This window comes from Panicum hallii, chromosome 5 (assembly GCF_002211085.1).
Source record: "Panicum hallii strain FIL2 chromosome 5, PHallii_v3.1, whole genome shotgun sequence".
Classification (NCBI taxonomy): Eukaryota; Viridiplantae; Streptophyta; class Magnoliopsida; order Poales; family Poaceae; genus Panicum; species Panicum hallii.
Genome location: NC_038046.1, coordinates 57,095,271 through 57,163,131, shown reverse-complemented (window position 1 = coordinate 57,163,131; position 67,861 = coordinate 57,095,271). Strand labels below are relative to the sequence as shown.

At 49.4% G+C, this 67,861-nt stretch overlaps 7 protein-coding genes and 4 non-coding genes across 18 annotated transcripts in view; 4 read left to right on the top strand and 7 right to left on the bottom strand.

Moving 5' to 3' along the window:
- Positions 1 to 4,599, top strand: part of LOC112893519 (F-box/LRR-repeat protein At4g29420) — a 5,350-nt gene extending 751 nt beyond the window's left edge. The window contains exons 2-5 of one of the 5 annotated variants that reach the window (XR_003228836.1): positions 968 to 1,828; positions 1,911 to 1,980; positions 2,158 to 2,294; positions 2,434 to 4,599. Coding sequence is in view for 3 of the 5 variants with exons in the window: in XM_025960893.1 (XP_025816678.1) it covers positions 968 to 1,815 (848 nt within the window). In the remaining 2 variants the exon portion in view is untranslated. Of the gene's footprint in view, positions 1 to 314; positions 456 to 967; positions 1,997 to 2,153; positions 2,295 to 2,433 lie in introns of those variants that run through there. The other 4 variants (XR_003228835.1, XM_025960893.1, XM_025960895.1 and 1 more) reach the window with 4 other exon arrangements.
- On the bottom strand, positions 2,582 to 3,961 carry LOC112892856 (suppressor protein SRP40-like). The gene is made up of 2 exons (XM_025959961.1): positions 2,952 to 3,961; positions 2,582 to 2,863 (listed from the first exon to the last, which is right to left on the bottom strand). The coding sequence occupies exons 1-2, from the start codon at positions 3,959 to 3,961 to the stop codon at positions 2,584 to 2,586; spliced, it is 1,290 nt and encodes a 429-aa protein (XP_025815746.1). The 3' UTR covers positions 2,582 to 2,583.
- An 8,079-nt stretch (positions 4,600 to 12,678) lies between the features above and the next one.
- Positions 12,679 to 13,982, bottom strand: LOC112894622 (dof zinc finger protein DOF1.7). Its single transcript, XM_025962387.1, has one exon. It carries the CDS (start codon positions 13,730 to 13,732, stop codon positions 13,007 to 13,009), a length of 726 nt encoding a protein of 241 aa, XP_025818172.1. The 5' UTR covers positions 13,733 to 13,982; the 3' UTR covers positions 12,679 to 13,006.
- An 11,752-nt stretch (positions 13,983 to 25,734) lies between these two features.
- Positions 25,735 to 27,712, top strand: LOC112894523 (1-aminocyclopropane-1-carboxylate synthase 7-like). The gene is made up of 3 exons (XM_025962270.1): positions 25,735 to 26,207; positions 26,321 to 26,481; positions 26,621 to 27,712. Exons 1-3 carry the CDS (start codon positions 25,878 to 25,880, stop codon positions 27,519 to 27,521), a joined length of 1,392 nt encoding a protein of 463 aa, XP_025818055.1. The 5' UTR covers positions 25,735 to 25,877; the 3' UTR covers positions 27,522 to 27,712.
- A 17,695-nt stretch (positions 27,713 to 45,407) lies between these two features.
- Positions 45,408 to 48,556, top strand: LOC112891345 (protein NDL1-like). Of its 2 annotated transcripts, none has more exons than XM_025958176.1 (11): positions 45,408 to 45,737; positions 46,377 to 46,476; positions 46,577 to 46,674; positions 46,796 to 46,858; positions 46,936 to 47,037; positions 47,121 to 47,207; positions 47,315 to 47,392; positions 47,490 to 47,546; positions 47,651 to 47,706; positions 47,796 to 47,931; positions 48,028 to 48,556. In XM_025958176.1, the coding sequence occupies exons 1-11, from the start codon at positions 45,516 to 45,518 to the stop codon at positions 48,247 to 48,249; spliced, it is 1,221 nt and encodes a 406-aa protein (XP_025813961.1). In that variant the 5' UTR covers positions 45,408 to 45,515; the 3' UTR covers positions 48,250 to 48,556. The 2 variants fall into 2 exon arrangements, with proteins under 2 accessions (XP_025813961.1, XP_025813962.1); XM_025958177.1 differs by having other exon boundaries at positions 46,796 to 46,884; positions 46,977 to 47,037.
- A 172-nt stretch (positions 48,557 to 48,728) lies between these two features.
- On the bottom strand, positions 48,729 to 55,867 carry LOC112891521. 3 transcript variants are annotated; one of them, XR_003228566.1, is made up of 6 exons: positions 55,559 to 55,865; positions 55,363 to 55,465; positions 54,221 to 54,294; positions 53,439 to 54,077; positions 49,186 to 49,377; positions 48,729 to 49,110 (listed from the first exon to the last, which is right to left on the bottom strand). XR_003228566.1 is itself a non-coding variant. In XM_025958404.1 (5 exons), exons 1-5 carry the CDS (start codon positions 55,784 to 55,786, stop codon positions 49,267 to 49,269), a joined length of 1,155 nt encoding a protein of 384 aa, XP_025814189.1. In that variant the 5' UTR covers positions 55,787 to 55,865; the 3' UTR covers positions 48,911 to 49,266. The 3 variants fall into 3 exon arrangements, 1 of the variants encoding a protein (XP_025814189.1); XR_003228567.1 differs by lacking the exon at positions 48,729 to 49,110 and adding an exon at positions 52,942 to 53,018 and having other exon boundaries at positions 49,248 to 49,377; positions 55,559 to 55,867; XM_025958404.1 differs by having other exon boundaries at positions 48,911 to 49,377.
- LOC112896089 lies at positions 49,850 to 49,957 on the bottom strand. Its single transcript, XR_003229377.1, has one exon. It is a non-coding gene; the product is annotated as a small nucleolar RNA snoR103 (small nucleolar RNA).
- Positions 50,192 to 50,298, bottom strand: LOC112896088. The gene has a single exon (XR_003229376.1). It is a non-coding gene; the product is annotated as a small nucleolar RNA snoR103 (small nucleolar RNA).
- On the bottom strand, positions 52,644 to 52,750 carry LOC112896086. The gene has a single exon (XR_003229374.1). It is a non-coding gene; the product is annotated as a small nucleolar RNA snoR103 (small nucleolar RNA).
- Positions 55,868 to 58,218: 2,351 nt separating the features above from the next.
- On the bottom strand, positions 58,219 to 58,346 carry LOC112896092. The gene has a single exon (XR_003229380.1). It is a non-coding gene; the product is annotated as a small nucleolar RNA snoR83 (small nucleolar RNA).
- A 7,034-nt stretch (positions 58,347 to 65,380) lies between these two features.
- On the top strand, positions 65,381 to 67,068 carry LOC112894727 (transcription factor MYBS3-like). Its single transcript, XM_025962529.1, has 3 exons — positions 65,381 to 65,893; positions 66,121 to 66,317; positions 66,411 to 67,068. Exons 1-3 carry the CDS (start codon positions 65,548 to 65,550, stop codon positions 66,744 to 66,746), a joined length of 879 nt encoding a protein of 292 aa, XP_025818314.1. The 5' UTR covers positions 65,381 to 65,547; the 3' UTR covers positions 66,747 to 67,068.
- Positions 67,069 to 67,861: the final 793 nt, after the last annotated feature.

Below are 67,861 nucleotides of genomic sequence, written 5' to 3'. Positions count from 1 at the left end.
CTCCCTCCCTCCCGGTTTGATTCATTATTTTGCTGTTTCCGCCGTCTGTGATGCCATGTTTGATGTAAGGAGGAACATTAGATGAAACACGATACAAGTATAACATGAACGAATAGGACGTGTTCTTTGTTTATCTGGCAGCACTGGTAAACACAACACAAGCATTTGATCAGTCGCTCATAACTATAGCAAAGGTTATAGTGGTTTTATGATTTGTTTTTTATTGTTTACCTTTTTTACTAATAGAAGTATTTACAGTGTGCCGTTAGAACTTCCAAGGATGTTCTTAATGACCTGATGGTTGTATTCCCCAGAAACTTGTTATTCTCCAATATGAATAGTTCCAGTGACACTGCTGCTGTTGCAGCTCCAGTTTCATTTCGGCTGGGAGTTCTCTGTCAGAGCCCTGCTATTCTCATTGTAGGCGCAGCTGCTCTCCTGCCTTTCAAAATGGCATCTTGGTTTGTAGATTGGTTGACTGGCTGTTCTTTTGCTATGCTGTCAAATAGTCCAATATTTTGCTATCGTTTTGATGTATATTTGGCTGTCAAATTGTGCTGAAGTCTGTACCTTCCGTCCCTCTCTCTACCTTGTTTAGTTGTGTAATCTGCACTCCAAAGTCCAAAAGAATGAGAAAAATCATGATTTTCTGCTCTGTCTCATTGACATGTTGGTCCACGGTGTCACATGTCATTTAGGCAATGTATGGCGAATTCTGAAATACAAACAATGAGCTGATCCTAAATTTTCTGAAAGAAAGATTAGATACCATGTTTGGTACATAGCTTATGTGAATGTTGAGCTCAAGACTTGATGTTATTACTTGATAAGCAAATAAGCTCATTTGGGCATTTGCTTTAATATGCTAGATTTATCATGTGGGTGATGAAGAAGCTATCCATCATACTCTGTTTAATTCTAAGTGTCTACTGGTTAATCCCGCATGTTGTGATCTATTTCTACGCAGGTCTCAATCTCACCAGGTTGGGCCTAAAAAATGCATGGCTTTCTGTTGATGGGCTCAAGAAAATGTCAAATCTGACTCATCTAACGCTTGAGTTCATTAGACTAGATGATGAAGACCTCAACCAATTGAATGAATGCTTCCCTTGCCTTCACACTCTTAATTTTATAGGAGTCGGAGGGCTCAAGGACCCTAAGATTCACCTTCTTCAACTGAAGACTTGCCGCTGGGAGGTATCAAATGTCCCACGGTCTTTGGCTGTCCTTGCACCAAACTTGGTTTCTCTAGAATTGAAATGTGTTCGACCAGATAAGCTCATTCTGGATACTCCATCCTTGTCTACTCTGAAGCTCACCATTGAGAAACTTGGTGCAACTGTCCAAGTTGATGGTCTTGTGAGCTTGACAGATCTTCGCATAGAGTCACTGGATCTTAGTTACCTGTTTCTCGTATTTGTGGGCAGTCGAGCTATCAGGATGTTGGAGCTTGAGCTATCTGAGTCTGCAAGCCAGTATGATCTTCTTGAAGCCGTTAACCCAGATTATCTTCTGAAAATGCTTGCTAGCATCAGTGAGGTCAAGCTGGGCCCAAGATTTTCATGTGGACTGACATTATGTCTGGCCCTATGCAAAGATAGTGGGTTTACAAGTTGCCTAAAGAAACTCCTAATTCATGTGCCACAATCAGAGAGTTCTTTTCAGCTGTTACCATTGTTTCAGATCTGCGCACCTCTGTGCGAGGTGACTGTCCTTTTCCACGCTGAATCAGCTGATGCTATCCGTCAAGGTGCAATGTCGATTTGTATGAAAAGTTTTGCAGGGATCAGATGGCAATGGGGAACTTGGAAGTAATCCTGTATATACAGTACGTGTAGACTATTTTGAATCACGAAGCTACAGTATTTGTGTGGTTGATACTTTTTGTTAACAAGCAACCCCTGTTACAGAACTGGGAGCTGGTTTGTTTGCTGGCATGTACTGTGCTCAAACATCGTACAAGACTTATTAACAAAGCAAGTATGGTTGCATCTCATTCTGATCCATCTCATATTTCTTGTTTCTCTATGATTTCTTAAACTTTTTACTTGTTGAACATCGTATTTGCATTTCGTTTCGCTATTACTTATTAAGTTATTAGCTGTCCGTTCTTTGTTCATCTACATGGAAAATTGAGATCGATTGATCATTAGTCAGGTCAGGGGCGGAGCTAGCCAACGGAGTCACTGGTGTCAAGTCCACTGAACACCGGTGTCAGCTCTGACAGTGTAGAACAGTGGTTTCTCACTGATTTTGCAGCAAGATAAGTACACGTAGCTCCGCCCCTGAGTCAGGTGAGCTAACAAAATCATGCATTTGAATTTTCATTCCATCTCAGCATTGTACACTGTACCGTATAGTACTCTGTGTTCCGCCGATGTGCACATGCCAAACCCATCTGCCAAATAAATAATCCTCCGAAAACACAAGCAGGAGCCAGGAGCTGCCGAATGGGATCTAGCTCTCATGAGACGATGCCTACCCATTTAAGTTCCCATGGCGACAAGACCTCTTCTGTTTTGGCGCGAACCTTCTCGGGTCAAATGATCCGGTCAACAAGCGAGTGATCTCCCGCCAATTCTGTCAGGAGCAGGGGCACCACCTGCATCGGCAGAAGCTGGGGCAGGAGCAGGAGCCGCAACACCGCCACCAGCCGCAGCACGTGGCCCAGGAGCAATCGAACCAGCAGCAACCGCAGCAGCAGCACCCCGTGTTCTGCCGCCGCTCCGCCTCCGTCGTCATCTCCTCGAAGGCCGACACGGGGGCCTCCAGCTTCGGCGGCTGCTGGTCGTACTCCTTCTCCAGCGCCTGGAACAGCGCGCTGCCGGCGAGGTCCTTCTTCTTCGGCGACGTCGGTGCCAGTCTGCGGGTGAAGAGGACAGGGTTCATCAAGAACGGCCATGGCGCAATATAGACAGGGAGGAGAAAGGTCGTGGCGCGGCGTCGCGTACATCGGGAAGGCGAAGGAGAAGTTGCTCGAGCTGCCCCCGGAGCCGCTGTCGTGCCGCCGGAACACGGTGGCTTTCTTGGCGTTGGCGCTCCCGCCGCTGGCGCGCGAGCTCGCGCTGCCCGGCGCCGCGAACTCCGCCGACTCCATCCCCTCCGCGACGCTCGGCAGCTTGGACTCCGCCTCCGCGGCCGCCATGGCCTCGTCGTAGAAGAAGTCGAAGTGCGACCTGCTGCCGGCGTAGGGCCCGCCGACGTCGCTGGCGCCCTGGATGCTGAACAGCGACTCGTTGGACGTCATGCTCCACTCGGCCTGCGACATGGACGCCCTGGTCTGGAACACGGACGCCGGGATCCTCTGCGGGTCGAACTCGCCGGTCCCGGCCCCGGCGCCATCGAGCTTGGCCATCGTCTGGACCTGCGGCGCCTCCGTCAGCCCCGTTGGTGCCGCGCCGGCGCTACCGTCCGACGAGGAGGAGTACTCGACGGCCGGGGGCGGTGGCTCCGGCCACGCCGCCCAGTCGTCCGGTTTGACCTCCGCGCCGCGCACGGCGGGGGCGGCGGCCTGTTCGTCCTCCGGCAGCGCCCGGTCGTCCGGTTTGACCTCCGCGCTGTGTTCGGGGGCGGCGGCGTGCTCGTCCTCCAGCGTCGCACGGTCGTCCTGTTTACCCCTGGCGCCCTGTACGGTAGGATCGGCTTGCTCGTCCCCCACCGTCGCCGAGCCGTCCGGTTTGCCCTCGGCGCTCTGTATGGAAGAAGCGACAGCGAATTGTTCGTCCTCCGGCGCTGGCAGCAACGTGTCGCCGAGCTCGACAACGTCGACATGGCGAGGGCTCTCGGCCGATGACTCGGACGACGACGACGAGGAGGATGACGAGGAGGTCGACTTCCTGCCCGGCTCCTGCTCGGTGGCCTCCTCCATTGGCTCGTCCGGCGTCGGCACCTTGGCACTGCCTGGTGACGGCGGCGTGCCCGGGGACGGCGGCGACGCCGGCGAGCCGGGCTGGGGCTCCATGACCACGTGCTGCCGCCATGGCACATTGACCACCCGTATCAATCACTCGATTTTAATTTCATAGTCGGATCAGATAACAGAAATAAAATCGACGGATTGTGAAGGATCAAATCCTTGGCTCATCACCCTCACCTGAGGAACAGGAGGAGCCCCAACTCGAGGAGGAGTTGGGGGGACGGAGCCGCGACGAGAAGGGCGGGCTGCACGCAGCCGCGGCAGCTAAGGACGGCACCGCCGTTTTGGCGGTTGGTTCGAGCGACGCGAGGCCACTCTATTTTTGGTTGACTCGTGTCGCGGCGAATCATCATCACGCGCTACGACCCCGGGGGCACCGCTCAAATGCAGAAACGGCACGGCACGGCACCGAACCCACCCTGTCCCAGACTAAATCGAGGCATGGCCGCACGGGTGTCTCCTCTGCACAGACGTCGGAGATCGCCGGGAAGTTTCTTCTTCCTTGTTGAGCTGTCAGAGACGAAGCACGTAGCTAGTTCGACAGTGACACTCCGGCGGGCGGCGGCGGCGGCGGCCGAGATCGAGCTTGCAGTCGATCGATCAGTAGGCCGCCGGCAGCCGCACTGCAGGGCGCGCCAGTCTGCAGATGGTATAGGCCTTGCCTCGTTGTCGCACCCGGTTTTGAAAAAGAAATGAATGCATCTTGTATATGCGACATATATAATAGATCATATAAATGTATATCCGAAATAATATTATAATAGAAAAGAGTATTAAGATACTTTATTATACGACCGAAAGTCTTAGTCTTAACTGAATGAATAAACGTTTATAACTAGCAGCGGAACTTCAACTTTACACAGTAGATAACTGGGAGACATACGTCTAGTACTCCTCAAAATCTTTAAGAAAATCCGGATAATTATCTTGTTCTGAACAGTATTGGTTTTAATAAAGTAAGCGTAAGTACACTTATGGTTGGTACTCAGCAAATGAAGTAAATTATATGATATGCAAGGCAAAAATTTAAGGAAAAGCTAACATAGTTTGATTGCGATAGGCGTTTTTGGTTGGCCAAATTTTATTTAGCGAGCATTAACTAAGTGCACGTATATACCAACCCTTAAATAAATAAAAAAGAGATAAGTAACAACAATATAAATAAAGAATATTAATCTAGATCATCTTCAAGTTCAATTATCATGTGAGGGTCCAAACCGCTCTTAACCATGAGCACGGCTGATATATTAATTTTTTTACTCTGCAGAGATTGTACACTTTACCCACAACTCTTGTTTCCCTTGATGCCCGGATTTGCAAGACTCTTAAATACTTCCGAGTTGAGTGGTAAGGATTCACTACGAGGCCTTTACAAAAATTACCTAAATTCCCTAAGTTGCAAGGGTCCGCTAAGGTTTCAGACCGCAATGGTCATAACCCTCCCTAACGAGGAAGACGTCTTACACAGGATCATATCTAAGCCTCAAATGGACCGAGCTATACCCCATCAACGCACTCCTCTCAAGGCAGCAGCGCGAGCGAGCTAGGGTTTTGCGACAAGGGACGGCGGCTGCGGCTTCGATGGGATCAAGGACGCTGGACGGTGCCTATTTATGAGGCTGAGGGGGGCTTCGACGTGCGGGCCTAGGGGAGGCGCGGGAGCGGCGTGCCACGGCCGGACTCGGGATCGAACCCGAGTCTGGCTTGAAGCAGGGGATGAGCCTGACGGGCGGGGCTCGCCTTGCGGTGAGGGACAGAGGGAGATAAGAGGATGTCGAAACGGATTGGGCCGCTGGACCGGGAAGGAGAGGCGGAGCGGCCGGCTGGGCTGGGCTGGGCCTTGCGGGAGGAAGGGAAGGGGAAGGGAAAGCCTGGGCTAGGCCGCGCGGGAAAAAGAGAAGGGAGGAAGAGAGGGAAATGGGCCGGGCCAAAAGAGAAAGAGAGAGAAAAAAAGAAATACATTTAAATGTATTTGAATTTGAATTTAAAAATTTAAATTCAAATGAAAGACAAGCAATAAAATAATGCAATGCGGCATGAAGTTGTGACGCCCTGAAAATTCACCAAATTAAATCACACGCTAGAGTGTTTCATTTAAAAACCACTCGTCGTCGAAACCCTAACTCTAACCCCTTCGGACCGACATTAAACCTTATCGCCGTCCCATCCCGCGCTGCTCGGAGGCCTGCCGCCCGCGCGCGATTACCCGCCGCGATTAGCGCCGGCGCGATTCCTTTCTCGCGCAGAGCGCGAATCCCCCGCGCGCGCGGCCGACCGGCCACGATCGCTGCCGCGACCGGCGCCGACGCGCCCCTCCCCTCCCCTCTCTCTCTCTCCCTCTCCCTCTCTCTTTTTCCCTCTCCCATTTCTTTTCTTTTCTTTTTCCCAATCTCTCTTTCTCTTTTCTCTTTCCCTTTCTTTCTTTTTTTTTCCTTTCTCCTTCCTTCTTTCTTTTCCCTCTCCTTCCTTTTCTCTTTCCTTCCCGGCCTTCCCCTGCCGCATGCCCGAACACCCCTCAGGCCGCGCACCTGCCTCACCCCGGCCGCGCCACGACGGCCACAAGCGGCCGAGCGCCATTGATGACGCCCCGCACCGCCCGCCGGCCGCCACCACCCCGTTTCCCTCCGCTCCACCGCCTTCTTCCCCTATAAAACGACCCCCCCCCCCCCCCGCGCAGCTCACCTCCTCCACAACTTCCACCGCCGCCTCTAGCTTCCCCCCCCCCCCCGAGCCCCTAGCGCCGCCCCGCCGAGCCTCCACTGCCGCCGCCGCCTGCCTCTGTCGCCCCACCTCCACGCACCACCCCGGCCCGAGGTGAGACCGGGAACCGGTTCCCGTGCCCCTCTCTCTCTCACCCCGCCTGCCCCGGACCGCCCTCGAGCCCTGGCCACCGTGATTCGGCCGGCGCAGGAGCCCTGCCCCCTCCTCTGTTTCCCGTGGGGGGGAAGGAGGAAGAACGGGCAGATTTGCCCATAGCCCCCCCCCTTTTTTCCTGTTTTACCCAAAAGAACCCCCCCTCTCTTAATTACTACTTTTTGCTAAAGAGACCCTGTCCTTTCTAGCATTTCAAACCAAGCCCCTCCATTACGTAAACCTAATTACACTAGACACCCTTTAGCATGCCCTGATTAATTCTAGGATTCGCAAATAAACCCTTACCCTCTTTAGATAATTATGAATAAGCCCCTGGACCCCCGTTTAAGCCCTAAACCCTCTTTAGCGCGTCATTTTATGCGCCAAACGACCTCCGATCAACCCGAAACTTTACCACGTCATTTCTAGTATAGTTCTAGCCATGCCATTAAGAAACCACCCAAAAATATTACCCCTACCTCCGTAACTAAATTATTTCCGATTCAAGCTCAACGATAAAAGCTTTTAGTTCTCGTGCTTGATTGTGTGTCTGTTTGTTTGCGTCGTAGGACACGGAGTGAACGAGGAAGGTCCCGACTGTGACCAAGCGAACGAGGACCAGTACTGCGACCCCGAACCCGAGGGACAGTGCTTCGATCAGGACCTCCCGCAAGAACTTGACGATGGCAAGTTCAACTCCACCCTTTGATGCATGTTTCTGTCCTAGTTTTTATAAACACAACCCAGTGGCCTGCTTTATAAAATTGCATGGATTTGTTTACTGAAAACATGGTAGGATAGCCACCCTTATTTGTGATACCCATACCTTGACCACCTGGTTTTGTAAGAAAGTGTGTGTGTGTGTGGGAAGGGATAAAATGTGTTTTGAAAGACGAGTTAGACGGGATGGATGGCAATTCTGTGTGATTTACCGTTGGTGTGCTCGTACCTGTGTGGTTGAGCGAGGAAGGGAGATATCCATCCTGTCACCCCTAAGGACCGAGTTGATGTGTCATCTCACCTAGCTTCCTGTCGTGCAAACCACTTGACCGTTGTATGGGCAACGGCTTAGCATAAATCCCACTAGTTAGTCTGATAGCCATCAGGAGAGCTGAGAGCAACGGGTGATCAAGGAGAAGGAATAAGCTCTGTGTGACTTATGCCCCGGTTAAACCTCAGAGATAGGTCGAATGACCCCTTGATGGGTTCCGTGGTGGCTAGTCAGGTCTAGCTAAGGTGGGTAATGGCTTTGTTGGGATCTGCACCGACACTAAGGTGATCGTGCTGTGGTACCCCACCTGTGGGTAAAGTTGCACACCTCTGCAGAGTTAAAATCTATTCGAATAGCCGTGCCCACGGTATTGAGCAAGTTATGGTGTGGTCACATAACTAGTGTTTCTCTCTGGGAATGGTTGGGCTGGTGTGAGTTGTTTGGAAAGTGTCCGGCAGTTGTGCCGTGTGCTACGGCGGACGGGGAGTCCGGTAGCGGTTTAAAACTTGGATCCTGTGTGGATCAACAGCACGTACTCCTTGGCACTCGAAAACTTGTTTTGAAAATATTTTAAACGAACTTTTGCATAAAACCGAGTCTTTCCGCAAATGAACCATAACCTTATCCTTGGAATATTCTGTGCATTTAATTCTGTTATAACCCCCTCCGCGGGTGTGATTGGACTTGCTGAGTACGTTCGTACTCACCCCATTCTTACTTTTACAGTGGAAGATCCTGACTACATCCCCGAAGACGTCGAGTAGGGTTCCGTCCTGCTCCCAGTCTTGCCTGTGGTTGAGGCCACCGTTGGAACTCTGCATGGTGCAAGACTCTGATGATCCTCTTTTCGTAGCTAGTGTATTAGTGTGGGTTTTAGTTGTAATCCTCGCGATAGTGGCGCTTCACTGCCCATTACCGCGAAGAGTTGTACGGTGAGGTACCATCTGATGTAGTAAAAGTGTTATCAGCCTCCTGGGACTGATAAATCCTCACTTTTAAGTCTTCCCTGATGGGGCGACGCTTCAGAAGTGCACAAGATCTATATTTTCTTTTTGTTTATAGCTAAGTAAATTATCTCTAGTTCACGGTAAATATTCTAAAATCAAAAGAAGTTGAATAAAAATTTTATGGATCCTGCAAAAATTTATTTAGGTTCCTGATTTAAAAATTAGGCATCGCCGGCAGTCGCGAGCGTCCAGGTGGATGGCACGGGTGCCGGCCGAGAACACGCGGTGTAGATGGAAGAGGAAAATCCGATTACATAATAAGTAAGTTTGCAAATACAATTACTGACAGGAATTCCATAGGCTATATATAGTATAGATAATTGGACTGACAGTATTGTATTACCCAGTAGCCCTGATCTATTTCCTAATTCTAAAGCACGGAACAGGATGATCATCAGGATCCAATCAAAGAACGGAACGGATCTCACAAGATCACGGCTCATGGCTGAATCAGAACAGATTACACGATCGAGAGATCGACAAAATAAACCTGTAAATTGAGCAAAGCCTTTCACTCTATAAACCCCAGCTCGGGCCTATAGCTACCACTACCAAAATCAAGCAGTATATCTTGCTTGATTCTTCCTCGTCGCGGGCCTTCTACTCCTCGTCGCCGGCCTCCTCCTCACCGGCGGCGTGGCCTCCTTTCCGTCGTCGTCGCTGACCTCCTCCTCGACCTCGGCGTACCCCTTGGTGTGGTACTGGTGGAGGATGTCCTCGTCCCTGTCGATGAGCCCCTTCACGATGGCGGCAGCGCTGGCAAGGATGGCGCGGAACCCGGGCTTCCCGGGCCTGTCCGGGACCTCGTCGGAGAGGACTGGCATGGGCCGGCGGCTAGCGGGGCCCTGCATCAGCATGAGGTCGATGATCTCCTGGTCCACCTGCACCAGCCAGGCTCACATAGTAGCTCGGCAGGGACTCGTTGAGGTCCCTAACCCTGCCGACACCGCTGTCGAAGCCATCCGGTAGCGCATACTGCATCCATTCAGCAAGCACGGTTAATCTGATGCTCATCACATGATCCTCCCTCAATCCAAGCAACAAGCCACGCATGCATACATACATACATACATACATGAGGAAATAAAAAGGAGCCAATAAAAGCAGATATAGGAAATCAGTAGAGATAAGAAAGGAAGCAGTAAGCAGTAAGCATATGCGAATCATCACGGAGAAGACTACAATCTAGCTATGGATACTCACATCCTCGGTGACCCTCACAAAGTGTATCTCCTCAGCGTCGGCCATGCATCGGGATGGCGCGGGTGGGCGAGTACAAGGCTTGAATCGGAGGGGCGAGTAGTAGGCAAGGTCGAGGAACCATGGTGTGGCGAGACGATGATACCGGCCGGTTTAAATAGGCACGTCTGCCCAAGCATTCTTTCTATTACTCGCCCAATTTGCAGTCCTTCGCACGCATGGCAGCCTTCATCATGCAGCCTTTTCCCCCCTTACTTCGAGCATGCATTTTCATTACTCGCACAACTAGTGCATGTGCATGTCCTCCGATCCGCATCCATGGCCGGCCTCACTTGTTTTTCATTCATTCATCCTGTCATGCTTTCTTTTCTTCATATATATGTTTTCCATGAGGTAATTACTAGCCCTTGGTTGTAGTTAGCAGCTCTGGGTAACAAAACACTACAATGCGATATTGTTGGGACCAAGTTTTTGTCACCTAACCCCTTAGTTGCAAGGCAGGCAAGGCAAGAAAGTCCGGGAAGTGCAGCAAGAGACTACTCTGTTCGATCGGCATGTAACTCAGATCCATATGTAATTCAGCAAAAAAATTATTTGTTAGGCTAATAATAACTCACGGTAGCTGGTGGATGCCTGGATCCAGGAACGGAACGGATTACACGAGACTGAACCTGTAAAATTGAACTGCCAGTCTTCACTCTAACGCCCTCGTCGCTGAGGACATACATGCATACATGATACACCTCCTCGTCCCCGTCGCTGACTCCGATGGTCTGTGCAGCGAACTCTGAAATTCGGTCGCCGAATCGTTTAAAGGATTGGCATCTGAAGGTCTGCTCTGTGCAGCGGACTCGGTCGAGCGTCCACCGTTCAGAGCGGGAGATGTTCAGAAACGACTCTGAATCCATGGAATGTTGCGCGTGTGAGCGAACGATGACTCAGAAACCGGCCGGATCGGAGCTTAGAGCCGACGTCGACGATTCCGGCCACGAACGCCAAGTACCAGCTCCTGGGACGGAGCCAACATGAACAAGGCAGCGCAGCTATGCAGCCATGCAGGTGCTGGCAGGAGCAAGGACATGGGAGGCGTGGGCCGGCGGGACTCGCCGGCGCTCAGGCGGGCCGCGGCGTGAGGCGGAAACGGCGGCCTGGCGGTCCCGCGGGGTGGACGGTGTTCGAAATGCCGTCCACCCCAGGGTGCCTAGAAGTCGTCCGATCAAGCATGTGCGGCCCGGATCGGCGCTTGGGGCGAGTCTCTTCATCATCTTCCTCGTCAGACTTGGACTCTTAACGGGTTCAGCGTCCAGGTCCATGAACGCCAGTCATGCCGCTCGTTCCGCCGGCCGCCGGCCCCGCTCCTTTATCTGGGGATTCTCGCCGCTGCACGGGCCATGCCTACGCGTTATCGAGAGACGGGACGGGCGGCGCGTGAAATGAAAGGTAGCACACGGTCGGCCGCCCGCGCGCAGGTGCTGGCCGCTGGCCGGACTAGCATGCAGAGCACGAGGAGCAGTTGCGGAGGTGCTGGCCGCCGGGCGGCCGGCCGGCGTGTTGGTGGAAATGGAACGCCCGGGGCAGTCTGTGGTGTGGCGGGGTGTAAAGATCAGAGGGTAATTGGTGAAGCGTGATAACTCTCTTGGAGGCCGCGGCTGCGTGTTATATAGGCATAGGCACCATTTCCATGTTGGAAGCATACACTCCTCTGCACAGACGTCGGAGATCGCCGGGCAGTTCCTTCTTCCTTGGTGGAGCTGTCAGAGATGAAGCGAGAAGCTAGTTCTACAGTGACACGCCGGCGTGCGGCGGCGGCGGTCGAGATCGAGTTTGCAGTCGATCGATCAGTAGGCCGCGGGCAACCGGAGCGAGGACCGCTGCAGTGAAGGGCGGCAGTCTGCAGATGGATTAGGCCACGCCCGGTGGTGTTTCTGTGGTTCGCCGGCGTCGAGGTGTATGGCACGAGTGCCGGCCGAGAGCACGCGGCACGGATGGGGGAGGACGGCAGCCGACTGCCGGCTGGCGCGGCGCCAACTGCCTCTGACCACACGCGATCCCATATGGGCCGGAAACGCACGAGTGAGAGTTCTGTTGGGCTTGATTGAATGGTGGCCAATCTGGCCGGGCCCAAAAACGAACAAACCAGGCTTCCACACTTTTTACATGCATGCGTGCATGGTCCAGGCCATAGCCTTAAGAGCTGTAAAAACCCAGAACCCTCTTTGCGTGATGTTTCAGAGAACCTTTTTATCTCTCGCTGAAACTCTGAAAGCGATCAACTGAGCCAACTTTTTCTTTGCTTTGGAACCAAGAAATCGAGTCGGTTTCCCGAAATGTCAATTTCCATGTGTCTTCAATTCTTCATCAGATTGTATCTTCTGTCGGAAAACAGATTCTTTCATGGGCCGTGTCTTGGGACATTTCGCACACGGTGAAGGGGAAACAGGAAACAGCCAAACAGGTGCAACGGAACCAACAAAAGGGATGGAGCTTTCCCTATTCAGATCCTATGCACACGTACCAACAGCTAGATTGTGTTCCTGAAGAAAACGAATCCAGCATCCGAATGAAACTACCAAGAAAATCTCGAAACACAAGTCACAGGAGACGTATTTGCCGAAGAACTACAAAAAGAAATGACAAACAAGAAGGAAGATCATACTAGAACGAACAAGCACTGCCACAATCAGCTCACTGGTTCCAAAAAAACAATCCGCTCATGTAAGATGCTGGTAGCATCGATCCGTCAAGCATTGCAGGTGCTCGTGCAAGCAAACAAGCATGCAGATTTACATCCTGAGATCACTCTCACAGTTCTTCCTGAACCACCCCAACAGAACAAACAGCTCTCTTTCCTGATCCCTAAACCACTCGGCTCCCAAAAAAGATAACCTGGATGCAGCACTACAGTCTACTGTTAACGACGAAGCAGCTAAAAGAGAAGGCTAGATTAGAGACGATCGAGCAGTGGTCACTGGTCGTCTGGTCCGTCGGGGCACCGATCGACGTTGCACTGCGCGCGTCGCCGGCGGAGAGGTGGAGCTCCTAGATGGACAGGTCCGGCCACCCCATGCTCCAGAGGAGGCCCTCCGGCAGCGCCTGGGACACCTGCTGCTGCGGCGGCGGCGGCGGTGGAAGAGTAGCGGCGGGGGCAGCACCAGCAGGCGAGTGAACCATGGCCGGCGCGAGCCCGCCCACCAGAAACCCGGCGGAGAAGTGGCCGCCGACGACGTCTGGCCCGGGCGCAGCCGCGATCAGCGAGCTGAAGCTGCCGCCGAGGTCGAGCAGCCGGCGGTCGGGGTCCACGGCGGCCAGCGGCGACGCCATGGCCGGCGCCGGGAACGGCATGCCGTACTGCCGCAGCAGCGCGCCGTGGGGACCCGACATCGTGAGCGGCGGCAGCGCCACACCCGCCGCCGGGGGCGCGGGCTCGGGTGGCGAGCTGGCGGGGCGCTTGCGCCGGGTCGCCGGGGTGGCCTTGCGCGTGCCGCCGCCGACGGGGACGTTGCGGAGCGCGCCCCCGCGCGTCCAGTAGCGGCGGCAGGCCCGGCAGAAGTAGCGCGGCTGCGACAGGTTGTAGTTGTTGTAGTAGCAGAACTTGGTGTTGACGGACTCGCAGCGCGGGCACGGCAGGCCCTCCGGCTCCCTCCCTCCTCCCGCACCCCCACCTCTCCCGCCGCCCGCCGCCGGCGCCACCGACGCCACCACCGCCAGTGCGCCTCCCTCCGCCGCCTGATGACCCGCCTCCATGTCAGCAGCGCAGCGAACCATCCACTCTCTCGCCCCAAGAACCCCCTCGCGCGCTTGTCTGCCTGTCCTAGCTAGCCAAAGCAGCAGTTTGTAGCGGTGCAAGGAAGTGGCTGGCGACAAGGAGAGTAGGCGAGGCAATTTGTAGTGGAGGAAGGCAGGGGAGGAAGAAGACAAGGGACGGAGCTACTGAGCTAGCAGTAGGTGGCGGTCTTGCGGGGGGAGCAGGACAAGATGTACAAGAAGCTCGCAGCGGCGTGGGGACACGGCAGGTTGGCAGAGGAGGAGGGGGGGGGGGGGGGTGAGGGTTTGAATAGGGGTTCCGTTCGAGTCGGGGGGCTTCTATTCCAGGGAAACGGACAAGCCGGCGGCCGGGGCAAAAGGCCGCAGCTTTGTCTCCTGATGGGGTTGCCTGGCCGTTGCTGCCGGTGGCCACCACCGCACCGCCGGCAGAGCTTGTCCAGTGGCCAGTGGCGGTGGATCAGTACAGTACAGGTGCAGGCGTGCAGCTAGGCGGCGCGGCGTGGGCTATTGGGCTTGTGAGAGATCAGAGATGGATGTGTCCCCGGTCAAAGAGAGAGGAGCAGTGCGGAGGCATCTGCAGAGTGATTCGGTTGCTGTGGTTGGGGTGGGGGCTTCTGCAGCTGCAGAGCGACGCCGCGCGGCCTGGGCACTGTTTCAGAGAGTACCACCGGTGCCTGTTTGATTCCCCCTCTTTTTCTCTCTGAGCAACAAACAGGCATCTCTCGGCGGCTCGTAGATAGGACAAAGGTTAGGGTTCTTTCGCCGCACCTGCAGCTGGACGTTGCCGTGCCTGTCCGAGATCCCGCAACGCAACCGATGTGATCCCCGGCACATCTCCTGTTCTGATCTGAACGGTGTTGTTCAGCTTCGCCAGCCGGACATAGTCATGCAGTGGTGTCACTGGTGTGCGACGCAGCAACCGTGAGGCGACTGTGCTCTTGAAGCCTTGAACCGAGTGAACTTTTGTCTGCACAAGTGCAGGTACGGAGCAAGCAATGGTCTAGCAGGCTAGCGTAAGTATCACACCACTCCGGCTAGACCGAAGAGCCGCTGTCCAAGTGACCAACCAGCCAGCCAGGTCCCGGCGTTGGTGCGTGAACGAGAGCGAAGCTGCGCGGCACGCCGATCGTTTTGATCTCCTGTCTGGCCTGGTAGTTTGTTGCGCGATCACCTCAGGACCGGTGGAGGAAGGTCGCCGTCGTCGTCCTGCCCCGGTTGCCCGGTGGTCCGCATCAGCATCGTCGCCGCCGTCGCGTCAGTCAGGTCGGTCGATCTCGCACGGGTCTTATCTCCTGCTGCGTCTAGCTCGTTCGGCAGGCCCATCATCCTGTGGGCTGGCTACCCACGGAGGCTTCCTGGTGAAGGGAACGAGCGATTTTCCGCAGAGCGCTGGATCCTACCTCGCCGTCACCGGAAAGTCCTGGTAAAAACTAATAAAAACATACACATATTCCCTTCACACCGTGCCGTTCGAAGTTCATGTCGAGTTCCATGTTGTTTGTGTAACAGACTTGCAGTTGGTCTGGGGTCGGCTCGTCTCTGCAGCAGAGCATGCGAGGCGGCCATGGCCATGGACAAGGCAGATGCTCATGCATCCCAGCTGGTAAAGGCCGGGCAGGCTCGGGGTACAAGTAGCGATAGGCGTGTGACGCTGCGGCCAGCAGCGGCTGTCAGAACGGGCTGGCCCTGGCCGGCCAAGGCCAAGGCGCACCAGGGCACCACGGTGCCGCGGTAGCAGCTGCTGGCGGTGACATGGCGGTGGCAGGCGGTGAGGTGGAGAGAGGGAGGGTTCGTGCCGGGCAGCGCATGGCAGGCTAGTTTTGTCCCCACGCGCCTCTGCGCCTGTTCGGCCAGTCCACCGGCTCCTCCTGTGCCGCCGGCAGAGGAGGCCAACCCTGCCCCGGCGCCCAGGCGGCCAGGCACAGGCCGGGCAGTGCGCGTGCAGCAGAGCGGCAGGGAGTTGGTGAAGGCACGCTGCAGCTGCAGGTCGATCGTATCGTGTCCGTCCATGGCAGCTTCATCGAGGAACTCGCACCGGCAGAGCTTCGACTTCGTCGAGAGCGTAACGGAGGAGCTTGCGACCTTGAACTACAGGCTGAGCAGGCTCATCAGATCAGTTTGAACTCTTCGAGATTTGAATTTGAACTGATGACCGAGAACCTTCCAACACGAATTCTGTAGGAATTAGCTAGTAAACTGGGTGGTTCAATGGCGATCTGGCAAGGGTCGCCGGCGCCGGCGTCGGGATGGGGTATCCTGCAAGAGCAGCGCCATGCGGCTTGCTGCGCCTGTGCTGCTAGTCTCCCACCACCTAACCCAGCTCGCTAGCAGCTTAGTGCCTCTGTAAGTATATCCTTAACACGTGGCAAGGGAGTGCCTTTGTTAAGTTAGAGCATCTCTAAAAGTCTTTCTAAATTTCACTCTTTAAATTATCATTTGGAGAGCTTTCTGCATAAAAATTGCTTTCTATATATTTTCCCTCTCCAACAGTTTTTCTATATCTTGTATACACTCTAGAAACCCATTTTCGTTATCCATCTCTAACTAGCGAAAAATAAGGAATAGAGGATGGCTATGTTTGGAGGTGTTGGAGGGTATTTTCATCAAAATCTCTATTCCTACCAATAAGGAAAGATATAGAGAGTCTCTTGGAGTTGCTCTCAACGTGGATTAGAACTGTGGGTCAGAACTGCAAGGAAGGAAAAAAAAAGAAGAAAAAAGACACAAGAAAAATATAGCTATCTGCGTTTGGATAGCTATAGATGGTTCGAAATGGGGCAAAAATGTTTTTCCATACGACACCAGGATATTTAATTTGTTTTTATTTTTGTTGCTAGTGCCTAAAATTTCTTCTTCTTCACCTCTCGAACCCACCCTACTTCCATCCATCAAACTCCGATCTTAGGCCAACTGTAGTGAGTGCGAGCTATTCAAGCTATAAAGTTTGGCCCAAGGGATTATAACTTTTGAGGTCCCTAGCTCCGATGAACCATATATGGGTACAAAAGCAGCTAGGGGTCAAATCCGAGTCTTATAAGAACGGAATCTTAGGAGGTTGATCTCTGTTATCCAGCATCCCCCTTCCTTCTCCCATTTCGTTTCCTTCTTACCTCGTCCCCTCCCTTCTCGCTACGTCCTCTCTGCATGGAGTTCCGAGGGAAGGGGGGCTTGTGCCTCTGCACCTTTGTTGGATCTACCAACTAGTGCACAAGACGGTGGCGTGAGGATCGCAATAGCGGTGTCACTTTAACAACAGCGTGACCAAGAAAAAGATCAGAAGTGGGAGGAGAAAGAGAAGAAAAGGATGAGGAGTGGAAGGAACAAAGAAGGAGCATGTGACCATTGAATCAAAAGGATCAAGGGCCCGTTTGTTTCAACTTATTATCAATTTTGAAGGTTTTATTTTAAAAAATCCAAAAAGTCAGATGACTCTCAGAATCCAGAATCGAAAATTCATAATCAGCTGGATTCTCGATTTTCGATTCCGAGGGTCATCTAACTTTTGGATTTATCAAAATCGAGCTTTTAAAATCGGCTATAAGCTGAAACAAACGGAACTAATAGCTAGGTGTTTCTAACGACCTAACTCTAGTAAAAGAAAATTTTGGAAGTTCATTCAATCAGCCATATTTGGCTAATCCTTTTAGAAACACCCGGACACAATGTACATGGGTGATGAGAAAAAATGCAGTATTGAGAGGTCTGAAAGGTTTTGAGATCACGACATTTTCTTCTTTCGTGAATGGCTGTTCCATGGAGTGAGAGAGGTTGTTCTGTACGATTAAAGTTCACTCAGCAGCATGAGCACACAAACACACGTGCCGCGCAACGTCCCGTCGTGCCGGGGCTTGGTCTCGCCGTTTCCTAACTGCACGCACTGCGTTCTTGTACCTGTGATGCAGCCGGTTTACTTGGGCCTGATCGTTAGCCACCGTTATCAATTGATCAGTACAGACAAGAAGGAACAAGAAGGGAGAGCTAGAAAGCCCAGAGCACCACAACGTTAGAGGCCCGTCACTCGTAGTCAGTGAAATGATAACGCTGTCATCAGCCTGTCACTAGTCGGTGATGCGCCGTCGGGAACTCGAGCTCCGCCCCTCCGACACCGACTCGACGGCCTTGACGGGCGGGCTAGCTAGTGACCGGAGCAGCAGACGGCTGCATGCACAACGTTTTGGCGCCTGTTCAGATTCCCTCCAAATTCCAACTTTTTACACTCTCTCTCCATCACATCAATTTTGGAACATATGAATGGAGCAGTAAATGTATGTAAAAAAATAAATAATTGCACAGTTTAATTGTACATCACGAGACGAATCTTTTAAGCCTAGTTAGTCCATAATTAGATAAAATTTATCAAATACAAACGAAAACGCTACAGTACTCCGGTTTATAACATTTGCAATTTTAGGTGCATCTAAATAAGGCCTTGGATCGCCTGTATGCTAGTTGCTAGGCCTAGCTGCTAGCATTATCCCCTACAGAAACCAGACTGCGTGCCACTGCTACCACTACCAGCACCTATCAGGTTTTTGTTATCCCCTGTGCACAGTTGGAGAACAGGGGTTGCACTTGCACGGGCTTCTTTTCACTGCTTCACTTCTGGGACTCCATTCATTTGCCAAACAGTTTTTTTTGTTGTTATTTTTTTTAAACGAACCGGCACAAGAGCTTCCAATTATATTAAAAAAGAAAGACATCCTCAAAGGAAGGACTATACAAACTCATTAGGCTGAGCTTGAAAACCACAACATAAGAAAAGAAAGAAAAAACACAACCGCGCAGCACGGGACATGTTAGGTCCGGCCGGCAAGAGTGGCGAGATGTTTAGCCTCCGCCATAACCCATCTATCTAATTCATCTCTGACTTTAAAGAAGATGTTGTCGCATGTGGCTTCCTTTCGATCAAAAATCCTCACGTTTCTTTCCTTCCATAATTCCCAGGAAATTAACATGATTAAGGAGCAGCCTTTACGCGAATTGGAACTTGCTCTTGCCATTGCCGTCCACCACTCGTGAAGATCACCGTCTTGCTGTGTCCACTCCCTCGGATGCACTGTTGGGATCGCTAACCAATCCGAAATAGATGACCAGATTTTTCTCAGCAAGGAGGTGCATCGCCGTTTCAGGCTGGCATCTGCACAGGGGGCATGCTGATTGGTTCGGCCAGCCTCTTGCTTGTAGTCTGCCCACTGTCCACGGTCATTTTTGGACTGCCAACTAGGAGAACAACTTGCAGCTTGCAGGTGCCCATGTCCGCCAAAAGAGCGTGTCGAAATTTGTTGTCGCAGAGCCAATGAACTGGGCATTGTAAGCCGATCTGGCCGAGTAGTTCCCATTGGCTGTGAATTTCCAAGTGATTTCGTCTTGCGACTCTGGGTTTAGTGTTTGTGTTGCCTTCCACAGGTTGACAAACTCTTGTAGGTGTTGCAGTGAAAAACTCGGATAATGAAAATTAAGGTCTTTGGTCCAGTTGTTGTTTCTCAGTGCATCTCCTAGCATTCTATTTTTCTTCCTGGAGATCGAGAACAGATTTGGCGCGAAATCAATCGGCCTTTGATCTCGAAACCAGCCGCAGTGCCAGAATGACGTTGTACTTCCATTTCCAACCGTTATTGTTGTTGCTGCCGTGAAAAGTTTTTTGTCCGTTTTGTTGCATGGGATCTCCGATCCAATCCATGGCTTGTCATGTTCTTTCCATTCTTGCCACAGCCACCGCAACCTGAGGCTTCTAGCAAAGCGCTTGATATTGAGGATACCCAGTACACCCAAACGGGTTGGTCAGGCAGAACGGACCCAGTTTACTTTACATTTCCCTCCTGTAATTGCCGTTGCGCCGGCCAAAAAAATCTTTTCCTTATGGTGTCAATTTCTTTCAAAATAGCTTTAGGAGCATCTATAGCTATTAGGAGATAGACCGACTGGGATGTGAGCACTGCTTTGACTAGGGTGAGACGGCCAGCCGGCGCTATGTTCCTTGCATTCCAAGCAATTAGCTTGCCGATGGCTTTGTCGGAAGTGAATGCGCTTAAGTCTTCCCGTGGTTAGAGGGAGGCCAAGGTATTTTGTCAGAAAATTATTCTTGATGATTGGCAATCCCCCTAGGACATAATCGAGGTTGATGCCCTCGCACCGTATTGACACCACTCTCGATTTCTCGAAGTTTGTCTTTAGGCCAGAAGCTTCCCCGAACTTAGTTAGAAGCTTTGTGAGGACGCCAATGTCCTCTTTTGTCGGGTTAACGAAGATTGCCGCGTCATCCGCGTACATGGAGACTCTAATGTTTAAGCTTCTTCATCATAATTTGCTAATTAAACCTTTCTTCGTTGCCAAGTGCAGTAGCGCTCTAAGGGGTTCAATGGTGATGACAAAAAGCAGCAGGGAGAGTGGGTCTCCTTGGCGGAGTCCTCTTCCGTGAGAGATCGGCCTGTTTGGAAATCCGTTTAACACGACCCATGATGAGGAGGTGGAGAGAAGAGCAGCTATCCAATCTCTCCATCTAGCTGGGAAACCCATTTTCTTCAGTAAAATTAACAATGTAATTCCATCTCACCGAGTCGAAGGCTTTCGCGATGTCAAGCTTTAGGAAGAGTGCTGGGATTTTGTTGCGATGGAAACATCTGGCCATCTTGCGGACTGATAGAAAATTGTCGTGTATACTCCTTTTTTTGATGAAAGCGCTCTGTGTTGGGGAGATTATTGTACCGATGTGCGGGGCAAGCCTTAGAGCTAGAGTTTTAGTGATGATCTTGGTGAAGGGGTGGATGAGGCTGATTGGCCTGAAGTCCTCCATTGACTCGGCTCCATCTTTTTTCGGGAGTAGGACAATGTTGGCCGTGTTGATCAGAGGCAGGCTCCCCGTGCGGAGGTTGTGGAATGCATTGGCCGCCTCTATCACAAACTTTAGGTTTGCGAGACATGACGCTTGCCTTTTCCGAGCACGCTCAATGACTGCAAGACCAAGGACTGTGCGCTTAAGTTTCTGGCGTAGTGTTGTCTCGCTATCGGAAAGTGGTCGGAGCTCTTGTGCCTTGTCCAACTGGAGGATGACGTCTGCGGCCATCAGCATTCAGCAGTGGCATTCTATCGATCTCATCTCGTCGAGGAAGGCGACTTTGTGGTTGTGTCGTGATGGGCCGTAGACGTTTGAGAGGCGAAAAAGGGTGCCTGCCACATTCCCGCAGCTGTATAGTTGCCGATATGTGACAATTTCTGAGACGTCCACCTGGTCATCGTTCCATAGGAGGAGGAGGAGTCCTGCTCTAGTTCCTGACGGCCCGTCGGCAGGCTTGCAAAGAAACTTCGTGAGCTTGAAGCTGAATTATCTGGTGAACAACGTCCTTGCGGGCCTCTTGGTTTAGCCCACGGACGTTCCACAGTTTTGCTGCTAGTAATCTGGATAGTAAAAGCTGAATTCCACAGTTTAGTCAGATCGAACGGCAGCTCTGCCCAGTAAATAAATATCGTACGAGGAGGCTCTGTTTGCCTTCCAACGCAGCAACAAACGGTACATGGACGATTTTGTCTGGGCCTGAACAATACTTAATCCAACATCAGGCCCAGACACGATAGACGGGCCATCGCCACGGGCCTTACTTACTGGGCTTCCAGTTATCTCTGGGTCCGGCCTCGTACATCATCTCCTCCACGCCGCCGACTTGCCGAGCGCGTAACCCGCTGTTCCGACCATTGTTTAGCGACGGCTAGTGGCTGTGTGCCTACGTCTGGGCAGCTGTCATTAGCCAGTCAATTCTCCCAGCTGAGCTCAGTCGGCAGTAACCGCCACCAGAGCAGCGAGCCGTCGTTCCCCGCATCCGCCCATCCCCATCTCCAACTAACCAACCCCCGAGGCCAGAAGAGATCAACCAGCAACAGCGGACGACGCCGGCACGCATTGCACGCGCTCCGGCCGGTCGCTGTCCCGGCGCCGCGGGCTCCCGCCTGGCACCACGGAGGCTCGTCGCCTGAGCCGGTCAGTCATCTCCACCGCCGCGAGGATTGACGCCGGCGCCGGCCGGCCAATCGAGCGGGGGCGGCGCGCGCGTGCGAGGAGATCTCGAGGGTCCCTTGACCTCCATGGTCCGGTCGATCTCCATCGACCTGCAAGTCGCGCCGCGGTCGGCCGCTGCCTACTCGCCGCAACGCACGGTCGCCGTTGCGAGCGTTAAGTTTTGTTGAAACAAAAAACAAGCCGCGACTTTTGGCGAGCGTGTCGGCGAAAACGCTGTCTTCCTGCCAGAGAAAGGGCACGACAGGGGTTGGACGGACGGCGACCGCGCGCTGCGTGCGTTTGATTCAGGACAGGCCATCCATCTGGCTGGAGCTATACTTTGTGTGTGTGTGTGTGTGTGTGTGTGTGTGTGTGTTTTGAAGGGTCGGCTATACTTTGTGTTGCTGGCTGATCGCGGTCAAAAAAAGGATGTTTCGTCTTTGCGGGCTCCTTTTCGCGCGCATGCGGCTCGCTTGTCAGCTCCTCCATTTCCCAAACGGGCAGCCGGCAACGGCTGGTATGACTTTTAAGGTTCGAGGTAGGCAGCTTGGAAGGACTTCACACCGACATCAGATTTACCCGCTTTGCGCAAAACACCGATAATGTGGTGGGAAACAGGTTCGCAAGCTGAAATTAAAATGAACTAGAAGCCGGGTAAAATTAGTTTTCTTTTTCACCGGTAAACCCATTTTAAAAGAAATCCTACCAGATGGCCTCTTAATTTTCTCCAAGGATGCATCAACCAAGGAATAATAACATTTTCTCCCAGATTATTTATCTTTGATCAAATTTGTAGAAAGACATTTTATTTGGTGTTATTCATTTTTCAAAAGATTTGGTTAACATTATAGAAGTTTCTTCGTAAAAAAAAGTTATAGAATTTTGACCGGCCAGAGCGAGAAAGACCCACTTTTTTGAAGGACAGAGTACCTCAGAACTCAGAAGTGAATCGTGCTGTTCTTTCCTAAGCTTCAATTTCTGATTGCACGCTCTGCACGAATGGCTTTGCCACCAACAGTCAGCTACTACTACAGATACCTTTTGGTAACCCTCAGTGCGTGAACAAGTTGCTGATCCTTCTCGGTTGCAGCAGCAGCCAGCAGATCTCTTTACATCCCCGTGCCAATCTCTTTGGCGACACCGGAGGCGCGACGCATCGGCGCACGTATGTAAACATTGTCTGTGGCTTTACCGGCACCTAACCCATCTTCCAAATCCCGTAAACTATGAAGCCCATGAGATCGCATATGACCCCGAGAGCTTTCTGATCAGGATTTGATTCTGCATGCGCACAGTTGGATCATCATTCATCATCCGGGCCTCAACGACTCGGACCCTAGCTAAGCTAGCTCACCAAACGGATACGGCATGCTCGATTTGATTCCAGTTCTGAGGCAGGAGACGGGTGCTGCAGGAATAGCCGGGGAATCGATGTCTGATCCCAGGCAAATCCACGTCCTCATCGCAAGCCAAGATATCTGCCAGAAAACGGCACTCGATCTCCTGCAGATAAACAAAGGTTGGAGACCATCCATGCCTGTTTAGCTACCTCAGTTCCCCAGCTGATGGGGGATAGATTCAGAACAGCGGCTGGCTTGATTTCAGACTCATTTGGCTGTTAATTATGCAATGGCATTTCTAGTTTGGTCTAATTAAAGACTATTGCATATTTGCACGAAGAGTTTATTATGTCTGATAGTGGGCAAATCCGATCCACGTCCTTCACAATCCAAAGAGAGAGAGAGAGCGCACGCGCGCGCACACACAAAAAAAACACTATGAGCCCAGAATTGAAAGAGGTGCTCGGTCTCCTCCAAATAAACAAAGATGCAAGACCATGGTTAATGATAGCAGTATAGCACAATTAAGGACTCAAAAAGAACAGAGGCTAAGCTTCTTTTCACACTCGTTTGGGTTGGTAATTTTACATTGACACTTTAGTTTTCGGTTTAATGAAAGACCAACGCATGCATGATGCTGTTTCAAACAGCAACATGAACGAAACAAAAAGCAAGTAGTCATCGGATAATCCAACCTGTGTATTTTCTTTCTTGGAAACCAGAATAAACAGTCTAGCTGGTGGTATGGCACTACCATTTGGCTCTTTCTAGCTGTCGTCGGTGGATACATAGCCTCCATAATAGCCCCATTTCAATTATGTTGGCTTTCGTTCAAATGCAGGAGCAACCATTCCTGGATACAATACGGCAGCAATTAATCAGCACCCGGTCAAAGTTTGCCCTTTTGGTGCTTCCACGGCCGTGATGCTGATGCTGACGTAGGGATCAGCGCTAAATAAAGCCTTATCGTTCGCTGCCAGCAGACGCTTTTCAAGCAAGCGACGTGGAATTGAAAAATCGCGTGCGCGCGTCCGTCCCCAAAACCGTTGAACGAGCTCCGTGGTTTTCCCACTGCTTTCCGGGAAAGCTGATTGGCAAAACCACACACGGTCGAGCTGTGCCGATTCCTGCATCTCTGGCGCCTACGGAGTACTACGCAGCAAGCGTGAGCAGAGCTGGGCGTCTCGACAGAGCTCCTCCGGCGCCACTTCGTCGCAAGACGAAGCAATTAAGATCCCAAGTTGTCATCCAGCCATCGTTTTAATCAGGTTCACCTCTCGATAGCACACCGGAAAACCTTGCGAGAACCAAAACAATCGTCGTGCACACAGTTTCGCAAACCCTAAAACCCTCGCTTGTTTCGTCGCTACTGCTAATCCCAGTTCTAAGCAAATGGCACACAGGAACAATTAAACAAGCAGCGAAGCAATATATATTTATATATATATATATGATGAGTTTTGTCTACACTCGTGTGTAACTGCTCTCACCATCAGACGACCTCAGGCGACCTCGGTATCCTAGTCCCTTCATGGATCACGAGGTGTGTAATCAAATGGCGGGTGAGCAGAGGCCGTCACGGTGGGGGCGTTCGTTCTTAACCCTCGAGATGGCTGGCTGGCAGGCATCTGAAAAGGGAAGCGCCATTCTTTTATCGGCGTTCAGATTTGGAGGGGGGCAGCTGGAGCTGGACAAGTCGTCCATGGCTAGAGGGCTCCTCGCTCTTGTTTAATCGCTGGCCTCTCGAGGTCAAACACGTCGACCAGCTGCTCCTCCATTGTCCTAATCAAATGCCGGCGAGTCCGTGGCCCGCTGTCCCCAGGCATCTCGCACGCACGCTGCTCCGGCCTGAATATCACTGACACGCAAGAGGAGCACATTATCGGACTGCAGAGCTTTCATGATTCAGGCTAGAGTGAGTGCTGGGCACGGGGTCGTAAATCTCGACATGGTAACAGGGACGGAGCGCGCGAGAGATCTTTTCAGACGCATGGACTGACCAATGGCGGAGAAGAAGAAAAAAAAGGCGATCCTGTGAGAAAATTCCCGGACATGTCGAGCTGTGAAGCTCGGCTCAGCTGGCCTGCTCAGCCCTCTCCCTTTGGCTGAGAGACCGGGCAAATATTCCCCTGGGGATTTCGCTGGCGCCAAACCACCAGCAACGCCATCGATCGACGGCGGCGGCGTGCACAGGGCCATGAGCGCCGAATCGCGCCCGGGATTAAAGAAATGGCTACGAGATAAGGCGCCCATCTGTCCGCACGATCGTCTAGCTGCTGCTGCTGCTGCGCCTGCATGAGCCAACTCCCTCCCATCAGCCGGCGAAAGGCGACAGCAGAAGCTGCTCTTCTCGCCGGGGAACAGCTGGACTCTGCCGTGCATATTCCGTAGCAGGATCGGTACCTCCCTTCCCTCCCTCATGCAGCTCGAGCTCACGCTCATTGGACGGGAAGGAGAAAGGTTAGGGAGACACGGCTCAATCATTGACTGGGAATTGGCAAGCTCGAGTAGGTTTAGCTCCCTGCTTTATTTTAACATTTGATTTGTAGCTGACAGTCTGGTCGCCTCTGCTCTGAACGACGCCTCCCCTGCATCTTTTTGACAATTTTTTGGTGGCTTCGCACGAGTATATGAACTTCACTTGGCTGCAGCCCTATATATACCCCCTCACACCTGGCTGGATCATCACAGCTTTGCTCAGTCCTCCCTGCCCTGTCTGCTCATTTCTTGAACTGCCACTGCACTGCGAATTCACTTGGCGAGCACCATCAGATCGACCAAAGAGTGTCGTGTGAGCCAGGTGCAAGCAAAGGCCATGGGTGGCAAGCTGTTGCTCGATGCCGGCCACGAGGCGTCGCCTACCCTGTCGAAGGTGGCCACCTCCGGCCTCCACGGCGAGGACTCCCCGTACTTCGCCGGGTGGAAAGCCTACGACGAGAACCCCTACGACGCCGCCTCCAACCCGGGCGGCGTCATACAGATGGGCCTCGCCGAGAACCAGGTCTCGTTCGACCTCCTCGAAGGGTACCTCAGGGACCACCCGGAGGCGGCGGGCTGGGGCGGCGCCGCCGCCGGCTCGGGCGTCGCCAGCTTCAGGGACAACGCGCTGTTCCAGGACTACCACGGCCTCAAGGCCTTCAGGAAGGTGCGTGGCGTGCGTGATCACGCGCGAGAGTGCTCTGCTCTGCTCGCCCGTCGGCGTCGTGGATTGTAGTATCTGGGCAACTGCAACGTACTGACGGCATCATTTGCTTGCAGGCGATGGCGAGCTTCATGGAGAAGATAAGGGGCGGCAAGGCGAGCTTTGACCCCGACCGCATCGTGCTCACCGCAGGCGCGACGGCGGCCAACGAGCTGCTCACCTTCATCCTGGCCAACCCGGGGGACGCGCTGCTCGTCCCTACCCCCTACTACCCTGGGTAAGCATCTATCAAGCATTCTGCCCTGCCCCTGCATGCATGCACAGTGTTACTGTTACACTGCCACAGTGCTCTACACTTACGAGCAGAGTGTGTTCTTGCTCTGACAACTGACATGGCGGCTCTGCTTGATCTGCAGCTTCGATAGGGACTTGAGGTGGAGGACGGGAGTGAACATCGTGCCGATCCACTGCGACAGCGCTAACGGGTTCCAGGTCACCGTCGCCGCGATGCAGGCGGCGTACGAGGAGGCCGAGGCCGCCGGGATGCGCGTCCGCGCCGTCCTGCTCACCAACCCGTCGAACCCGCTCGGCACCACCGTGAAGCGGTCGGTCCTCGAGGACGTGCTCGACTTCGTGTCCCGAAAGAACATCCACCTCATCTCCGACGAGATCTACTCGGGCTCCGTCTTCGCGGCGCCGGACCTCGTCAGCGTGGCGGAGCTCGTCGAGGCCCGCGCGCGCCGCGGCGACGGCGCCGCCGTCGCGGGGCGCGTGCACATCGTCTACAGCCTGTCCAAGGACCTGGGCCTCCCGGGGTTCCGCGTCGGCGTGGTGTACTCGTACAACGACGCCGTGGTCACCACCGCGCGGCGCATGTCCAGCTTCACGCTCGTGTCGTCGCAGACGCAGAAGACGCTCGCCGCCATGCTCGCCGACGACGCGTTCGCGGCCGCCTACATCCGCACCAACCGCGAGCGCCTCCGGGTGCGGCACGACCACATCGTCGCCGGGCTGGCCCGCGCCGGCATGCCGTGCCTTCGCGGCAATGCCGGGCTGTTCGTGTGGATGGACATGCGGCGGCTGCTCGGCGAGGCGACCGTCGCCGGCGAGCTGAGGCTGTGGGACCGGATGCTGCGAGAGGTGAAGCTCAACATCTCGCCGGGCTCGTCGTGCCACTGCTCGGAGCCCGGATGGTTCAGGTTGTGCTTCGCCAACATGAGCTTGGACACGCTGGATGTTGCACTCGCCAGGATGAGCCGCTTCATGGACAGGTGGAACAAGGAAAGAACGATGTCAACGCAGCACGAACAGAATTAGAGAAGTCAGCAAGTAACTTTTTGAGGGTAAATTACCTGAGTAATCATATCACAGATCTAGTAATTGATCAAAGGGATTAGTCTCAATTCTTTTTTACAAAATCTTCTGTCTTTGATGGTAACATCAATTTTGTAACAATAATTGTCTCTCAAATGGAGGGACATAGATGTGTAAGAATTCACCTTAGCTCACGGAAAGCTTCTCATCTTTAATATACCTTGGGTACATATTCGCTTCTTTTACCCTCTCATATCTCAATAATTGTGGTAACCACTGGGAAAAAAACTCATTTGCATCCATGGCTGTCCAATCTGTATCTTCGTTAATGGTTTTATTCATTTATCACTCGTTTGGGCATGTTAGCGCTTGACCCATGTATTTATAATCATTTTATTGGATGGAGATGTGGTGCAATAATTTTTTTTATAAAAAATGAGCAACTAAACGAGAGAAGAAGAAAAACCATTGCAAGTCCTGACTAGCGGACGAGCAATGGTTAAAGGAAACAAAAGGCTGATATCAGCAGTCTTGTTATCAGCCCGTGTAAAATCCCAGCTGTTCCCTCGTGGAGTGAGCCGGTCTGCTATTTTCAAAATGCAAACGCTGCTGAGGAGTGGTCCAGTCTGCTATTTTCAAAATGCAAGGCCCGAAAGCAAGCCTGCTGATATTAGCCTGCTCGAAATGTCAACCCTTTCTTAAGTCGGTAAGCTTCGTCAACCAACTCTATAAGGGAACACATATCCAGGATAACAAACTTTATTTAGCTGAGTTCATCTCCTCGATGTAACTTGCACAACAGTCAATTCTTGTGCCTGGCGAGTGGCTGATATTTGCACCAGCTGGCTACCCGCAAAACTTGCACCATACTACCACGCAAAATCTGGAGAGATGGAATTTCAGTATGAGCGTGGTCGATGGCATAACAGCGAAATTCGACAGCGATAAGGGGATGCTACATGGCAAAGTGATCTACCGGCAGCATCTACCCCGTCATTGCAATTCCACCACCTTACTGCACCTCCCTCTTTATTACGTACTCCCTCCATCCCATAAAAAATGCAATTCTAATCTTTTTCAGACAGAATAGTGGTGGCGTTAAACGACTCTCATGCCCTCATTTGTTTGCCACATATGGTTAGTTTTAGTATGCAAATCAAATCTGACCACTTAACTAGACAGGTAGCTGAGATCCAAGATAGGATTTTTTTTTTAAAATACAGAATTGCATTATTCATGGGACGGAGGGAGCAGAATGAGGAGAGTAGGTGAGGGATGTCATTGTTGTCCCAATCTAAACCATGTTCTCCTCTCAAAGAAACGAGTAGGATGGGTTCATATATGATATTGTTAGCTTTAACTGACAATTTAAATTTCATTACTTATTTGAGTAGCAGCGGTAAAAATAAACGGGGTAAACGCTTTTTTTTGTTAAAAAACAAGAATCGCCACTAACGTCATTTTCGTTAGCTATCAGTTGCCATTTAGCCTCTGAGAGCGCTCTTCATTCGCCGTCATGTTTTTTTTTGTGAGCAGAAATTCACCGGCGTACTGTCCCGAGATGTCGTGTGTGCACTGTGCAGCAGCGCGCAGGACTTGGTGCCGGTGGGCACGTAGCTTGTCAGGCAGCCGAGGAGCGAGACGAGAGAGCGGCAGGGGAACCGCGAGATCCCCCGGTCCAGGCGCACGGTGGCACCAAAATATTCCCCGGCGCCCTCCGGGCTGGGGGAGCCGACGCCGATTGGCCAGCAGCGCATCGGCCTGCCGGCCGGCTCCCGCGTGCGCGCCAGGTTGGCGACGTCTCGTTCGTTTCCTCCCGCGTCAAGCGACCACGTCCCCGACGGCGAGGCCGTGGGGGCGATGACGCAGGGAGATCCCGTTTGGCGCGGCGGTTGCCGCCGGATCGCCGCGCCTAATCTACTGCCCTGCTGGCTGGGCAGAGGCTTCAACAAATTCGGCACGGCTGCTGGTCGCGGGGGATGCCGGGAGCGACGGGCTGGTCCCGGCCGCGCTCGCTAGCTGCCGGCTGCCGCCGCCGGCGCCAGCCCGGCGGGCCGAACACCTGGCTCTTCCGGAGCGGCAGGGGGCTGAGCTTTCAAGTGCCACTCCGCTTATGCCCCTGCACAGGAACTTGCCACCTGCAAGCTGCGACGGCATTGCGCGCGCCTGATGACGATTGTCGAGAACGACTTGTACGAGCGGCGGCGGCGGCATATGTGCTTGCTCCACGGCGAGAATCGGGGCACTTTACGTACTTTTCTGGCTCTGTACGAACGAGCCGGGGCTAGCTTCGAAAAAGGATCTTGGCTTCTTCAGCTTCTCGCGAGCCCCTTTTCTTTTTTTTTCTCGTCTGCCGAAAGGATCCGCAATCATTTCCTCCGGTTGTGGCAGTCCGCTGTTTGGACGTGACGGTACGTGGTTTTCTCGCGCACTTGGTAGCTAGAGCAAGTTGCTAGTTTGCCACCCTATTTTATTTTATTTTGCTTTGTTTTGCTTTGCGGACGGGATCGGATCCTAATTAAATCCCTAATATCCTATGCTGCGTCGTCTTCCTTGATTGGGGTGCCGTGCGGCGACCTTGTATGGAGCGAGGGGGGGTATGGTATGGTATGGGCAGACAACAGACGACGCATCTGGGAGCCAGCCAATGCAACTTGCCACTTGAAAACTGGTGAACACGTACCTAGGATGGGGGAATATGGTTACCTGACCAGTTCTTGCCATCCGTGCTCGTGTTTGTCAAGCTAGTTGTCCTTTAAGAAATCGCGTTTGATGATCTGCTGGCGAGAAACTTCTCCATCATGCTTTCATGCATGGCACAGTTTCTTAATAAGCTTGGAGCTAACTCCCACTTACTATACTTTCCCGTATTTCTACAGTTGCACCAACTTGCAAATCACTGCAAGTCTGCAGCATTGCCATGGAAAGTATCAGCGCATGGCAGAGCAGACGTGCCGGCGGCTCCAGACTATATCTTCTTGATCCGGGCTAGTTCAAGCCCCAGGCATACCTTCCTCCTATTGGTTGGCATGCATGGTATGGCCTGGTACCATGCGTTGAAGAGTTCAACTGAGCGCGAAAACCACCTTGATTACTTAACGAGCCGTCAACGCCAAAGTTCAGGAACAGAAAGAGATTTCCCAAAACCTAATCAAAACACCGGAGGATCGCTGCGGTGGAACCGGTCAGAGTAGGCAGAGCTCAAGCTGATGCTGACGAGCGACGCAACCACGCAGCAGCATCTCCCAGAACCAGAAGGATCTCTTGACTTGACTTCCCTGGAAGCAAAGCAAGCAAGCAAGCAAGCAACCAAGCGCGTGCGTGCTTACAAAATGTTCGCGGCGAATGGCTCGGCGGGAGATGCAATTAACATGGGCAGATGACGACGCAGCCCATGGACATCTTCGCAAGTCAACCCTCAGATAAACCGGCCGGGCCGTCGATCTCACCTAGCCTGTAGGAATGGCGCGACTGTGTCCTCCGATCCGGCTGGAAGTTTATGGGTTGACATTTGGCGCCGCTGACTCCACGATCGACCGTGAACGATGCCAATAATCCCCTGCAGGTTTATACGTCATCCAGGTCACATCGATCGATCCATCTGACGACGACTGGGGATGGGGAGCAAGCTCGATTCAGTGGCAGAAGGAAATCGATCTGCCCCGCCTCCCGTGACCTCATCTCCTGTTTTCCGGCTCCGGCGCGGGCATTCCGTGGGCTGAATCGCCCGCCGCTCTCCTCCTGTTTTGGTTTGCCGCCGCCGACGAGAGCCCGGTTTCCTTTCATTTTTATTTTTATTTTTGGCAAACGACCGGCGGCGGGTCTCCATGCAAATCAAATTTCTGCGTATACTCCTAGCTGGTTGACATCCATGGAAATTTAAAATTGGATCTTGGCAAGAAAGAGATATGACCGCATCAAATAAGCTAAACGTCCTCCAGTCTGTAAAGAGATGTTTTTTCCCCCTTCTTCTGGTTAAGTGTAAAAGGATGTTAGGTCATGCAATGATCATCCACAAACAATTTAAGCTGCTACTCGTCAACCTGGGCTGTATATATGTAGGAAGAGACCAGCCCGTTTTCCCCCAAAAGATCATTACTGGGCCTTGCAGCCCCGAATTATCAAGGGGTTTGTGCCTTTGTGGGCCGGCCTTCCGGCCCGCGACAAAACCTGTGTAGCTTAGATTTTTAATAATTTTTATTTTTACATTACAGAAATATATGTCATCAGTATTAGAAAATTGCCTTTTCTTCCTTCCTTCGTGGGCTTTGTTCCCCATCCTGTTTTCTATCATGAGTTCATGACCCAGCCCATCTCCTGTCTTCTCTCTCTCTCTCTCTCTCTCTCTCTCTCTCTCTCTCTCTCTCTCTCTCTCTCTCTCTCTCTCTCTCACACACACTCTGGTCGTCAGGGCTCGGCTGACGCGTCAGGGCCCATCTCCTGCCTACGCGCCGGCACTCTACGTGACCTTCTGACCGATGCCGTCGAGGTCGAGCTAGCTACGTGATCTTTTTTTCATTGTTCCGAATAATGCATGCATGCATGCAGATTTCTTCAATCGCGTGATTAGTGCGTGCCTGCATGCACGCGTGATTTCTTTCTTTTAATTATGCATAACTTCTCGAGAACCTCGCTCCATCAATGAGTATGAAGTAGCCGATCAAATGCATGACAGGTCGTTCTACCACTACAAATATGGAGGGGATGAGCACGTGCGCAGCTCCTCGATCGCCATTGCTCACGCCCAACCCATTTCCCCCCTCTCCTCGACCTCACTGCTCGATCCAACCCCCACTATTGCTGCATCGATCAGTTTAGCTGCAGCCTGCAACTAACGATCCAACATGAATGCCAGCAACGTACTGACTGCGTTGTTCTTGCTCATCGCTATGCTTTTCGGATCTCCTGCGGATGCCAGCAGGAGTAGTTCTATTGCCGTCGCTGCCACCACCTCCAAGCCGTTAGAAGCGAGCAAGGTCACCCTGATTTTCTGCGCCGTGAGCAAGTGCAACTTCTTCAGTCCGAGCTACGACCTCTGCTACTGCTGCCCGGACGCAAGTCGGAGAGAGCACTGCCACTTGAGCATGGAAGAGTGCAGGGCCAATTGTGCCTCTTGCAAACCCAAATGCCTGTCGTAGGTAGCCGGCCGTCTCCTTAGTTGGTCACGGGAGGGTTGCGGCAATGGTATATATTGCCATGTGCCAATCTTGTGTATTTTTCCCTTGGGACAATAATTTAATTGTTCATTCCCTACTGTATCTGCTTGTTAATTCGTATGATTTTTTTCTTTTTTTTGAAACGAACGTATGATTTCTAATGAGAAGTGGTAATAGACTAGTAGTAAGTGAAGAAGATTTGAATTGGAACAAATTAAAGCCTCAAGATCGACAGACAGTCACCCCGTGTGTCTTGCGAAAAACGGAACAAATGGGTCCAGAGCAATCGTATCTAACCCGGATGTGCTAAGCTCAAACCAGTCAGGATGCCTCAAGCCCAAACCGAACCGGCTGCTGGCCAGAGGCGGAGGACCCGGTATGTCAAGGTATGGCGGCCACCGTACCTTAATTTTTTAATAAGTACACCCAGATTATCAACCCTTTTATCACCGGCGGCCATGGGAGCTTCGTCTCCAACGTTCTGAGCAGAGGAAGAGGCTGCAGGGGAAAAATACAGTAGTGGGCCGAGCGAACCGTTATGTGCTAAACTGGGCTAACAGATGGACTTCTTTTTCATTAATGGCCCGCAGCAGGCTCCGTCCATCTATATTTGTCCCCATCGAGTTCCACCCGATGCGACTCCTCCTTTTCGTGAAACGCGCGGGATTTCCGAATCCCAATCGAAGACGAAGCGACGACGTCGTGACTCTCGCAAAGCAGCAATCGGGATCAGGCGACTGGCGAGTGTGTGACGGCACGCAAGCAGCAAGCTGCCGAGACCGCGATTGAGAAGAGCAGTCCAGACTCGCCTTGCGTCACGAGCTCACGGCAGTGGCAGCGGCGGCCGGCGGCTGGCGAATCAACAATTGAATACTGAAGAAGTGAGGAGCAACCATGATCGGAAGGGAAAATGCAAGGTCAAGTCTAATACAAGAGGTATATAAAGTGCAATTTGAAGAATTACTTTTCAGTTTTCATTTGTTTTCTTCTTTGCTTTGGTGAACTAATGCTGCTGCTTGCCTGCTGTGATGTGCCCATGTTGGAATGCAGATTTAAGGAGTTTCTGGTCCAATAGCAGAGGCTCAAATCCAAGTGCTAATGTAGGTGCTACTGTTGATGTGAAGAATGAAGAACAAAAGGAAGATGAGTTTTATAACGCCGTTGCAGCAGTGGAAGAGGAGCTAGAAAATGCTGCCGCAACTAAACAAATTCAAGAAGAGTTTGAACATGTCGTTGTAGTTGAACAAGTGGGAGACGAATTTGAAAATGTCATGTCAGCTTTGATGGAAGAGGCTGAACAAGATGCAGAAACTGAGAGAATTAGAACTCAGTTCAACCCGGATCATATTATTACTAATCCAAGACTTCGTATTCCAATTGATCAATTTTCTATCAACATCAGAGATGAAGTTAGGAGGGCTTTCATAGTTAAGGGTCCAACTCAACTAATTGGTTATAGTTTCCCTTGATCAAAAAATAATAGGTGCTTTCAAGGAAAATGATTTCAGCAGCATAATTGGCTTGAATATATTATGGAGAAGGATAAGGCTTATTACTTCTACTGTTATCTTTTTAAACATGATCGAATGGATGAAAAATTTGATTACGATGCCTTCACAACATTGGGGTTTGACACTTGGAAAAATGCATACTTGGCACTTCCAAAATATTATGGAAAGATCCACAATCAGTGTAGGATAGAATATGAAAATTTTAATGATCAAAGAAGAAGTGTGAAACATAAGGTTAAAAAATATACTAAAGATGCACTAATCAAGTATGAAACTCGTTTGGATACATCTTTGGGTATTGTGAGTTTTCTCACATTGCAAGGTGAGCCATTCCGCGGACATGATGAATCACCTTGTTCTTTAAATAAGGTAATTTTATGGAGATGCTTGACCGGTACAAAACAAGAAATGAAGAAGTGAAGCTTGCATTTGATGTGGCATGTCGCAAAAATGCCAAAATGACTTCTCCAACAATTCAAAAAGAACTTGCTGAATGTTGTGCAGCTGAGGTCACTAAAACAATAAAACAAGAGATGTCAGGTTGCCTCTTCTCCGTTCTTATTGATGAATCTCGCGATATACCACTTAAAGAACAAATAGCTGTGGTTGTGAGATAAGCATTTGAATTATTTGTGGTTTCATCATTTTGTTGACTTGATGAAATTATCAAACTAACGAAAGGTATAATTTGTGCTGCAGGTTTGTGAACAATAAAGAAAAAGTAATTGAAAGATTTTTAGGTATCAAGCATGTAAAGGAGACAACTCCAGAAGCACCAAAGAAAGCTTTGGTTGAGGTGATTGGTGCGCATGGGCTACATATTGCAAATTTGCGAGGGCAACGATACGATGGAGCTTCTAATATGAGAGGAGAATTTAATGGCCTTCAGAAGCTGATTCGTGATGAGAACCCGTATGCTTTCTATATAGATTGCTTTGCTCATCAATTACAGTTAGTAGTTGTTTCAGTCTCAAGATGTTGTTCATCTATTGAGGATTTCTTTGAGTACGTGACCATGACTGTGAACACCACTAGTTCACCTTGCAAAAGGAAGTACATATTGCTTGATAAACGGTACAAAGTTCTTTTGCATAAGCTGAAAAGTGGAGAGATATCTTCGGGAAGAGGGAAAAATCAAGCAACATCCTTGGCTAGACCTAGAGATACAAGATGGGGCTCTTATTATAGGACTTTGCTGCACATTGAATAAAGTGGGCTCTGGTGATTGAAGTTCTAGAAATTGTGCATCAAGACGTGTGCAATCCATGTAAAGCAGGAGGCTTAGTGCAAATCATGGAGTCTTTTAGCTTTGTGTTCATCATGAAAATGATGTCAAAAATTCTACGCATCACAAATGAGCTATTTCTTATCTTACAAAGGAAGGATCAAAATATTGTTCAGACAATGTTTTGGTTATTGATATGAAAACACGTTTGATGGATTTGAGGAATCATGGTTGGGAGCCACTATTGGAAGAAGCCACAATATTTTGCATTCAAAATGATATTACTGTACAAAATATGAATGAAGCAGTACCAAGATGGGGCAGATCAAGAAAAGGACGGAGGAATAACATCACTTAAGATTATCATTTTCGTATTGATATATTCTATGCTGCTATTGATGTTATCACCATAGAGTTGGATCATCGGTTTAGTGAGGTATTTCAGAATTATTAGTTTGTTTTTCATGTCTTGACCCAAGAGACTCCTCAAAATTTGATGTGGAAAAGCTAGTTGAGCTTACAGAGATATATTATGATGATTTCTCTTATTCTGATAAGAATGATATAAGAGGCCAACTGGAAAACTTTATTGTTCATGTTAGAAGACTTGAGTAATTTAGAGTTTGTCATGATCTAGCAAGCCTAGCTGCAAAAATGGTTGAACTTGAGAGGTTTATTATCTTCCCATTGGTGTATCACCTAATTGATTTGGCATTGCTACTACCAGTGGCGACGGCATCAATTGAAAGGGTCTTTTCAGCAATGAAAATTATCAAGGCTGAGCTGCGCAACAAGATGTCTGATGCTTGGCTTAATGCCTTGATGGTGTGCTGCATTAAGAGAGAGATATTCAAAGGAATTGATCTTGAGAAAATTAAGAAAGCATTCCAGAAAAAGAAAGATAGACAAGTGCAATTACTTAGATCTCCTAGACCTAAACACAATTAAAATATCATTGTCACCTGGTGACTGGTGTGTTTCTTGACTTGATCTTTTATGTTTTCTATCTTAAATGAGTAAATGCTAGGTGATCTTTCTCTATATATATGTTATGTACTTCTAAGTTTCATACTTGTTGGATTATTACATTTTGAAATGTACATTACATACTAATTTTAACTTGATCTTTCGACAATTCAACTTCGTCATACCTTGAATTTTTCCGTCCTCCACCACTGCTGCTGGCTGCTGCCCTCCACCGACGACCTGGCTCTGCGGCTCGCTCTCACCAAGTTCCACGACGCCCCAGTGCGGCAGTGCGCGCCGAGGACCGCCTGGGCGGCCGCGCCCAGGTGCTGCTGGACCATCAGGGTCGCGCCGGCACGCGGTGCAAGGTGCGAGCAGCTGCATCAATGCCGGGCGGCTCACCGCCGTCAGGCGCCTTCGTTCGAGGCCGAGCTGCGGGCTGCCGCCGGCGGAGACGCGGAAGAGATCGACACGCTGGTTATGCAGTACGACGAACCTGCATGGGTACGGTGATCTTCCCGAGTCTGGTTGGTTGTGGACAGGGGTGGTTCCAGTTGAATCCGGCAGCTTGGCCGGCGGTCGCGTAGCGACAGAGGCTGCGACGTGCTTCGTGGAGACATTGCCGGCAACGGGTTTTGTGAGATTTTTCGCGACGGGGTTGGCGGATGGGGCAACCGCCGGCGGCGCGGCCGTCGTCTCGCCAGGTTTTGTGATTTCACAAATTAACCCCTATTTATTTTTGGTACTTTTACAAAGATCCCCCTTATTTGGATCGCGATCCGATATTTTCATATTAGCCTCTAGTTGAAATCGCGATTCGATTTTTTTCATATAGACCTTCTTTAGTTTTACAAATAGACCCTCATATGCCTTGTTCCTCCTTCCTCCATGCTTGGATGTCGCGCCGGCCGCCGGCTACGATGCACGCAGCGTTGCCCGATGTACAGACCTGCCGCCGTATTGGAGGATTCCCGCGGCTATTTCTTCAACCTCATCGTGCTTCCGTACTCCAATAGCGGTCACGTCTTCATCCTCCGCGGCACACGACCTAGCCAAGGTTTTAAATAGCCAGCTATAGCTACGCTATAGACGGCTATAACTGTTAGAAAGGGCAGCCGCTAAACGGCTTAGCTGGCCATTTAAAACCATACACCCAGCTTCAGGATGGCCCGCCGTGGCAGAACTGGGAAAATAAAGCCGCTGCCCTCGACCACGCCACCGCGGAGGCGCTGCAGAGGCTGCTTTCGGCCTCGATGCAGCCGTCCCGGCGTCCGTGGCAGGAACGTCCCGGCGCTTTCCTGGAGCTCGTGGATGGAGGCCGACAGCGCCGCCTAGGCCTAGCAGGCCTGTGGATGGCGCGTGGGGGTTTTCTGCGGCGATCGAGGAGCTAGGCCGCCTCCATATGCTAAACGCGTCCTCGAGCTCGCCCTCCGCGAGCGTGATCAGGCTGGCCCTGTCCTTGGCGTCGCCCGTGCGCCACGCCGACGGCGACCGGAGGTGCGGCGGCGGGTAACCCAGCTTTGAAATTAAATGGAAAGCACCTGTATGCATACACACAGCAGAAACTCCGTAAAACTTTAAAATGGAAAGTACCAAAGAAAATAGGATTGGAGCTCCTATCTATATGGACGGAGCATGTAGCTTCTGAACTCAAAAGGAACTCAGATCCAAGAATTGAACTGAGATTGGTAGTAAGGGTCTAACTAAGGAAGAAAGAACAAATGAATAATGGGAACGGAGCAATGCAAATGGGTCCAGAGTAGTCTAACCCAGTTGTGCTAAGCCCAATCCATTCAAAATGCCCCCAACCCAAACCGAGCAGAACGGGCTATCTAGAACGGGCCAGAACAACAAACCAGTGCCAGACGCCCAGACCAGATAGAGAAAACACAACCTCTATACACTTGTGTTTTATTTTTCTGAAACGAGACACGCATGAGACATGCATGCTAAATACCCAACCTACCAACCAACCTGAATCATCAGCTGGTGCCATGTCCCTGTCCAGTTCCTGCAGGCTGTACGCTCTTGCCGCGCCTGCTCAGCGGTCAGCGTTAAAAGAAGCGCGCACCATCGACCGACCAGGACATGGAACACACAGCGTCGCACGCAGCAACTACCTACCTACCTACCTATACGTGTTGCTCTGCCGTCGTGTACCACGAGAGGTGTCAAGTACGACGCGTACGTGTGTGTATACTATGCATGCATGGCACATTGGCACCAGACTAGCTAGCTAGCAGCATGGAGGTGTGATGACCGTGCATGTGCGTTGATCGCCGGAGCATGATCAGGAAGCATGCACGAACATGCAGTTGCATGGTCGCACGGGTCATTCATGGATGATGCGTGATAAGCTGCTCTCGGAGGAGGATCCATCGTTCTCAGACCGCCGGCCGGCCGGACAGCAGGAAACAGTAGTCGAGCGAGCCCAGCCACGAGGGATTAGCCCGGCCCATACCCATCAGCCTTAATGGCATTGTGTGCGTGCTTGCATGTAAATCGCCACGCATCTCCATCGCAGCAGGCAGCGGATCCTGCTGCATGCTACACAGTGTCATCGTCTGAAAACGAGAGGCGAATGCATAGGCGGGCGCCGACGACCTGAGGCGCGCTGTGGAGCGAGCGTAGGCTAGCTGTTCTGTCGATGCGTCGCCGAGCTCGATCAGTCTGTGGGCGGGCTTGATGCCTGGGCCGGTACGGTTCTGAGTTAACGTGCTGAAGTTTTGTTCTCGACGAAGATCGGAAGCAACAATAATGCCGCGGGAGGCGCCGACCGGCTGCTTTCATTTCGGGGAAGCTGGCTAATTCGGCGAGATAATTTCGTTGTTTTTGTCGACCCGACCTGGGATTAATGTATAGCACTACTTCAGTTCACTTGCCCCCCGGCCCTTAGAACACGCACCCCTTAGCTTAGATTGTTTAAGTGTCGGAAGTAATCATCATGCCGGGGATCCTCGATTATTGCACAGTGCAAATCTCAGGATCGTCCTCCATGTGCCGTGCAATCATGTCGGCAGGCGGCGAGAGCGCAACGTGGATACATGCCTGTGCCTGTGTGTTGCAACGCCCGGCAGGTTAATCGGTCTGTATCTCTAGCGAGCCAGGTTTTCAGATAATTAAACCGTGTGACGATTCAACCATCATCCGGTGGAAAATCGCACCTTTCCTATCACAACGTGGCTAAACGAACGGCAGGGAAAATGGCCCCTAAGCTGTTATTCGTAATTTTGGTGATTGGATAACAATATAATCATTCGAACTAATGAGTTTGTCAAAATATACCTTTAAACGTGTTTATAGATTCCAAGGATGTAATGGAAGACATTCAAGTATGAAAAGATTTAATCTGTCATGCAAATCAAGGGCAGCCGCCTCAGAAGTTACTGGAATGACCCATTCATTCTGTGCTCGGTGAAATGACAATGACGGAATTAATCCGTGACCCTGTATCGATCTCTATTCGGTGCTGGAATGAACAATTTCCATTCGGTACTGGAATAGGCTTACAGTATTAACCGATTTAATATGTCAGCAGTCAGTGACCGTTGTCTAAGTGCTAAAAGTGGTGACCGATCAATTCGGTCATGGTGATTATACTTGACCGAATTGATCTATAAATGATGCGTGTGCAATATAAGGAGCAACGGCTAGTTTTCTTGGTAGAGGTTATAAATACCCCTCCATGCGGCCATTTCATGGGTGCTAGAGCTTGGAGAAACTATAGGCTTGGTTTCCACGTACATACAAGTGCTCTATCCACCAAAGTGCTCGAGAGAAGATTAAGGCAATTAGCAAAAGTATTAGAGCTTGACTACTAGTGCTAGTTTAGACCTCTTAGCGCATTGCTTTAGGTTTAGCCTAGAGTTAGGCGAGGTTTGCACACCTCTTTGCTGTCGGTGCTTGCGCACACAAGTGTTGTAAATTCGGGGCTTGTAAGTATTGCGAGACCCTCCAACCGAGTTTGTGGAGAGGCCGTCGGTGCTTGTGAGAGGGAAGAGAGGCCCTCAGCGATTTGTCAAAACTCTACGCTAGTGAAGATGGCAGGAGCATCCAGGAGAGGCAAAGGGGAGACCCACTTGCGCATGGGGAAGGCCCGTCGGCTATCCAGTATCCACGGAGTTACTACGGAGTTACTCGACCGGGAGCGTGGCCCTTGCGCGGGCATTCCCTCATGAGGGGCTCTAATGAGGATTAGTGAAAAGCGAGAGTTGTATGATACCTCAGTAAAAGGTCGTCGTGCCGGGAGTTTGCATTCTCTACCCTATTTACATTCCGCATTATTTCTTCCACGTACTTTCCATATTTACCTTTCCTAGAATTATCTTGTGTAGTTTATAGGATTGGAACCTAAGGTGTAAAATTTTTATGCGATAGAGATAGCAATACATAGAAAAATCTAGTGCACATATAGATATATTTTGGAATAGATTTTTATATATGCTTGAAAATTTAGTTTTTAGAACACCTAATTTGCCTTCTCTTAGATGCCACGGTCCTTTCACGAACCTCTGAAACGTAGAGAAAGGGCCGGGGCGCGGTATGACCTAGCTGATCGTGAGGGGTTATATATAGAGGTCTGAATTGATGAGGTATCTTTGTTTCGCATCGCTCCGTCTTGGCGGTTTGACATGCATGCCGAGAGCTGCAACGTCGTCGTTGATGGACCACTAGCGCACGGACGAACTCCGTCCACTTCGGTAAAAGCAGGATCAAAACAAAACAATCTTTAGTGCTACAGCGCTTCTCCCGGCTCGAGTGGAAACGGAGATGACCGAGCTGAATCTCTGATTAAAGGAGATTAAATGGATGTCTCGTCAGAGGCTAGGGGTTGCCGTACTGCGGTGCCCCGCGTGGACGCCGGAGTATTCGAGAGAAAAAAAAGAAACATAGCAACTAGCGTCCGGACATTTTCGATGAGAAATTTTTTATCGGACGCTCGATCGCAACATCGAAAATAACAATTACTGCAACATTCAAAATTACTACTTGCAACATTATATATATATATATATAATTCTGTCATTCGATATTATGATAGAAAATTCCCGCCGCAACATGATACAATATTTCATGCAACATATCCAATAAGAAAGATAATATGCAGAAATAGAGTTTCGATACTTATCTTTTGTAACATTTAAAGATTATAATTGCGATATTTTTAAACTACAATTGCAACATTAAAAAATATTTTTTAAAAAAGTATTAGTCGATTATATTAAAAAGGTGCAACATGGCAAATCAACTATTAAAACATCTGGTATAAATTTATGCAACATCCTAAAATAATTGTTGCAACATCATCTCACATCTCAAACATATTGAAAATGACCACTGCAACATCACATATCGACCCATGGAACAATCTTAAAATAAATATTGCAACATCAATAATTAACTAAAATGCTCGTTGCAATATATTAATCAACTTAAACTCTTGCTGCAATATCCATCATTAAGGTTGAGTACCTTAGCCGCTGTAACATCAGCTCATATCTATCGTAATAAAATTACGTGCAAAAAATTTCTTACCGCAATATCGGTGCGATGGGTGAGAGCGTCCGATTTTTATTTTGGCATCGAACGCCCTAATGCTAGCCATTACCGAAAAAAGAAAAGTACGCCGGACTGCCGGAGTATATGAGGCACGCAGAGGACTCGGGGCAGAGTCTGACCTGACCGTGAGGGGTTACAGCGTCTGAATTGTTGGAATTCCGAATTGTTTACCCACGGTCTTGGTCGTTGGCATGCTCAGGACTGCAACGTCCTTGGTCTGTCGTAATACGTCCCTGAATCAGTAATAGCACTGTTTGAACTTCATTTTGCTTCGATAATGTTTGCAGAACCAAAGCAATCTTTGATCTGAAATGAGTCCCCGGGAGTCCGGGGACAACGCAATCGCTTTGACCTTGTGCTGCAGCGCTTCTCCGACTCGAGTGAAGTGAAAACGGCGACGAGTGACCGAGCTGAATCTCTGAACAGATAGATGTGGCTGCCCGCCTGTGCCGGCGAGGACGACGCCGGAGTAGGTGGCGCGAGCGCCACGGCGCACGGCCGGCAGCATCCACGGTACCGTCCAGTTCGTGCAGAGTCATCATAGCAAGTAATATGAGGGCATGAGGCAGGCATTATTGGTACGGAGCTGAAGACAGGCACCACCGCGTTACTGCTGGTGGCGAAGAACGGACAGGCAATCTGCTGGCGCCCCTCGTACGTGCAGGCGCACAGGGACTCGCTTTCGTCTGCAACTGCATGCCCGTGCTGGGGTCGATCGGTGATGATCGATGCGCGCCAACACCAACCATCCGCCATGCCTGCTGCTGCTACTAGTACTGCCTTGAAGTGACACGTACTTCCCCTAGCTACCAACCAGCAACCGCCCGTCGCGGTCGAGGTCCTGCGTCATGCGTGCGTGATGGTGGCGTGCGCTCGAGCTGCCGCCACCGACAGTTTGGGAGATTTTTTTTCCAAAAAAAAGTGGGTTCTGGGCTTCTGGCACGTGCAGTAATTGGTCAGTTCAGCAGGAAGTTGGCTGGTGTTTTATTTAGCTTGGCGTTTTTAATTTGTTTTGGTCAGAAAAAACAAAGGTTCCTCGAAGCAAGGAAATGATTGTGGCCCTGCTCTTGATGGTTCTTGAACTGTCCGTATGTGCATGAATGAGACTTCGGTCAAGCAGCAGCCGGCTCGACCGGTTTTAAAATCGTCAGAAAAGAAACAATCGATCGAAGCCGTAACAACGACGAAACGCGGGCCACTTGTTGCTGCGGACATGCGGTTGCCGACAGAGCACAGATCGCGAGCTGGACCGCGCCGCGGCTGCGTCCGCTGCGTGCCCCGAATCTGCTCGACCTCCGGTCCGCGAGGCGCGCGAGGAGAGCCTGGGTCGCAGGCTGCAGCCCGAAGAGAAAGACGACGACCCTTCTCCGATCCCCCGCATGTGTTTCGGTTCGCCTGCTGCTTCAGCTACAAGCTGGACAGAGGACACGTACGCCCGGCCGATCAGTTCCAGGCGCAGGAACTAAAGACCTAACTAAAGCTGTCGTCAGGGAAATGCGAGTAGCTAGTGCACCTGCACGCTCCTCTCACGATCAGCTAATACAGACTGGGGATTAACGAGCTAGCTAACGACTGCTGGTAGAGACAGTAGCGGTCAATTCCGGCCGCCATTATTAGGACCTGCCGACGGACGTGGACGGAGACACGGGACCTGCAGCATATTCCAGAGGATCGGGACTTGCACGTATACGTCGCCGGAGCGTGCATGACGACGACGACGACGACTGTAATAACAGCAGCGCATGTGGGTGAGAGTGAGATCCACGAGCGGAGGAGGGGGTTTTGCTTCACGTGCATCGCATTTATGGCCTTACACGCCCACTGATCAATTAGACTTCGCACCTGATCATGCGTAGGGCACGCCAGGTGATGAGATCTTCTTTCTTTCTCACCCCTACTCCTGTTTCGAGTGAAAACATAATGCACGCACGGTTCACACATGGAGCCGCAGGCTCCATGGCCAACATTCACCTTCGCTGCAAGAGTCTTGCGAAGACGGCTTGAGGTTGAGGAATCTGGCGTTGCCTTGCAGCAAGCATGGGTGAAGTGTGATCGCACTGATCTCGTCAGGCAGCGGCGGCAGCAAGAAGTAGGCGAGACCTTTGCTTCGGTTGGCAAGCTAAGCTTGGTAGTCAACCCGACCGACCAGGGCCACCATTCACCTTCGCTTCGGTGATTGTTATTATTTCCCCCAATAATCAAAGTCAACGCTAGCTGCAATAATAATTAGATTTTCATTCAGTTTAACTTTAATCCCACAGAAAACGGCTGCATTCTCTGGCTGCTCTCCATGAAAAATAAAAAAAATACTGGGAGTATTTGAACGAAAGAAAATATAAAAAATACACCAACATCTACCTAAAGGAAATAAAAGACTCTGTACTACGAGTACATCTCAGTGAAAGTAAAACATCTGGATCCACGAACAGTTCATCCTCAAGACCACGGTATCAATTCTGTCACGGGTCACGAGGCCGAGCATGGGGCTCATTTACTGCCTCCCGCTGACGCCGGGACCCGCACCAGGGCGCGCCCAATCAGGAGGAGCCCACGACGCGCGTCGGGCGCCCACGACTCCGGGAGCGGGACCCGTCCGCCCTCAGCTTTCGCAGGCTGAAACGTGGGCCTGGGACAGCTGGCCCGAGCGGCGGTCGTGGCAGACTGGCACCGGTCTGAGCTGGCGGGTAGGAACTCGTAGCCGTCCACACTAGGCGCACCCTGTTGCTCGATGACTTTCTTAGGTTTGCTGGTTTGGTACATCTGGGAATACTTGGAATGCTTTGATTGTTGTATAAATATAGGAATACTTTGAATGCATTTTATATGATTCTCAAATATGCCGATGCAAATCTATTCTTGCAGTTTTCAAGATAATGCCCAACACCATAACAAACAATTATTATTTTGATTCTTTTTCAAATATGGTTCAGGCTCCGGTAGTTTTTTTTGGGAAAATACTAGCACTAAGTTTATGGAACTAATTATACATGCTTATTACACCCATTTCTAAAGAATACCTTTCAATTTATAAATGTACTAGTATTCGCTGAAAATAGAAAAGGATACGAGCCCACATTTTTAATAGTTGCGGTTTTCAAAACCTATTGACGGTATTAATTTTGGAACGCATTTAGAACCACCACTTCGTGACTGCCTACAGAAATCCCATCCATTAAATACACATTTTAAAGGAGCCCAAACCGCTTTCCTCTCCACGGGCTATCTATCATTCTATCTGTGGAGTAACAGTACAACACCTTTCACGAGGCCAACGCGGTGTGCCCCTAGCAAGCGACCCCCCGCCCGCCCGTCCTAGCTGTCACCCCCCGCCGAACGAAGCGAAACGCCAGGGCCCACGGGCCAGTCAAACGCGCAGCGCGTGAGGTCAATGACAGTTGGGCCCTGCAAAACGGGGCGGGGGGAAACAAACGTGTGGATCCCCACCCAGCCGCTCCAGTTTATTTTTCGTCTCTGGCGCCGCTGGGTCACCGCCCGCGGTGAGCTGACCCGCGCCGTCGGTGGGGGGTGGAGGGGGAGCTTATTCTGGGCGGCCGCCTCCGCGTATATAAGCGCGCACGCAATGTACGCGAAGGATTTAGGGGGAAGCCAGCCAAGCCGAGCCAAGCCAGCGGAGGGGGGAGAGAGAGAGAGAGAGAGAGAAGGGAGGGGGAGAGGCTCGGAAGCGGTGGAGGTTGGTGGCGTAGGAGGAGCTTCTGGAGGAGGGTTAAGGGAGGCGTCCGCCATGGGGGACTCCAGCGGCTCGGTGTCGATCGACGTCGAGCGGATCTTCTTCGGCGGCAAGGTCCGTGCTCGGGTTCCTTCCGCTTCTCTTGGTTGCTCCCCTCGTTTGGGCTGGGCGCATTCGTGTGGGGAGGGTTTGATTCGACGCCGTGGGGTTTGTGCTAGCTCCTCGTCGGCTAGTAGCTCTTGCGGGTGGTTTGGTGGTGGTGGTGGGGGGGGGGGGGGGTCGTTTGCTCTTAGAAATTTATGCTCCCCTTTTCTCCCCTGTCCTCCATTAGCTGCAACTGCAATGCTTATGAATTGGGGGTATGCCTGTATGCGTGTGCGTTAAATTGTTCTTATGTCTACCGCTTGCAATTTGTGCTATGATGTGGCCGTCATCGAGAGAACAGAACCCCCCAACTGCCGATGGTTGTAATGTTGCTCAAGGCAGGTTCAGCAAGGAATTAGGTGGCAGGGACTTGAATTGTTTATTGTTGATGCAACCAACTTCTACCCTGCCTATGCGGCAATGATCCCGTGTGCGGTTTGGGAAATGGGAATAATGAGTATTGAGTAGCAAGGGGAAAAATTGTTTGATCAATAGGGGAATGGAATCTATTAATATGGCAATTCAGAGTATGTCCAATATATTGTTTCTCTGTGGGGTTCTGAATTCTGATGGTACTAAATGTGTGCCTGTGACCTGTGCTGTCCTCAGGAACATCGAGTAAGAACGAGACGTGGCACTCTTTCGGTTTCTGTATATGGAGACGAAGACAAGCCCGCACTCATAACTTATCCAGATGTAGCTTTGAATCGTGAGTGCCTTCATTGCCTCAATTAGATTTCTTGGTAAATATATCAAGCTTTGCCATAGATAAGCAGCTCACATTTGGGGAAATTGTTCCTGTTTGGTAGACATGTCTTGCTTCCAAGGATTGTTCTTCTGTCCAGAGGCTGCGTCGCTGTTGCTTCACAATTTCTGTGTCTACCACATCACCCCTCAAGGACACGAGGTCAGTTATGATGGTTTTATGCTGCATTGACTGAATTGCACGGGCAACCACTTACCATTCTTCGCATGTTAGCTCAGGTTCTTACATGGTTGTTTTTAATGGTGTATGTTAAATACTGCAGTTAGGAGCGGCTCCGATTTCATCTGATGTACCCGTGCCATCTGTCGATGACCTTGCAGACCAGGTTGCCGATGTTCTTGATTTTTTTAGGTATTTTATCATGGCATTTGCTGAATTATGTCTTGTTGCTTTGGTGCCTAGAGGTGGCCCCCTGATGTTGTAATCTCGGTTTGCCCATGCAGTTTAGGTGCTGTAATGTGCTTGGGTGTCACTGCTGGTGCCTATGTTCTCACCCTCTTTGCGGTAAGTGTGACCATGAGATGACTAGGTTTTGGATTGTCTTCTTGTTGAGTGCTTGCTAAGAATGTTTGTATACACTATCACAGACAAAGTATCGGGAGAGGGTTCTTGGCCTCATGTTGGTTTCACCTCTATGCAAAGCCCCTTCATGGAGTGAGTGGTTGTATAATAAGGTTATAACCGACACCTTTCTCAGTTATTTATAATGCCTTATGTGCTGTCAATTGTTCATTCCTATGTGCAGTATTTAGAGTATTAACACCAGAATCTCATGTACCAGGTATTATTAAACTTGCTTTATTATTATGGGACACGTGGCTTAGTCAAGGAAAGCTTGCTTCAGCGTTATTTCAGCATGGTACTTTTGGTCCCCCACCAGCTTTCATTTCCCCCTTTTCGTCCATATATGTAATTATGCAGATTCACTCAGGGCTGCTTTCTGATGCTTTATGCAGGAAGTTCGTGGCAACGGGCAAGATCCTGAATCAGAGATCGTCCAAGCCTGCAGAAGTGTTAGTAACTATCTCCTTTATTTCTCTAGTTTTGTTAAAATGAGATTACCATTACATCAAATATTTGAACATAAAACTGAAACCATTTAATTGTCTTTGTGCAGTTACTTGATGAAAGGCAGGGAGCTAATGTCTGGCGGTTCCTTCAAGCAATTAACAGGTAACTGGAATATATCTTTGCTGTGCATGACCTGAACAGACAAAGAAATGGGATCTCGCTGAACTAAATTCAACTACCCTGTTCATCAGGCGGCACGACTTAACGGAATCATTGATGAAGCTTCAGTGCCGGACGCTAATTTTTGTGGGAGAAAACTCACAATTCCATGCCGACGCGGTCCACATGACCACAAAACTAGACCGGAGATACTGTGCTCTAGTCGAGGTAACATGCAGTTCAACAATTTGACGTTACAAGTTCACCGCTCTACAAGAGGAGTAAAGTGGATGCTGAGGACTCTTTTGTGGTCAAATTGTGCAGGTTCAGGCTTGTGGGTCACTAGTGACCGAAGAGCAGCCCCATGCGATGCTCATTCCGATGGAATACTTCCTTATGGGATACGGGCTTTACAGACCTCCGCAGCAGGAAACTAGCCCCCGGAGTACACTGAGCCCGTTCTGCATATCGCCTGAGCTTCTGTCACCCGAGAGCATGGGAGTGAAGCTGAAGCCCATCAAGACGCGGATCTCACTAAACGTTTAGCATACGCGGATCTTGGATGGCCATGGCCTGACAAGTGACAACCACAGCTCATGAAAGTGAAGACTGCTTGGGCTGAGTTTTGCAACCACAAAGTTTTGATGCCTTTCGGCGCCTGGTGGTATGCGAAGAAAATTCTACAGGCTGAAGGCAGTTTTTGTTGATGCGGGGAGGTTGTAGTCTTGTAGGGGAGGGCAGAATGGCAGATGGCTGTTTGTTCATATGTTTGTAGTCAGTACACATGTATATCTCACGATATCGTTTCATACAGAAATATAAATGGTAAAGCTGAATTCCAGTCCGGTTCTCACATCAACTCTCTCGAACCCCAGCAGGTGGAAACATACGGCGGTTGGAGCTTCAATCCATGTTCAAAAGCCAAAAAACGAAACTCTGAATTTAACGAAACTATGAACTCACAGAGCCATTCACAGACAAGAGTACAGCTTCAATCCATGTTCAAAAGCCAAAAAACGAAACTGTGAATTTAACAGACTTATGATATACTCATGCCACTATGAACTCACAGAGCCACTGTTCAGCGTCCATTCACAGACGGAGTACAGTAGAACAAAAGGCTAACGGTGGTGCAAACATGGACCAACTCTCAGGAACCAACCAAGACCAATCTGATTTTTAGGTCCTATCAGCAGGGGCTATGCTATAACAAATATCATCATGCATTGGCACAAATAACACAATCGATCATCCATTCAATGCAAACACAATCATAAGATGAATTAGAACTACAATACAAACACCGCTGATCATCCATTAATTGTGGCTTCGAGTTAAAGCCGGCGTGCGAACAGCAAGTGATACGCTTACATAAACAACAAGGAAACCCTCCATTAGCACAGCACCCTAACAAGGAGACGAGAGAAGAAATATGTTACAACACGGTCACAATTGTCCATACGATGCTGAGCTTAGCCTCACCTAAATACTGTCAGAGCAGGGTGTGTATCAGCAATTGCAAATGTCAGCACATCAGATTATGGTGGCCAGTGTTCCATCAAGTTAGGGAGGGGTTGGGGTCTTCAGTCTTGGAACCGTGAAACTGGGCGGGAGGAGCATGGGGGACACAGCAGCTTTAACTTGCAGCGGCCTTGTGGAGCATCGTCGGGAACCCTGCATGTGGTGACGACATACTCTCAGCACCAATACTTTATGAGAAAGGCAGTGCTCATATGTGCCACACTTTGAGCACCAGAAATCAGGGCTACATGAACAGAGGAAATCAAAAGCATAAAAGACCAAAGTACAAGGTCCATCAAGAGTATATTGACAATTTAAGAAAATGCAAAATAGCTCTTTGCAAGGGATTGCACGTGTTCATGAAAGATCTCAAATACTAACACTGGTTCAGTTCACAACGTTATGAATCAAAAAACTACCAACTAACTTTTTGACAGTTCCTTCCATAAGAATTCAGAACTAAGACAAAACTACACCTAGTAATGCCAACATATGCTGCAGGTCACGGAAATTTGTAGGACACAACAGTAGAATATGACAATCTGCTTGCCCATTTCCTATGCACCTACCAAACTTCAGGTGATAAAACGCAACCCACAAGTTATCCTAACTTCTAGTTCCAAGTGTATGTGTGATGGTCCTTTATGAGCATCTACAACTCGCATAATGCTCACCTAAAATTCCATCAAACATATTGTTTGTCCATATTTACAGCAGCACGCAACTCATGCGGACTACCAAGAATTAGGACATTGCATATTACAAATCTCACGAGAATGGCGCATTTTTTTATCAGAAGCTTGTGTTTTTTTATAGCAAATCACAGAAAATGTTCCTTCTTAATTGTTGGTACCAAAAAACAGCAACAAATTTTGTATCAGCAGCAATAAGGGCTCTTGCCCATTATGTTAATAAAAAGAGGCTCACCTAAATGGCTAAATTCCATATCATTGCTTCTAATACCCAAGTGTGTGTGATGGTCCTTTATGAGCATCCAAGACTCACATAATGCTCATCTAAATTCCATCAAATATATTGTTTGTCCATATTTACAGCAGGACGCAACTCATGCGGACTACCAAGAATTAGGACATTGCATATTACAAATCACAAGAATGGCACTTTTTTTTACCAGAAGCTTGCAGTTTATTTTTTTATCTAGCAAGTCAAAGAAAAAGTTTCTTCTTAATTGTTGGTACCAACAAATATCAGTGAATTTATATCAGCAGCAATAAGGAGTTAATAAAAAAAAGAGGTTCAGTAGTACGGTAATGAATTAGTCTGCACTAATGATAAAAAATAATAATAAGAAACATAGTTTCCATCAGTTTGTTCAACGAGTGATTCATGCAGTGCACCAATAATTAGGGTATTGGGCTATTGGCATAGGTGGATAAATTGAATATCCGCTCGCAATTATTATGGAGTACTGCCTGTGCATATTAACTACCAAAATAGCCACTAGAGGTGATGAAACATAATTAACATGTAAGTGTAGCGAAAGGTCAGGCTTTTGATGACCTGTATCAACGGCTAGGTACGAAGGAAGGAGAGAAGGACATTTATAGGATAGCTAGGACCCGCGAGAGGAAGACAAGGGACATAAACCAAATCAAATGCATCAAGGATGGGACAGGTCGACTTCTGGTGAAGGATGAGGAGATCAAGGACAGATGGCGAGAATACTTCGACAAGTTGTTTAATGGGGAACATGAGGGTCCTACCTTCGAGTTGGACGACTCATTTGATGATACCAACAGACGCTTTGTGAGGAGGATTCAGGAGACAGAGATCGGGGAGGCTTTGAAGAGGATGAAGGGAGGTAAAGCGATGGGTCCCGATGGCATCCCCATTGAGGTGTGGAGATGCCTGGGCGAGAGGGCGGTAGTATGGTTAACTAAGCTTTTTAACCTAATTTTCCAGTCAAACAAGATGCCGGAGGAATGGAGGAGAAGTATATTAGTACCGATCTTCAAGAATAAGGGAGATGTTCAAAGTTGTACTAACTACCGGGGGATTAAGCTGATGAGCCATACGATGAAACTTTGGGAGAGGGTTATCGAGCATCGCCTAAGAGGATTGACAAGGGTGACCCAAAACCAGTTTGGGTTCATGCCTGGGAGGTCGACCATGGAGGCGATTTTCTTAGTACGACAGTTGATGGAGAGATATAGAGAGGAGAAGAAGGACTTACACATGGTCTTTATTGACCTAGAGAAGGCGTATGATAAAGTACCGAGAGACGTCATGTGGTGGGCCTTGGAAAAACACAAAGTTCCAACTAAGTATATTACCCTCATCAAGGATATGTACAAGGATGCGATGACTTGTGTTCGAACATGCGATGGCGATACCAGTGACTTTCCAATTAAAATAGGACTACATCAGGGGTCAGCATTGAGCCCTTATCTATTTGCTTTGGTGATGGATGAGGTCACAAGGGACATACAGGGTGATATCCCTTGGTGTATGCTCTTTGCTGATGATGTGGTGCTAGTTGATGAGAGTAGGGTAGGGGTTAATATGAAGTTAGAGCTGTGGAGACACACGTTAGAGTCGAGAGGGTTCAGACTGAGTAGGACCAAGACCGAGTATATGATGTGCGACTTTAGCCCGACTAGGCATGAGGATGGGGACGTTAGCCTCGAAGGTCAAGTGGTGGCCAAGAAGGATACTTTCCGGTATCTAGGATCAATGCTTCAGAAAGATGGAGACATTGATGAAGATGTTAGACATAGAATTTCAGCCGGGTGGTTGAAGTGGCGGCAGGCTTCGGGCATCCTCTGTGACAAGAAGGTGCCACAGAGGCTAAAAGGTAAGTTCTATAGGACGGCGATTCGCCCAGCGATGCTCTATGGTGCTGAATGTTGGCCTACAAAAAGGCGACATGTCCAGCAACTGAGTGTAGCAGAGATGCGTATGCTGCGCTGGTTCTGCGGGCATACAAGAAGGGATAGAATCCGGAACGATGAGATTCGAGATAGGGTCGGGGTGGCACCTATCGATGAGAAGTTGATTCAACATCGGTTGAGATGGTTTGGACATGTACAACGGAGGCCTCCTGAGGCGCCGGTGCGTAATGGAGTTCTAAAGCGGGGCGATAATGTAAAGAGAGGTAGAGGTAGACCTAGACTAACTTGGGACGAGACGGTTAAGAGAGACCTTAAGGAGTGGAATATCGCTAAGGAATTAGCTATGGATAGGAGCGCTTGGAGATTAGCAATTAATGTACCTGAACCGTGACCTTTGTTACTTTTTGTTTAACCCCTAACCCTTCCTTTGGCTTGTGTACTTTTTGTGTTTCTTATTCTTGTTTTCTGTGGGTTTCATCTCTAGCCTACCCCAACTTGCTTGGGACAAAAGGCTAAGTTGTTGTTGTTGTTGTTGTTTATCATTTCCATACTTCTAGTACCCTTAGTGTATGTTTGATGATCCTTTATGAGCATCTATGACTCATATAGTGCTCACCTAAATATCATCAACTTTATTGTTTGTCCATATTTACAGCAGGACGCAACTTATGCTGCCTACCAAGAATTAGGACATTGTAACTTAGGAGTATAAACCATATGAAATTTTTACTCAGCTGATATGTTGGTTTCTGCAAATACAACTGTACCAGCAGTATGAGGTAACAAGTACATTTGCAACTGCGGTTAAAGCTGATATGAAGAAATGTATCCTGCTAGGTTCTTATTAACTGTATCCAACACTTACAACTCACTCAATAATCATCTAAATTCCATCAACCTTATTCTTTGTCCATATTTACAGAAAGAAGCAATTCATGTGGCCTGCCAAGAATTAGGAGATTACAAGTTAAGAGCAACAAGAGGTATTTGCAGGCTATAATTATAGAACATAGTGATAAATTGGTCAGCAAATGCATACTTCTCAATCCATTTTAGCACTTTCAGAAATCACACTTCTGATGGAAATATATGTTCTAGGGATCATAGAAACCAAACTAATTCCTCATTTTACTCCCTATTTTATATTTACAGCAAGGTACAACCCATGCATAACACAACTCATGCATAAAGCATACAAGAATCTTTTAGATAAATTATAGATCAGTACAAGCAATGAAATATATTTGTTGATGCACATTATCAAAAGAGATCTGGTTTACCAACATTGTCCATTTACTATGATATATGAATACCAAATATGAGCGTAGTGTATACATGTAAATGCTTAAATGAAATACTTACACATGATAAGGAAGAGCCACGCTTGCGCTTTTGACTAGTCTCAGCAGCACGAGTTCTGGAAGTCTTCACTTCTATCCTGTCTGGCGTGACCTGGGAAGTTCTTAATTTTTCCTTTGAAACAGGGCCTTCAGACTTAGATTTTCTGTTTGTCTTGTTAATATCCTTCTTCGACTTTCGACTAGTCCCAGATTGATGATCTTTATTTTTACCGGTTTCAACATCTTTACCCTTGACCAAGGAGTGCATTTGTTTTAGCTCATCCTCAAGAAGCAACATCTTCTCTTTGGCAGCAGTCACCTCTGCTTGCAGTCTGTCAATTTCATCATTCTTCTTTTGGGCTGCCACTTGCAGTTCATCAACATTCTTCTGAAGCTTTTGTGCTGCTTCAATAGCTTGCTTTGCCTCTATGTTCTTGCTCTTAATGGTCACGATGTAATCCTGCTCCATGGTCTTAAACTGGTTCCACACGAAATCTTTTTCTGCATTTAATGCTGAAATTTGCTTATCCTTCTCTGAGCTCAGGTTCTTGTAAGCTTGCTTTAGTTTCCTTAACTCTAGCCTCAGATCTTTTCCACTTTGCTGATGATCCACACTGTTTTCATTAAGCTGTGCCTGACTTTCAAACTCCTTAAGTTTTGCCTGACATATGAGAGAAGTGCAGAGATAAAAGATCAGTGAGATGCACAAGCCGGACTACATACTTGTGAGCTATGACATCCACAATGGTCCAGTCATGCATAGCACAACTCATGCATACAGCCTAGTCATGTTTCAGTAATCACCTTTAGTTCAGAATTTTCAGCCGTCAAAGTAGCAATAAAACTTCTGAAATCCTCAGCATCACTGTCTCCGAGTTCTGTTTGAGCACACAAGGGAACAATATCAGCAGTAATACAAATACAAAGAGAATGCACTCTTTTCCAAAATTTATATGCATTTATCTAACACAGAATAAAAATGCCTTCACCTTCAAGTGGAGTGAATGTTTTTGAAAAAAAAAGAGAGATAGACTAAATGTTGTTTGCGATCATGAGATGGAAAGCAAAACGTAGTTTGTCCAATGTCATCAACTATAAACTCTTGTTTGAAAAGAAACTGCAAACCTTTCAAACCATGTGAAAAATGCCGCACAAATCTAACTGAATCGACGCAATTGTAAAGCCCATTTATGTGGGCAAAATAACCAGCATTCAAGGTTCTTCATAAATACGTTGTTTGACTGTCGTCTATGCTGCTTTAAGATCCACAAGTAATATAATACACCAGGCATAATGTGCAGCAACAACTGGAATTTCAGACTGAAACATGGAGATGTGGTTCACATACAAGGTGCGACACTTCCAGCACAATGCAGGGTAATCTTCGAAAAACACTAAACCAGTAATACTGAAGAAAGATATAATCTATGACAGTGTTTTAACAACACAGTGCTAAGGCATTATACATGCACATAATCTTAAGACGAGTTCAACCTACACATTGCACAGAAAAAAAATGTCAAAGTGTTTGCATTCTTATAGCAGCAGAAGCAGGTTCAAGAAAGGTAGGTGACAGTGAATGGTCATGGAAAACAGAAGAATGAAGTTGGCAGTATCATGGATTCGTGGGAGTGCAATAACACACAGAAAGGCGTCAACTTTGTTATTACAAAAGGAACCCCTAATTACAAAGAGCAAGTAGGAACTGGAAGTCTGGAATCCCCAAAGAAAAAGTCGGGTTTTGCATTACTACGCCAAAGAAAAAGGCAGGTTTCACTGGACAGTGCCGGTGGATGCGACGAGGCATGTTCCCCTGGTAGCAGCAAAAAGTAATCTTGACAATCCAGCAACTAGCACCACTATGAAGATTGAATAATCCTCGAGATAACGAAAACCTTACACGAACAGACGAGGCTAGAGCCAAGGAACTTGGGGCCTCTCCTTACCTACGAGCTTCTGGTAGCAGCGACTCTCCAGATCCTTTCCCCCGATGAGCACCGCCCTCTCGGCCTTCTCGACCCTCTTCCTGCGCTCCTCGTCCCTCCAGATCTGTAAAGAGAGAAAGAAAACGAAAACCCTAGCAAGCGTCAGCGGCTTCGTAGAGCGGAAGAGGAAGAATCCCAGGGGGCGGTCCCCTCCTACCTGCTGGATGCGGGCCTGGAAGATCTCCTCGCGCTCGCGGCGGCCGATGCGCTGGAACTCGAGCTCGGCGGCGAGGTGCGCGCGCTCGATGGAGAGCTCCTCGGCCAGCGCGTGCTCCTCGCGCAGCATCTTCAGCAGGCGGTCGTACAGGCGGCGCCACTCAGGAAGGTAGACCTGACCCCGAGGGGGCGCCGGCGAGACGCCGGAGCCGCCGCCGCCTTTGGCCATTGAATTCGAATCGGGAGAGCGGAGAGAGGGGAGGGGATGACCGTTTCGGGGTTTTGGTTTTTTTTGCCCGTGTGAGGCCTGGTCTGGGCCCTGGCTGGGGAGTGGAGGAGTGGAGGAGGAAAATTGACCGTTGGAGCCGGTTTCGCTTGTGGGCCCAGACTGCCAGGTTCACAAAATTTTGAAATCTCTCCCTGCAAACTTTGCATACTCGATCGGTTGATCATCTCGTTATCCGGCAAGATTTTAATTGGTAATAACTATACTATAACCTTTTTATGTTGTTAATAAAATACGATTCCAATAACTTTCATATCACAAAAGGTCATGTATTAGGCCTTCTGCACCGTGCGGAAATAATCAACTATTTAGATAAGGCAGCGGCGTAGAAACTGAGTCCCATCTTTACATTGGTGCATGGTGACTATACGAATATTTATCACCAGTGCATGCTGCTTTTACTCCCTCTCTGTGGCTCAAGCTGTGGAGAGAGAGAGAGAGAGAACGGTATTTTTTTAGTCAATCTCAATGTTACGAAAAATTTAATATACTGTATGAAAAATATTAGATGATATCACAAATACCAAGATATAATTAAAGAGTTAAAATTAGAGAGCGGGGAGAGGGAAAAGATTAGAGGAGAGTGGAGAACAAATCATTGATGAAATTTATTTTGTGGCTATAAAGATATAGTTTATAATATATTATTATGTAGTTTCATGGTTGGGACTACCTTATTGCTTTTAGGGTCCTACAAAACTAGCTCAAGTGAATCCTACCACGTTAGAAGATTGCATGGCTCGTGCACCGAAAGAATTAGTGGAGAAAGCCTCAATAGATTAATCATTGGTTAAAGCGGACATTGAAACAAGGCTTGAAATTCAAACAATGAGAGTTTTGAATGTTTGAATTTGAGCTCAATTGGAGAGTCTCATCATCCATGCGTCTGGGATCTGGCTCTAGCTCTAGCTCTAGCATCAAACGAAACTGCACCAACTACAACTAATATTTTAGTTTGGTGAGACTGGAGCACTAAACCAAATATGTTTATATAAACATGGAATCGAGGACACTTTTGCACCGCTGAGCTTTCGGCCATGCCCCCCCCCCCCCCCCCCTTCCCTCCATGGTCCAATTTTCCTATTAAAGTCCTTTAGATAGAAAAGAAGGTTTTAGTCTATGAATTATTTTAAATTAACCAACCTCCAAATCTTATTTCCTCTAGCTTTAGAATCTACTTCTCCCACGGATGTAGATTAATTCATTCCCAATCGACTATAGGCAAGAGACTACAAGATGAAGCCACTTTTGCCTTGGGGTATTGTAGTGTAGGAGTGAGGCGGGGGAGTAGGATAAGGATAGTTGTTTGTTTATTTGTTTGAGTATAAATTTGAACATAGCATATTCGCTAGAAATGGAAGGGAAAAAAAGGAGTCCATGTTAGGAAACACATGGTGATGTTTCCAATAATTATGGAAAAAACATACAATTATAAGTGAGGTGCTGCGTTACATCCATGTAAAACTATAGATAATAAAAAAAACTCAGTTGAGAGACCAAAACCACAAACCTTATATGCAAATGCATTTTTTACATGCAGTGCATTTCAAAATGATTTTCTTTCTCATACAGTTCACACAGAGCTAAGATGGTACTTCGAATTTTGCTGGGGATGCACAATATAACTCTACCTACACGTAATGAATTTTATAGAACATTTGGGGATTTTTCACGTTTGTTTTATATCTGATTTACACAAAATCCAGTACTTTGCCCATTAAAAACATATATACAGTCATATCTCAACACCATCGTTTGACAGAGGAAAAGGAAAATGGTACAGCGTCACCCTGCGATGAAGGCTTTATTTCGTTGCTAAAATTTTGTTTGCTGATCTCATTCACAGGAGGTGGTTGTGCGCTACTGCCGATTCTTCTTTCGCACGAGCACCTTCACTTCAACATGTATGAATTGCCCTGTATGGTGGCGACTGGTGAGCATTGAACCTTCAGGTTGAAACAGAACGGGGACGTCGAGTAAGGTAGCAGAACTGAAGCTACCTTGCCTTCATTCCCGGAGTTGGACTGGCAGTCGTTTCAGCAAGCTTCAGATAACCCTTGCCAAGATACAATTAACTTAACAGGTCGGTGGCTTAAGCATTGAGACCATGGACAAATGATTGACTCGTGTTTCTTTGCCAGGGTTCCGTTAAGTTTGCCAAATCATTCATTTGTCATATAAGTTGATTATTCCAACATTGTTTGACAGCCCATTATGTGAGATGGATCAGTTAGTTGTAAATGAGGTCCAATTAATGTCAAAGCGTCAGTCAGGTTCCGGTATTGATTTTTTTTGTTATACTTAAAATGGTGGGCCCGAAAAGACCAAATTAGAAGAAACTTGAAAAATAAAAAAAAAAGACATTCTGAAATGTGTTTTGTGTGGCGAGTTACTAATGAAGCGCCTCCACGAGTAAAGAAGGCGCTATCAGCGAAACTCCCAGAAAACATCGATCTTGGCCTCCCATGAATCAGAAGAACAGCTAAGCGAGTTAATCCGGGATTATGAAGGCCATGAACGCAAATCAAGCCAACTTGTAAAAAGCATAACAGATCTATCGTAAAGTAGCTGCCAGGAGCAACAGCTGTGCGATCAAACAATATGCGGAGAGGCGCCCACAGCCACCTCAAATCAGACGCGGCGGATAAACAAGTCCGCGAGCAGCTCCATAGCGACTCTAAGCCTCGTGTGTATCAGAAGAACACGGATTGACAATGGTTCGTCTGGGATGGTCGATAGCCACGCCCAATCGCACACAAAGAAACATGGAAGCAGCTCTGCTGACTCAGTCGGAAGCGGAAGAAGACGACTACCAGTGAGGAAAAAGTAGGGATCTGTTCAAGAACCAATCTGCCATTCTCACGACAGATGCGTGGAGGATGGGACAATCAAGAGAGGATCTAAACCGAAGGGTTTCTCTACGCCCGCAACGGAACCGAGACGGCACGGCTAAGAAGCCATCCGGTTCTCTCAAAGGCGACGTCTTCTTCAACCCCCGAACGAATCATGAATCAGACACGGCAGCAGTCACAAATTCAAAACGAAAAAATGAACTCAAAAGAGGAAGAAAAAGAAGAAGGAGAAGCAGGGCAAAAAGAGAAGAAGAGGACTCAAGCGCGGGATGACGACGGCGGCTGCGGGCCATGGCCGAACCGCCGACCTGGCGGGGAAGGCGACGAGCTAGGGTTTACGCGAGGCGCTAGCGAGGCGGCGGCGACGGAGGGAGAGGAGGAGATGGGGGCGCCTCATATAGACGCTGGAGCGAAGTGATGGGCTAGAACCATGGAGGCCCGTGAGACAACTGGATTGGGGAGAGTTTGAGTTGTGGGCTAACGTGGGCCCCGCGGGATTCCAGATCTGGTTTTGCTACGGGCCTCACTGCTCGGCTTAGGCCCGTTCGGTTGCAAGCGAAGAGGCCGCCAAAGAAGGAGCGGACCGAACGCGCGCGGCGGCCCGTGAGGGAGTCTTCATGGGCTTTCTAGCGGCCTGCCTCGTGGTCCTCGTCACACTCTCTTTTATATTTTTTTCCTCTCCGGCGGCGGTCCCCGCGACTGGGGCACACCTCGTCCCGTTTGTTCAACGGCGACCAGGCAAGACGACGAGTCCACACCGACGACCCGTGGTCCGGTCACTCCTCCGGCCACCGCGCCAAGCGAAGCTCGCCACGCCCGGCGATCACCTGCGCAGGCGCGTTCGTCGTCACCGCTGCTGACGACGGCCTATTTTCCAGACGCGCCCTCAAGCTCGGCCGGCGCACTGCGGACCGACAGCCGAGGATAGCACATATGTTCCATGCCCTTTCCTTCCCGGTCCCTTCCTTGGCTCCGTTTCGTTTCAAACTTGGGCTCCCACGGCCGATGGTCCCGTCCCACTCGAGAGCGCGACCACACGCGTTCCGTGTGCCGGCCGCCGGCGACCACGAGCCGGCACCCCAGGCCGCGTTCCGGCCACAGACGCATCGGAGAGACCCGCGTCGCTTTTCCTGTCACGGCATGCTTTGCTCTCGCTCGCCGCTGTCTCCGGCCGTCTCAGTCCGCCGGAACGTTCAGTTGGACCAGGGAAGTTCGGCACCTATCTTATCAGCGTCAGACACCAAACATGCATGTTTTGCTTCAGCGTCCGGGATATTTCGTTTCATCCGGACAGGTCAGGTCTTTCAGTTATCGCCCGTGTTCAGACATGCCTCTTTCACATGTTTTTTTTTCTGACGGGGCCGGCCCAGGTTTGATCGCAGCTTTGAATGGCTTTGGAATGTTAGACCGGCCAGTCAGTCAGGTCGGGCTCAGCTGTTGTCAGACGGTCGTGGCCGGCGGTTCCTACCTCCCCTGTGTCTCCTCCCTCCCTGAAACAAAAGACAACGTCTTGCTGTCAGGAAGCACAGCTAAATCCCCTCTCGGATTCAGTCCGGCTGACATTCCAGGATGCAAGATCTTCCAAGGATAAGGAGCTGGACCGCCTTACATGCTGCGGTTTGGTGCCTGCAGACTTCGCGATCGCCACTCCATCGCATGCCATCCATGTGTGCGGCATGCTGCTGCGCGCACGCCCCTGTCACCTCTGGCCTCCCTCCCTGGCCTGGCCATCGCCGTCGTCTAGGTTGAACTCACCCGTCCTCGCCATGTTGACATCATATCCACCCGCTGCACCACACATCGGTTAACCCACCTGGTCGATCGTTTCCACGGCCGGCCGCCGCAGAAGCGCATCCCAGTAGAAGCAACAGCGCATGGTACTGGCGCTGCTGGACAGCTGGAGTTGGGACAAGTCGGGCATTTATCCAGTCTTGAGACTTCAGTACGCAGCCCGGCCGTTCCCATGTCACAGATGACGAGACGGGCTTGATGTAATCGCATCGCCCGTCCTCTGATGCCTTCCTCTTCCTCGTCATGCAGACGCGCGACTTTGAGGACTGGGCGCAGGCCGGGTTTTCCTCGTCCGGACGGCGACATGGAGATCCCGCGACCGAGCGTGTTTGTCATGACGGCAAATGCGTATGGGGTGACTTCAACTGCTCGCGGTAGCTCAGACATCGCATTCCGACCTAAACACAGGATTGTTGCTGGACAAAGATCTTAGGATCATTGGTGACGCGGCATTAATTCGGATGAAGCGACCTTCTCTGCGTCTCGATCGTTTCTAGCGTTTTCTGAATCCCTGCTGAGCTCTGCCGAGGAATGAGAAATGGAGATGGGAATGATGGGAAGGGGATAAAGGGGCAGTATAGCCGGATGCGGCACATGCTTGGTATCCAAACCGATGTTCCTCCTGCTGAAAGCGTAATGGATATGATTCTTCTCCTGTCCAAAAGGAACGGATAGGAGGGGGCAAGAGATTCTTTAGAAACTGCACGGAGAAAATTGCATAGTTAGAACTTCAACATCACGCTTTGCAGTTTTGCTATTCTTAATATCGATTTTGTAAAAACAGGACTCCAAGCATGTGCAACTTGATTTTTATGCCATTGCATGTATTTTCCTCTATTTTTTATTTTTCTCCATATATTTGGCTGGTAAATTGACCGTTTTGCCCTTCAATGTTTTTTCTTCACCACGTACTTATTTTGTTCCTGCCGATGAACGCGGTGGCGGCGCAAGGTTCCGGGCTGACGAACCTGGTGTTCCTGGCGAAGAACACGGTGGTGGTGCAGGTGTGCCGCTGGGGCGGATGGAGGGCCTGGCCATGAACGAGTACGGGGTGCCGCCGCGGGACATGAACATGCAGGACCTGCAGTACAACATCACAACGGAGGTGAGCACGTTGTCGGAGGCTCGTCCGTGGACGCACCCGGTGTTCCTGGACCCATGCCCATCCACAAGCAGAGCTGGTCGCTCGTCAAGGACATCTACCTCGGGCAGCAGGATGTCAGGCTCGACCTGCGCCTACTTCAGGCCCGTCCTCGAGAAGGACATCCGCCTGCTCTGATGACTGCGACCGGCGGCGAGAGGGCCTTTAACTAAGCCGTAAACGCAAAATGGCGGCCGTAAATCAAAAAAAGACGTAAACGCAAAATGGCGGTCGTAAACGAAAAAAAACCGTAAACGCAAAATTTTCGAAGAAATCTTACCAATTTGAAGTACTAAATAAAGTCTATTTATAAAACTTTTAGCATGGATGGGCTGTAAATCGCGAGACGAATCTAATAAGCCTACTTAATCCATGTTTTGCAACAGTGATGCTAAAGTAACCATCCGCTAATTATTGCTTAATCATGGATTAATTAGCATCATTAGATTTGTCTCGCGATTTACAGCCCATCTGTGCAAAAAGTTTTGTAAATAGACTTCATTTAGTACTTCAAATTGGCAAGATTCCGTCGCAAATTTTTTTTGCGTTTACAGGGCCCTAATGCCAAAAAAAATTGCGCCGGTCCGTTTAGATACGTAAAGACAAAAACGCTGTAAACGTAAAATATTTTTGCCTTTACGTGAGGAACTAAACAGGCCCTAATACTGATTGATTGCTTGCCCGGCCCCGGCGGCAGCGGCGGCTCCCCATGCGAGTTGTGACTGGAAGAGGAACAGGAAGATACAGTGATGGACACCATGTTTTTTTTTCTTCTCTTCGAATTTCATCACACGACTGTAAAATTCAGATGCTGCAAAAATAGGACTCCAAACGGTTAATTCACCAGCCAAATACATGAAGAAAAAATAGAAACGGAGGAAAATACACAAAATGGTATGAAAATCAAGTTGCACATATTTGGAGTCCTATTTTTACAAAGTCGACGTTAGGAATGGTAAAACTGCGAAGCGTGATGTTTGGAGTTATAAATAAACGATTTTCTCAACTGTATGCACCTGAATGCAGCAGGATAAACTAAAAAAGATGCAGTCCGTATTCCGTTGCTGGATATCTATCTGAACTGTATTGGTTTGGTTCCTTTGCGATCAATCCACCGAGAACCAACATCTTCGGGTTCCCATCCGATCTGGATTTAGATGCCCCTCCTACCTTGTCCTAGCTCCCTTTTTTTCCATGTGAGGTCACTAGCAAGGGCAGAATCACCGGAGGAAACATTGTTGGGCCCTAAAGCTCGGGAACAAACAAGGTTGGTGGCGAAGCGATATTCAAATGATTGTGGTCTTTCTCTTCGGGCAATAAATCTCTCTAAAGATGTTTCGTGTTGAGTTATTTTTCTCGAAATTTTCCTACTTGTGCATTTTTCCTTTTCGGGAGGCGTGAAGAGCTTCCCATGTAGTATACATCGGTAAACAGTATAATATAGGAGTATTACTGAGGCACCAATAGAATCCAAATAGCATCCCATCTAATCTTTCAAAAGATAAAAGCATCATGTCTAATGTGAATGGAAAAGGATGTCTCGTACAAAGTTTTCTTTTAAGTACAGTAGATTGTCAAACACCTAACATGCCAAAGTTGTTTAAGAGTTGTACTGCTTGTACTACTACAAATCATTGGAAGGCTTCACTTTCAGAGGGGTATTGTAGGATATGCATGATGCATGAGAAGCGGAAAGATGAATAAAGACGGACAAGTGGCAAGATTTTCCCATTCAGAGTAAATCAAAAGCCTCCAATGATGCAAGTATGGTATGGTTAGTAAAGCACAACAAAAAGCAAGGATTTGGTTCATATGTATCTACTCTGAACTTTTACATGTTAGGTAGAATGTTAATATGGATGAGTTCCCTTCTTTTGAAGCCTTCTTTAAATTTACTTTGGTTTAGTGCGAGTTAAAACAAACGTCATCGGTCTCCACTAGTAGTCATCTAAACACTAAAGATAGACCTGCTGTTTAGGTATACTGATGACTGACAATAAGAAAGGTGGAGTCCATAATAACACAGGATAATGCCACTAACAAAAGTTGGAATTCACTGCACAATGTGCCTAGTAGCCTGATAAAGTAATACTCTATCCGGTTCATATTATAAGTAATCTGAAAACAAAATATAGGAGATGGAGTAGGAGAAGAACCCAAAAAAGTGTCTTGTCTGACCTTTTCTTTCTTGAAACCATACATAAACAAACAATGTTACAGGGTAACGATATAGTAGAAAAACCGGTATGATTTTTCTAATAGTTATGATAAGTCTACTAGAAGGTACAAAGTACTAGAAATCTCCCTATTGTGGTTGTTATAGTGATGACCTTTTTGTCTATCTTGTACATTGGCACCTAACCTTGATAACAATGCTTGCTTGCATAGTAAGGGCTCTTTAGTTCTCTATTCCCTCCCCTACTATTTGGCCAATGCTGGTGGTCTTTGGTACAACAGAAGCCAAAGAATTATACATATGATATCTTCACCAACACCAACTACTTTGTACTATATTTTTTTTACCCCATCCTATGACATTACATCTCCTCGTGAAACTTTCTTATAGTTGAATAGAATATTCTAGTCAAAACAAGGCATGCATGTAGTATCTTCCTTGTTTATCACAAGTTTGAAATGAATCTCGTCAAGGTTGTTGGGTTAGTTGAGGTGTACTCGGCAGTGAACTAAAATAACTTTAATGGGATTTCAAATTAGACTTAGCAGTTCTATTTGAATTAATAATTTCCCATAAGATTTCAGTTTTTAAATCATACTTGAAAAAACTGTATTTGTTAATAATTATCAGAGGATTCAAATTGGGCTTGATAACTCTAGTTTAACGTCAATTTGAAGGCACGCAGAGGAAATAACTTGCACTGCGCTTCTTAGAGGAAGTTTCTCTGATGTGGGCAGATTAGGAAAATTCCATCTCAAAAATCAACTAAGTTGGAATTGCCATTGGATATCTATGGTATGTGGCCCCAGAGCCCATATGTCATACTCACACCCAATGATATTTGCCAACATATGCATGCTTTCATGCTGCTGTGAGGAACAGAGGAGCATTTCTTGATACAGTTTCGTTTCCTGTCTGATAATACACCAGAAGCAAATGAACAGACAAGACCATTGACTGAAACTACCTTTTCTAGCTAGATGATGCATCACCAACAGCCCAACCTTGAGTTAGAACACCCACATCATCCTAAAATGGTACAGTATATATCTCCAAGTACAATCAACTAGTAAGAAACTCACAAGAAAATGATACTGGTACTTGCCGTATCCAAACCAATCTCAATAAGCTCCTACGATACAAAGAAAAATCTCAATGTCAAAGCAAGAAAATCATTGGTCCACCATGTGTGGTGTGCACGTCTTAATTTGCTACTCCACATCATAACAGCAACACACATCTTGCCCAACTGTGGCTATTTTTTATGGCATAATGGTTAAACAGGGGACACAAAGCCTTTTCCTTTCCATTCAGTTGACCCTGCCGGAACAAAAAAAAATCAGTGGCAAATGGGCCCAAGATTTTCAACAAGATTCCTGATCTGAGCCACACAACTAAACATATGTACAGGGTGACAGCGACGCCAACATTATTGGAGCAGCACACCCGGGGCTCTGCAGATTCCGCGGATTCTAAGCGCAGTTAACTAGGCCAGCATCTGGATTGAATTGTCAATACCATAAAAGGGGATGATGCCAAGGCGTCCCCTTCATGGGCACAGGTGTGCGCTCCCCAACAAACCGCTAGTCCCCGGCCACACCCTTCTTCCTCCTCCCATATTAAGCCCGGCCGAGACGAGCCCCCGGATGCAAACATCCTCACAGACATCTTATCCCCCGAGGCCGGAGAATCGGGGTTCCTCTCCTCCCCCGTGCTTGTCCTCCTTCGCCGGCGTGCCGCCGCCATGGCTAGGAAGTGCTCTAGCTGCGGCCACAATGGGCACAACTCGAGGACCTGCAGCGGGCACGGCAGGGTCTCGGAGACCGGCGGCGGCGGCGGGGGGGTGAGGCTGTTCGGGGTGCAGCTGCACGTGGGGCCGTCGTCGTCTCCCATGAAGAAGTGCTTCAGCATGGACTGCCTCTCGTCCGCCGCGCCGCCGGCGTACTACGCGGCCGCTCTTGCCGCCAGCAGCTCCTCGCCGTCCGTGTCGTCCTCGTCGTCGCTTGTCTCGGTGGAGGAGACCGCCGAGAAGGTGAACAACGGGTACCTCTCGGACGGGCTCATGGGCAGGGCGCAGGAGAGGAAGAAGGGTGAGTTCGTTCACAACCCGGAATTCTATTTCTTTTCCTGGTCCATGGATTCAGACTTCTGTTTCAGAATTCACAACTTTGTAGTAGCTGTCTCCATCATTAATTCTCATCAGAGTATCAATAAGACTCTGCAGTTATACACCGTAGAGTGCAAATTTTTCAGCTTGCTTGAACTGAGTCATTAAAAAAAACTCATGCTTTTGTATCTGGATGTCAACTACCATCAGGGGTTCCATGGACCGAGGACGAGCACCGGCGATTCCTGGCAGGCCTGGAGAAGCTGGGGAAGGGCGACTGGCGAGGCATCTCCCGGCACTTCGTGACGACGCGGACCCCGACGCAAGTGGCCAGCCACGCCCAGAAGTACTTCCTCCGGCAGAGCAGCCTCACGCAGAAGAAGCGGAGGTCCAGCCTCTTCGACGTGGTACGTTCCCTTCCCCCGCTACGTCATGCCGGCACGTCACGCCTCTCCTGCACCCGCGAAGCAGTAATACGAGCGACGCCTTCCATTTTCCAGGTCGAGAACGCCGGCAGGGCGGCGAGCTCGGCGCCGGACGCGGAGCTCCCGGCTCTGTCCCTCGGCATCAGCAGGCCGGCGGCGCCGTCACGCGTCCTGCCTCCGACCCTATCGTCCCTGCTGCCGCAGTGCTCGGCGCCAACGAGCAGAAGCGGCAGCGGCAGCACGTCGCCGAGCGGAATCGCGGCGCCGAAGCACAGGCACCCTCCGTCGTCCCTGACGCCGGTGTCCAAGACTCATCAGGCGCCGGACCTGGAGCTGAAGATCTCGACCGCCGACCACCAGACCGGCTCGTCGCCGAGGACGCCCTTTTTCGGGACCATCAGGGTCACATAACCGGAAGGACGATCGACGACGATCGGTGGGAACATCCATCCGTTCCTAGAAGAGCCTTTTGCTCATCCGGAGAAGATGAGAAGAAAGGGTGGGGGGAGCAGGGAAAGGAGGAAGCTTTTGGTAGTGGTGTGTGTGTGTGTCGCCGGCGAAACGATGCCGCCGCCGTCGCCCGTCCTGTTGATGATGTACCATCAGAAGATGAAACTTTACTGGCCTAATTCTAGACGTGCAAATAAAGAACGCCTAGCTGCTGCCTTGTCTTTGGCCTCCTGCCTCTTTATGTTGACACAAAGGCAGCGCCGGTATGGGCTTGTTTTATGGATAGATGGTGATGAGAGATGAGATCGCGCCCATGATGTTCACTTTCTGCTTGTTCTACTTGTTAGGATTGCAGGTGGAGACGGAGAAGGATAGGCAACCATCTCAAAGGTGCTCTGTTCCTAGTAGCATCTTACATGAGGCAAAGTGTGCTTGCAGCTGCCACTTGTATCTAGTACGAGGATTTTTACGGTCCTCAATTTGGAAAGATATCCAGAATTATTACCTCATGCTAGCACAAGGAATTATTAGTTGCTTTTGGGACGGAGGGAGTAATACCCGACTACAGAGGTTGATACTACGAGTCAGCGAAGATTAACGTTTTTGGTCAATGGCCCACTCAACAAGAGGTCAGCAAGAACGACCAAATTAACCTTGGGCCTCACTACGCCTCACAATCTTTTTTAACCGTATCCAAGTTCCACTCGTATCAATACACGCCTCCACGTATCAAGGCCTCTTAATACACGGTATCACCCGCTGCCCAATCCGTATCCGGTACGTCCTCACCCCTATCGCGACGTTGAAAAGGAAGAAGATGATTACTACTAGTAGGAGTAGTTACCGGTCAGATCTGTCCATCTGACGCGAGACTGAACAGAAACCACAGGAAGGATCGACGGCCGCCGGATCGAAATATCTGGTCGGACGTCGCCCGGACCGGACGCCGGACACGCGGCGGGCGGCGGCGCCGCCGGACACGACACGGGAGCGAGGGAGCCCGAGCCTGACGTCCGAGCGGTGGTTGCAGGCAGCATGCGTCGCTTTCCTTCCTCCTCCATGGACGGACGAACAAT

Bases quoted from the DNA above. Each gene is read 5' to 3' on its own strand.
- LOC112894523 (XM_025962270.1), top strand. From the start codon at position 25,878: ATGGGTGGCAAGCTGTTGCTCGATGCCGGCCACGAGGCGTCGCCTACC. The intron at 26,208-26,320 runs GTGCGTGGCGTG...ATTTGCTTGCAG, and splicing joins GCCTCAAGGCCTTCAGGAAG to GCGATGGCGAGCTTCATGGA. The intron at 26,482-26,620 runs GTAAGCATCTAT...CTTGATCTGCAG, and splicing joins CCTACCCCCTACTACCCTGG to CTTCGATAGGGACTTGAGGT.
- LOC112894622 (XM_025962387.1), bottom strand. From the start codon at position 13,732: ATGGTTCGCTGCGCTGCTGACATGGAGGCGGGTCATCAGGCGGCGGAG.
- LOC112891521 (XM_025958404.1), bottom strand. From the start codon at position 55,786: ATGGCCAAAGGCGGCGGCGGCTCCGGCGTCTCGCCGGCGCCCCCTCGG. The intron at 55,466-55,558 runs GTAGGAGGGGAC...CTCTCTTTACAG, and splicing joins TCCAGGCCCGCATCCAGCAG to ATCTGGAGGGACGAGGAGCG. The intron at 49,378-53,438 runs GTAAGTATTTCA...CACCACATGCAG, and splicing joins GTGGCTCTTCCTTATCATGT to GGTTCCCGACGATGCTCCAC.
- LOC112892856 (XM_025959961.1), bottom strand. From the start codon at position 3,961: ATGGAGCCCCAGCCCGGCTCGCCGGCGTCGCCGCCGTCCCCGGGCACG. The intron at 2,864-2,951 runs GTACGCGACGCC...CTTCACCCGCAG, and splicing joins TTCTCCTTCGCCTTCCCGAT to ACTGGCACCGACGTCGCCGA.
- LOC112894727 (XM_025962529.1), top strand. From the start codon at position 65,548: ATGGCTAGGAAGTGCTCTAGCTGCGGCCACAATGGGCACAACTCGAGG. The intron at 65,894-66,120 runs GTGAGTTCGTTC...AACTACCATCAG, and splicing joins GGCGCAGGAGAGGAAGAAGG to GGGTTCCATGGACCGAGGAC. The intron at 66,318-66,410 runs GTACGTTCCCTT...TCCATTTTCCAG, and splicing joins GGTCCAGCCTCTTCGACGTG to GTCGAGAACGCCGGCAGGGC.
- LOC112891345 (XM_025958176.1), top strand. From the start codon at position 45,516: ATGTACGCGAAGGATTTAGGGGGAAGCCAGCCAAGCCGAGCCAAGCCA. The intron at 47,393-47,489 runs GTACTTTTGGTC...TGCTTTATGCAG, and splicing joins TTCAGCGTTATTTCAGCATG to GAAGTTCGTGGCAACGGGCA. The intron at 47,547-47,650 runs GTTAGTAACTAT...GTCTTTGTGCAG, and splicing joins TCGTCCAAGCCTGCAGAAGT to TTACTTGATGAAAGGCAGGG.